This window comes from Ziziphus jujuba, chromosome 8, assembly GCF_031755915.1.
Source record: "Ziziphus jujuba cultivar Dongzao chromosome 8, ASM3175591v1".
In the NCBI taxonomy this organism is placed as follows: domain Eukaryota; kingdom Viridiplantae; phylum Streptophyta; class Magnoliopsida; order Rosales; family Rhamnaceae; genus Ziziphus; species Ziziphus jujuba.
This window is the reverse complement of record NC_083386.1, coordinates 18,716,813-18,788,901: the sequence shown is the minus strand read 5'-3', so window position 1 is coordinate 18,788,901 and position 72,089 is coordinate 18,716,813. Positions and strand designations below refer to the sequence as shown.

Here is a 72,089-nt window from a genome sequence, read left to right as displayed (position 1 = left end):
TTTCAATTCAAGAAAGCTAATATTTGATTTTGAGTTTAAGAAAGCTATTTTCATTTTGTTGATAAAACAAATTAATTATTTTCTTTTAAAAAAATACTAAGTTATGGAATTGATTTTATTTATTTTTTAAAACTGATATTTTAGTTAAAAATTTATCATCTCGGATGGAAATAAAAATTTAGCTATGTAAACATAAAAAATTTTTATGAACAAATATTTTCACCACATATCTATTATTCTTTAACGCAACTTTTAAAGATTTAAATCTAATTATATCATGGTCACGTGCAGTGCACGTGACTCATGCCTAGTATTTATATAAGAATCTTCTGTGAAAATAGCTAGTTTTTGTACACCTGATTTGATGTCGACAGCTTGCATTTCAGATCCCTTTTCACCACCAATTCTTGATTTGGGGTCCTGACTTAAGCTGCCCAAAACACTTTATCCATACTTTTTGGTTTTTTTCTTTTTCTATTTGGTTAGATTATTCTGTATCATATGGACACGTATAATTCCCGTCCATATCATAGCACGATAAGAAGTCCCCTGTCATTCAATATGTTATCATTCTATATAGTGATTTCTACAAACACCAAGCGATCAATCATACCAACAAGGCAACCACTTTAAGCTTGCCAGTTCCATCCCTGAAATTCAATATGGAACACCAAGTCTCACATCGCCCTCCTCCTCGCGTTCTTGTTTTTCCACTCCCTGCACAAGGCCCTGTCAACTCCATGCTCAAGCTAGCAGAGCTTCTTGCCCTCGAAGGCCTTTATGTCACTTTCCTCAACACCCACTTCACCCACAATCGTCTTCTCCTTCACACCGACATTCAAGCTCGTTTCGAAACCTACCCCGGCTTCCTATTCAAGACCATCTCCGATGGCCTTCCAGACGATCACCCCCGCTCGGGTGACACAATAATGGAGGTTATTCACTCAATCAATAGCGAAAGCAAGTCAATTTTCAAACAGTTGCTGCTATCAAATGAATTGGGTACTTCAGAAGGTAACCCTTTAGTGAGTTGCATAATTGTGGATGGAATTTTTGGTGGTTTTACCACTGATATTGCCAATGAGCTTCACATTCCAATTATCCATTTTCGTACATTCGGAGCTTGCTGCATCTGGGTTAATATGAACATTCCTAATGTCATTGAAGCCGGAGAGCTTCCTGTTAGAGGTATCAATTTCTTCTTACATAAATCTATATTCACGTGCGTAGTTTGCAATTAATTTGATGTTTTCTAATTAAAAATAAATTTAATACTCTAAGAATTAGTTCTATTCGGTTTCAAAATATTTTGATTGAATCGGAATTGTTAAGGTAATCCGTTCTAGTTGGGAAAGAGTCGAATTATACAGTTCGATTCCAACAATACCCTTGGTTTTTTTATCCATGTTGTTCAAACTAGAAGGGAAAGAGATAAATGTTTGCTCTGCTTGTCGGAAGCCGTTTTGAAACATTTGATAAAGAATCGGAACATATGGGAGTCAAAGATTGGAGTCAGCTATTTTATTATTTTTCAACCTCTTTGGTACAATTGTTAACGAATATGCGTCACATCCAAAATTAAGTTAATCTCGATTTAGTATCATGTAGTTTGAAAGGACACTTTAGATCCTCAAGCTCCAATTATAGCATTTTGATTCAATCAGTATTTTTTACAAACAGCAGTGTGGGTTAGAAAGTATTGAAATGAAAATTTCTAGAAATAAAAAGCATAAATTGTAATATATTTAAACAATAAGGCCTAACTTCCAATAAATTAGAATAAATTATTGGTGTAGTGAAATGGAAAACAAATTAAAATTTGATGCCGAAATTAAAACATTTTAAAAGATATTAAATTTTAGATATCAAAATTTTAGTAAAAAAATTTAATTACTCTAAATTTATCTTTAAAATATTTTAAAATTAAGGGTTTAAGGTACAACATACTCTAAAATAAGAAGTACCAAATTGAAATTGAGCCCAACTTATTTGATGACATTTCTTTAACTAAATCATAATTTTCTTGTTAATGTTGTAAAACTTTTATGCAATACTGATCTTCTCTCCTATATTTTAAAGGGTTTATATATATATATATATATATATTAATATGAAGACTAATATGATTATAAAGCTTGAACTATGATATTTTTTTCATTTTAGGCTCAAACTAAAAGAATTTCCAACGTTATCTCTCAAACAATTGTTTTTGTATTATGTTAGCCTAATTATGCTATTTTCTCTAATGAGTTTGGCCAAATTAGTCATGCACTTTATAAAGATAAAATGAAGCACAAGAAAAATTTTTTGAAACAAAGTTCTGTGACAATATATGTTAATTTCATCAAATTCATCGGCGTGAAATGCTTAAAAATTGGACACAAGTAGTTGGAAAACAAGGCATCAATAGATTATGTGAGGAATTTCGTAGTTAACGGGGTATACTAAAAACGATGTACCATAGTTTGGGACCAAAAAAAAAAAAAAAAAAAACAATCATTCAAATCTAGTACCATCTTTCTATACATTGTGAGATACAGTAAAATAATTTTGATAACATTAAAACATACGAGTGTTCAAATAATTTTTTTGCATTATTTATTTGTTAACATTTCCTATTTTAATTAAATCTTAATTAATATGCATAATTAATATGTTGATGTTTCTTTAGTTATTACAAATAAAATGTTAAAATTTCAGGAGAAGAAGACATGGATAGACTAATAAAGAATGTGCCAGCCATGGAAAGCTTTCTACGGTTCCGAGACCTTCCAAGTTTCTGCCGAGCTAGTGACCTAACAGATCCAAATCTCCAAGTTTTTGTGCAACAGACACTCCATAGCCCAAGAGCCCAAGCAATCATCCTCAACACGTTTGAAGATCTAGAAGGACCAATACTCTCACGCATACGAACTCTATGTCCCAATATTTACTCCATTGGACCTCTCCACATGCAGCTTAAACGAAGACTCGCCAGCAAGGAATCCTCATTTCAATCTTCCAATAGTCTCTTTGAAGTAGACAGAAGCTGCATGACATGGCTTGATGCTCAGCCTCCAAAGACTGTAATCTACATCAGTTTTGGTAGCATTACTGTCATGAAAAGAAATCAGCTTATTGAGTTTTGGTATGGTTTGGTGAATAGCAACATAAGGTTCTTGTGGGTTGCTCGCCTGGACTTGGTTGCCGGAGATGGCAACCATGCTCAAATCCCACCCGAACTCTTGGAAAAGACAAAGGATAGAGGGTTCATAGTAGGTTGGGCACCCCAAGAAGAGGTCCTTGCCCACCCAGCTGTAGGTGGGTTTTTGACGCACAGTGGATGGAATTCAATTTTAGAGAGTATAGTTGCTGCGGTGCCTATGATATGCTGGCCTTACTTTGCTGATCAGCAGGTGAATAGTAGATTCGTGAGTGAGGTATGGAAGCTTGGGATGGACATGAAAGATGTATGTGATAGAAAAATTATAGAGAAAATGTTGAATGATCTGATGGTGGAAAGAAACGAGGAGTTTTCAAAAGCTGCAAACAAGATGGGTCGATTGGCAAGACAAAGTGTGCATAAAGGTGGATCATCCTACCATAATTTGGACCGCTTGATTGAGGATATAAGATTGACAAGCAGTGGAAGATTCGGTAGACAAGTTGATATTCAGATAAATAAATAATGATCAACTTGTTTGGCCATTTTCCGAGCATATACCCTTTTTATTGCTATCGCACTTAATATTAATTTTACAGATACTGTGGTGTTGATTATAGTATTGTGGAGATGAAAACCGGAATCCAACAAGTAGAATTGATAGGAACAATCTTTTTCTTCATTACTAAATTTGACAGGATTGTGACAAGCTAATAGGAGCATCCAACATTTATCAGCGCAACAGAATTATATATCTCAAACACAGAGAAAAGCTAAAGCAAAAAACAGAGGATTTACGAAGATATTGCCATACTAGAATGACGAAATATATGCAGCCAAACTCTCCAAATAGTTGTAAGAAGAGCCACCTTGCCTTGAGCAAGAATTTAGCTTCTCTTTCCAATACATTATTCGCTCCCTCATTTCCTGCCCTTCGTTCTCTACCATTACTCTTCTAATTTCTCTTTCTATCTCCTCTCTCTTTAGCCTCTTCTCTAAGCTTACACCAACTTTCCAAATATGGCTAACATATCTCGAATTCACCATTTGATCGCCAATACAAGGAAAACATATCATTGGAACCCCTTCACACAAGCTCTCTAATGTGGAATTCCATCCACTATGAGTCCAAAATCCTCCAATCGCAGGGTGAGCCAACACCTCCTGTTGTGGTGCCCACTTTATAATTTTTCCTCTTCCTCCTACCATTTTCAGGAACCCTTTTGGCAATGGTTCAAGCCATTCTGAGTTGCATACCAACCCTGGTCGGACAACCCACAAGAAGGGTTGCTTACTATTGGCCAGACCCCAAGCTATCTCCAAGAATTCAGTTTCCGTAATTGTTGCTAAGCTCCCAAAACTCACATAAAGTACAGTATTGGTTGCTTGCTGGTTTAGCCAGGAGATGGAGCTCAGGTCTTGTGCCAGTAGTCTACTTGAAGATGCGGTAAAGAACTTGTGCAATGGTCCTACGGGAAATATGGGGATGCCTATCTCCTGCCGGAGTTTGTTCAATGAGGTTTCTTCAAGTTGTTCAAAGGTGTTCCAAATGATTCCCGCTGAGGCATTTGTTTCTCTCTCCACACTAGACATCAATCCATAAAAGTCCTCTGGATCATGCGTTTTGATCACGGGAAGATCTTTCACTCTAAGCGGTGGAAGCTCAGGTACAGGCTCTTCTAGTAGAGATTCTAACAAGTAAAATTAGAAATAATAAGCAATCTTTCAAGCACAAAAACAGAAACAAAACAAACAGAGGAGAGTCTGCAATGCACCTCGTTTGGGAAGGTAGCCCTTTTCAAGCAGAAGCGGAATAGCAGCGAAACCAGCAAAGGAGGAGACACTGGAGGTCTTCAATACAAGCCGTGGGATATTAAGGCGATCTGCAACGCCTTGAGCAAAGTGCCAAATGGCATCAGTGATCAAGCAAGTAATGGATTCTCCATCAGAAATTTTGGAAGACAACAACTCGGATAACCAATCATGGAATGGTGTAAAGCAGTTAATGTTGAGGAGGGAAACGAGCACCACAGAATCTTGAGTGGATGCTTGGCTTCCTTTCAAACCGTCCGCAATTGCATGGAAGGTGAAGTTGGGGTGGTTTGCAGGGTTCGGAGAGTTGAACTCTGTGTGGACGATGGTGATGGAAAAGCCTTTGGAATAAAGTAGGTTTGCAAGCTGAAGCATGGGGTTCAGATGTCCTTGCAGTGGCAGTGGGAACAGTATTATTTGCTGGCCTAGTCTTTGCTGCATGTTGTGGATCTCTATTTGATTCTTCAGTGAGTTTGATTTCCCAAGCTTGTTAGCAATTTGTCCTCTATTTCTTTATATAGACAAGCGGGATCCTCCGTATCAGCAAATAAGCGTATGTCCAAAGCAGAAACAGGATATTAGATATACAATTTATTTGTTATTCATATATTTGCTCCCACTCTTTAGTAAAAAGGCTTATAGAATTCGAAATTGATCTAATTCAGTGTATATATAAATGCATGCAAGTAGCAGAGTGCATAATGGAAAATTAATGCATGCAAGTAGCAGAGTCCATATTTTTCACCTAAAATCGGTTTCATATTTATCCCTTTTTTCTTATTTCACCTCGGTTTTATCTTTAGCTTTATCCCTTTTCGTGCAAAACCCCTGAACCTATATTAGATATAATGTATAAGCTTTTCAACTTATATATATATATATATATATATATATTTTTTTTTTATCGTTTTTGTGCATTCCAACCTATATATATATATATATATATATATTATCGTTTACGGAATTGTGCATGCATACTTAATTGCAAATATATAGTATGAATGGTAGTTTATAACCCCAGAATTGATATGATATATGGAAAAGATAACTTTGCCACATGAAGGGAACACCCTTAAATCAAGATTAGTCTTGGACATGTCACATTGCATGGTTAAGATTAGGAATAGTTCATGCATAATTGTTATTTTAGAAAGTAACACCGGATAAGTGATATGATAATATTTAATTGTATTTGTTTTTTTTGTCACTTATTCCTTTTTTTATCATTTTTTGATCTATTTGCTTCACTTATTCATATTTATATTATACGAATTTGTCTTCTTTTTTTTTTTTTTTTTTGGGCTTTTGTTTCTGGTAAAATGTTGTTTGTATTTCTTTACCACTAATGCATAGCTATATTATTTGTTGTATCATTTGGTAAATAATTTGGTTTAGTTTAGGTAGTATATATTTATCTTTTTGTTCTTTGCTTTTTTTCTTTTTCTTTTTTTTTGCATTATTATTATTATTTTTTTTGATAAAGTGGTTATATAATGTGAACCACTATATATAGGGACATTATTTGTCAAAGATATCTCTCAACTGGAACTCAACATCAATCACATTTTTTTTCCCTTTTGTTTTTTTTATTTGGCTAAGAAATTTATATATTTTGAAGTCTATGTGTTTATACGTCCAAAATTCAATTATCAATTCCACTAAAAAATGAAATTTAATTATAAGACTTCTGTTTTATGTGTGTTTTTTGATAAATTGACAGCTAATGGGTGATATGGTCACCTTTTTTTTTTTTTTTTTTTTTGGGTGGTTTTTGGTGACTGTAATATGGTCGCTGTTGTAGAGGGAAGCCAATGTTTTCATGTTCAACACCACATGAATTAGATAGGAGATTGTTTGTCCAAATTCAGTTTTTAAATTTCCGTGATACCAAACCGTTAATTAAAAAGGCACGTCACAAGGGAGCCGAACTTCTAACAATCAAGTTAATTTTATCAATCTGTATATAAAACATGTTAACTTCCATTTGTCAACCAACTTGGTTTGGTCTGAAGGTTTTCCATTTTATTAACAAACAAAAAGAAGCACCCGAAACCTTAAGTCACCTAAAAAACCTTCCAAATCCAAAAGCTTCTCTCTGTAAAAATTTATTTATCTCGTTAAACTTCTTGACTGTGGTTTAGAATCCTTCTAATCGCCTAAGCTTTTCCTCTTTCGGCCTAATAAATCCTCCAAATACAAGAGACACCCAAAGCCCTACCTCTTTGGGCTTTCAAAGCCATTAAATGAAGAGAAATGGCCCATAGAAGTTACATGTCTCTCACATGTTCATTAAACCCATCCTTGACCAAAAATCAACACAAAAAAGGGCTAAAGACGAATCTGAGCATGTGCACCCCATGCTCGAGCATGCACACGTCCAATTGCTGCAGGGGAATGGTGCGTACACACCACGTTTAAGTGTGCACTGCCGTGTAGGCTAAATATATATGCCGGCTGAGGCTCAAGGTGGCCTGTGCATCTCTACTGGTGAGTGTACATGGCCCAACACCCTAATTTTGGGGGTTATTATTTTATTCTTTGATTTGACTTTCAAAAAATAGTTTCAAAATGCATAAAAATTTCAATACTTTAACAAATATTCTCCAAGTTGCATAATTTAAGTTTTGCTCAACAAAAGAGCAAAAAACACATTAAATAGCACAAAAGGTTGAGAAATTTCACAAATAATTAAGCTAGAAAATAAAGATTATTACTATTGATTTCACTAATCAGTATTCAATCCAACTACGAAGGTCCCAATGATGTTATAATTAGTGATGGTAGCAACTTAAAATTACTCATACTGGCACTGCTTCTTCATTCTCTCTTTCTAAAAATTTTATTTTATCTAATGTTCTATATGTTCCTTGTATGAAAATGAATCTTCTTTCACTTTCTGAACTTTGCTTTTCTAACAATCTTTCTCTTGACTTTAGTTCCTCTTCTTTGTAATGAAGGATCTTGTACAAAAGAACAACCAACGGAAAGCAAGAATGAAGATGGAAATCAGTGGTCGTCCCATGCAAAGTGGACTTCTTCCCCTTCTCTTCTTAGTTTTGCAAGTATTCGAGCTTCATTTTAAAAGTGTCATAACTGTTTCGGTCATCCTTTTTCTACCAATATTATCTAAGGACTCTGTGCTTTGTACTTTTTGCAAATCTAATAAAATGTATAAGTTGCCTTTTCTTTTTTTTTCTTTTTTTTTTCTTTTCTTTATTTAGAAGTCCTTCCCGTCTTTGAGTTAATTTATACCAATACAATTTAATGATGGATTTAGATATTATGTAATTTTTATTAATCATTTTACTATAAATATATGATTGTACCTTTAAAAATAAAAATCTAAAATTTCTATAATCTTTCAAAGATTAAAGCCATTGTTTCAAAAATCTATAATGTCCTTTTAGTCCAACAATGATAGTGAATTTTTAAAATTAAAAGATTATTTTTATCAACATGGAATCTCGAATTTTCTTACTCCTCATACACCTAAACATAATGCCGCCTCCAAACCAAGGCACAGCTACATCGTTGAGACTAGCCTAACCCTTTAGGGTCAAGCTTCCTTACCTCTCTCTTTTTGGTCATATGCCTTTTTAACTGTTGTCTAACTTATCAACCATTTACCTATTCCATTCCTCTTTATGGAATCTATCTTCTCCTTTTTGTTTGGAACTGCTCCTACGTATGCCAAGTTAAGAGGGTTGGATGCCTTTGGTACACATGGCTCAAACTACATGGGAAAAATAAATTAGAACCTAAGTTTGTGCCATGTGTCGTTTTAGGTTACTTGTCCAATCAAAGCGCCTTTAAATGCTTTGATCTAGCCTGCAGCAAAATCTATTTATCATGCCATGATCAATTCATTAAGAATTCTTTTCCATATACAACACTACAACTTGTACTTCCCTATTATCATTCCAACAATGTTTCTACTTGGTTTTCTTCTTTTCACGACTCAACTCACGATTCCATTCCTTTTTCTACTTCGCCTATCACTCCAATCTTGTATACAACTGGTCCTATCTCTTTCCCATTGATTTCTCCCTGTATCACGACGGAACCTTCATCTTTTCATTTCTCGGCATCATCCGATTCTTGTCCGGAATTGTGCTCTAGTTTTGCAGCTTCCATCTCCATCAACCGACCAATCTAATCCTGTAACATCTTAAATTTTCAAATTTCTATTTATTATTATCCAAGAACTTGTTATCGTCCTTGTGTTTATATTTTTAATCCTTTTAGAATTTTTTTTTTCCAAAGGAAAACTGGTGGTGAATTTGTTTTTTCAAATTTATTTTTGGGGATCTAAATTTCTACATGGGGAAAAAAGTCTTTCTTATGATTATATATATATATATATATATATATACGTGTGTGTATATAATGCCCAATTGTTTTATTTTAAGAACCAAATTTCTTTTAATTTAAAAACCATGGAATTTCCAAGTGGCATGTGTGTGTGTGTGTGTGTATTAAAGTGGTTTGGGAATTATTTATTTTATCTTGAAATGCAAAACTATAAAAAGGATACAAGTGGGATTAAATAAACAATTGAAGGGAAACTATGTCAGGACCTATTTAGGATCTTTTATTAAAATTCTAAATAAGCCCTGATTCCAAAACAAAAACCTACCGGACCGTCCTACGGCAAATCCGACAGCATTTTCGTAACTGCTAAGCATGTTCTAAAAATTTCTTGCACAGAAAACACTCCACTATCATACTATCTTATTCCTCCCACCTTATTACAAAGTTTTCCACAAAGTGCAGCATTTTAGTAATAAAATATAAGAATATAAGTGTTGAAAATAAATACATTTGGACTCATTATAAGTGTTTTATATTTTTATACCATTTTTTAACACACTAAGTTCATAAATGTAGATAGAAGGGTAATGACACAACAACAACAACAACTTACTCGACTGCTAGTATACTTATCCGAAGGGTATCACACTTGCCCAAAGGTTATAACATACTTGACCGAAGACTATCTTACTTTTCTAAGACTATCATACTCATCCAAAAACTATCACATTTGTTCGAAGGCCATCATACTTGCCTAATGGGATAAATACAACGACTGTAGTTGACACTAATAACAGTAACAAATTCAGGACTAGTAGTAGTAATAATAATAATATTAATATTGATAATAACAATAATCATAATAGTGTTCATAAATAATAATTATAGCAATAATAATAAATAATAATAATAATAACAACAACAGTTATAGCAGCAATAATAATAATAACTACTACAATAATAATTAATAACAAATAATAATAATCATAATATCAATAATAATTATTAATAATAATTACAATAACAAATAATGATAATAATCGAAAATCATAATCATAAATAGATAAAATAAAATAAAATAAAGTAAAATAAAATTTATAAATTTATAAATATATTATGAAATCTGCACACTCGTAGCAGAAATATGTCTGATACCATATACATTGCTAATACACTATCCCATGATATTAGGTTCGCAAATATACTGCTACTACTACGGTCCGGGGTGGTTGCTTATAATAGCCGTTCGACCCACTGCTCTCGTTGGCAGTAGAGTTACAAGTCTATATTATTCATGGGTTGAATCAAATCGTTGCCCCCATACAATATGGTACATATAAACATAAAATAATATATATATATATATACATATACATAAAAAAGATAATTGATACACCATACGATATACTAGTGATGTCAGACAATACTCGGCGTCCCCAACACTACCTGATAGAGGGTCAAAGAGAGAAACCTACAATCGGCCACCTTGACGTCCCATCACGTCGATTGCTAATAACTTGATGTGGATAAAACAATCATCCTTCGTGGAGGGAAGGGTGGCTAATACTCACTGAGCAAATGTACTTGCCAATTCTCTAGCCCACAATTTTCATAGAATGGACATACATATGTGCACGGTAATCCGGAATGACCAACCATCTTGCAGTCGAGGGAAAGGGGGGAGGACTGATGCTCGCTATGCAAATATACTTGCCTACTCTCTCTCTCATCCCAACTCATAAAGGACGACCATATATATAACTTGAAAGTTGATCCATAACATAATAACCAATCATCCTACGGCTAAGGAGGAGGGCGGCTGAAGCTCATTGTACGAAATACTTGTTAATCCTCATGCCCATGGCTCCCATAGGATGGTCATAATATAATAACTACTTATCCAATGGCCAAGGAGGATGGCTAATGCTCACTGTGCAAATATACTCACCATCCTTTAGGTTTATAACTCCCATAGAGTAATTATATATACTTGCGCGCTAAACAACATGTACGATACAGAACATTAGTGTTGTATGATACATATAAAAACTATAAAATTTTACAATATCATAAATATCGAAGTTTGATAAAATACAGCCGAATTTATATATTTTTATTGAATGCATAAAATTCCATATTTCTTTTAAATCGTCAAAATAAATCCAACAATTTAAATAATTCAATTTTTACAACCATCAAATCAAATTCATAAATATTTAAATACACATTTATGTTTTTATGCACAATAATTTAATACAATTATTTTCCTTAGATCCTTAAAATTTATTAATGCAAAACTTATATTGAGTTACATAAAATTCACATATAATTTAATTTCACATAAATACATGTTACCATGCAAAATAAATATAACAATAAATTAAGTAATAAATAAACACAAATAATTTCTCCAAAATCTTATGATAAATCTTATATAATAAATATATTTAAATCACATAAAATAGCACCATAAAATAAAAAAACAATTTTCTTAATTTTTAAACATATATAATATTTTTTAAAATATTAAATGACACAAAATATGTATAACATATATATGTAAAAAGTAAACACACACACACACACATATATATATATATATATATATATATACAGTCCGTCTATGGTGCGGACGGTCCTCATGCGGACCACAATATTGGTGACGGTTTTTCATAATATTGATTTTATAAAAAACCGTCGTTAATACTATGAAAAACCGTTACTAATACTACGGTCCTCATGCGGACCGTCCTCACCATAAAATTTCCGTATATATATATATATACATTTAACCAAATATATATATAAATATATATAACAAGGTTTACGACAAATATATTCATATATGTACAACCTTTTTATTAAGTATGTACACATTCGTATATGTATATATATACACCTATATATATACACACAAGTATATATATATGTACTCATCCATAGATACTCATATATATATATATATATATATATTCACACATATATATTCATTCTATTAAATATATACATACAAACAATATATACATACAAGCATTTAATAAGCATATTTTTAACAAATATAAATGTTCACATATATATATATATATATATATATATATATTTTCATATGTATATACAAAAGCTTTCAAGAAATATATATTCAAACAAATATATATATATATATATATGTGTGTGTGTGTGTGTGTGGGTATGTATATTCACACACTCACAATATATATATATATATATATATACATTTTCACATACACATATATACATATATATATATATATATATATGTACAAAATAGATGTATTTGCAAACATATACACACATATACATCTAAACATAGATAAATAGTCAATTTCACACCATTTGCACCAAATACAGAAATTCACTCAAAAATGATAATTTTCTAAATATACCACCCAAATTTATAAATAAGGTACTAATAGAAAGCTACAAGGATGAGAAGCACTAAACTAACCTCTGTTTGGTACAACATCGCAGGCATTAGCAAAAAGCGATTGAAGAGTTTCGACCAAACTCCCCTCCAACATATCTCACAAACAGTTTTGAATTTGGAGAAAAGGAGGCCATTTTTTAGGTTAGAAGGTTGAAAACGAGGGGAAGACCACTGGAAAATTGGTAAATGGGAGGTCGTTGGCTGCCGGAAATGAAACACCGATCCAGCGCATCCACCAGCCAAACAGCCTAAGATTCGGCCTCTAGCGTCAGTAGATCGTGGGCTCACACACCGGTACAACGGCCAAACGGCTGGTCATTAGAGAAAGAGGGAGAGAGAGAAAATAGAGAGAGAGAGAAAGAGAGAGAGAGAGGGGTCTATTCCTTTTCTGCTCCTGAGGAAGAAGAAGAGAGAGGGGGTAGGGGTGGGGGAAAGGAAAAAGAAAAAGAAAAGAAAAAGAAAAAGAAAAATATTTTTTCATTAAGGATGATACATGGCCTTCCTAGATTATGACATGTGGCATTCTCGAATCATGACACATGGCACCATCTAATTGGTGACACGTGGCACAAGTCAATGTAACACCCCGTCCCAAACCATGTCGGAAATTTTTGCACGTTGACCGAGGTTGACTGTTGACCAAGGGGTTAAAAGTTGACTTTTTGACCCGATTGGAATTCTAGGTTGACTGAGGTACCGTTACAAAGTACACGTTGGCACGAATTTGTAGACTAGGAGCACGTTGAAAATGGAGCTACGGTTTGAAAGTTATGAGCTAAACAAGTTGAGGTCCAAACTGTCCAAGGGGTGCCGGAGTTGACTTTTTATTCATGCAAAGTTGAGCTTTGAATCATGCATGGTTGTAAAGTGTTCGTCGATACGAGTCCGTAGACTAGCGGCAGGTCCACTTTGGACATGTGGTTTGAAAGTTATGGACCAGTAGAGTTTTTCAAATACTATATTATTTTAATATTATTTTTGAACGTGTAATGATGTGCCACGTGTGACTAAATAAGTGTGACCATGTGTCACTATAGTGAGGTGCCACATGTCAACCATGTATAATATCATATTATTTTATTATTATTTTGCATAATAATATTATTTAATTATTTTTATTTTATTTTATTTTCCTTTTTCTTTTTCTTTTTCTTTTTCTTTTTCTTTTCTTTTCCCCCACGTGGGAAAAAAGGGGACCCAGCCCTGTTCTTCTTCTTCTTCTTCTTCTTCCTCCTTCTTCATCTTTTCGTCTTCCTTTCCTTTCCTTTCTCCCTCTCGACCTCACCGTGTTTTTAAATTCCGACCAGTGATGAGCGGAGGGAGGAGGCGAGCTCGGCCGCCAATTTTCACAGTCACCGGCCGCCAGACGCGCCTCGATCGGGCCGAAGAAACTGCCGGCCAGAAAAATTTCTCTCTCCTCTTTTCTTGTGTTTTCCGGCCAGCCCAGTCCGAATTAAACCTCCTCTCCCCCTATTTTGGGTCCTCTGAGTTCAAATATGGCCTCCAATCTCAAAAATTCGAAGCGGTTTGCGAGATACAAGGAATTGAAAACCGACCGAAGCTTTCCGGCCAAATTCCGACCACCTCCGGCGGAATCGGGGTCGATGGAGACCGGATTTGTAATCCTCGTCGCTCAAGCTTCGATTCAGTATATTATTCGACTATTTTGGATAACGTTTGTGTTTGACCCCACGGGTACTGGGTATTATTTATCCAAATAAAATATTAATTTATTTGACTGTGTGTGAATTGTGTTCTAGGAGCACCGGTGAGTCGTGGAATTGATCCCATGGTGGATCATGGTTTAATTGCGTGCTCCAGGTGAGTGACCCACCTTTAATAAATATTTTGGGATAATTAATTATATTTAATTGCTGTTAAATTGGTATCTGAAATTATGCTCATGTGATGGAATTTAAATATAGTCGGGAAAAAATATTATTTTATATTTAATTACCCATTGGTGCTAAATGGAATTTTGTGGTCATTAAGAAATTCCCGATTCTTATTTTATGGTGATTAAATGGTATTTATTATGCATGGGTAAAGTATATTTCAGTAATAATCGTTCGTGGTTTTAAGTATTATTTTTGGGCATAATTGGTTTGAATATTTTAAGAAAATTATTTGTTCAAATTGATGGTTTAATTTTCATAATTATGCTCGTGGTATATTATTTGTTAAACCGCGTGTCGCAAGGAAAATTATTTTATTCCGTTATCAATGTTTTCGTACCGATTTGTTGAATGAAAATATGTGGGATGGTAAGTGTGAAAATTTGGTATATTTCCCACGGTAATTTTGGAAAACGGTACGGTTGGTTTAATAATTATTTCAGACGCACTCACACAGTATTGGTGTTCTGGTATATGTATATGTGGTTCAGCGCACAAGTATTATTATTTCACCCGTAGTTGCCATTGGACCGTGGGCAGGCAAGTCTTATATAGTGCACACAGCCGCCCCCCTCCTTGGCTGGGATGATGGTTTCAGCAGCGGTACTGTCGGGATGCCGAAGTGCCGTTTACAAGTTGCTCTCTTTAATCTCCCTGCCAGTCGGTGCTCAGGACGCTGGGTATCGGAGGGCATCATTGGTATATGATGTGGTGCGTCAAGTGCAAATTTTTCGGATAGAAATTTCAAACCCCAAAGAGTACAAAAGTTATTTATTATAATTTATTACAGTTTATTTATATTTGGGGTATTTATTTATTTATTTGTTGTTTATTAAATTATCTGGTCCCTTGGTTTTTGGAAAGTACGAATATCGGGTTTTGTGAAAATGTTTTAAAAGGGAAACATTTCCAACGGAGTGAATAGTGAGGGTTTTGAGAGAAATTGTTACCTCAATTGTTTATTTATTTATTTATTTAATTGTTCGGTATGGATTAATTAAATTCCTTTATTTTATATTATTAATATTAAAGGTGTACAGTAGATAGGGTCACTCACTGAGATGATTAGCATCTCATGCTATTAAATTCCGTTCCCGTAGGTCCACGTTGGAGACATTGATTGTCCGGGACGAGCCCAACGTCTCAGTTCGTTGCCGAAAGTCCAAGAAGTATTTCTTCCCTTTTTCCTCTCTATCCTTTATTACTTCTTATCTGTCATTGTATAAATTCCACATTTATCTGTATAATGCTCTGTATACTGTATTGGACGTGTAGTTTTTATTTATGCACTGGGTTGCTGCTGTTATTATTTGAAGTGCAGAAATTTGTGAAATCAATTTGTAGTATTGTGGGAGGAATAAGGGGATGAACATAGAAGTGTATTTTCAGTGCAGGTAATTTTTGGTTAGTCCTACCCTTAGGGGAGGTGCTGCCGGATTTTCCGTTGGAAGGTTCGGTGGTATTTCTCTGGGATCAGGGCTTGTCTAGGGTTCCGGGGAAGGAATTCTGGACGGGTCCTGACATCAAAGTCTCTTTTAAATATTTCATTATCTAATAAAGTCAGTTCCGGAAAGGATAAGCACGGCATTACAAACCTGTAACTTTTCAAACGTAGGTCCAAATTAAGCTTGCCTCTAGTCTACGAAATCGTATTGACGAGATATAAGTAAAGATAAAAATCCATATAGATAAAAAGTCATTTTAAGACTCACCCATCAATCGGGTTGCACCTTGTTTTGATCATAACTTTCAATTCTGAGCTCTGATTTTAGCATTTTACTTTTCCGTGAAATATTAAATAAATTGAAGTTGTTTTGCTCTTATAGTCAAATAAGAATTTTGTGTTGACTGAATTTGAAAATCTAAAAACGGTATTTTTTTGTTTGAAAAAAGAGTAAAAGCAAGCACAAGATTTCACCTTTCTTTTTAGTATCGATGACTAATTCGCCATGGTACCTTGATCAATGTAAAATTTCTCTCATAGTAAAAAGTTAAATGTGGGATCCACTTTATCAACGTCAGTCAACATTGGTCAAAAATTCAAATTTGGGACATTTTCTCGAGTCAAGGTGTTAGAATCTACCCCCCTTATAAATATTATATCCTCGAAATTTAGCACACCCAATTAGGAGCAAAGTCAAGAAGATCTTGCATCCACTACTTAGATTATTTGATCACATTATCCCCTAGCTCCATAGAGGATACGTACCACCTTTAAGAGTAACTATACAGTAACGGGTAACCTTTCAGGTTACACCACCACACCATACAACAAGAATGATACGAACCTAGGACGACCTGCTCCTAAACTCGTATTATATTAGCCCAGATCTAATTATGTTCAAGTTCTAATGGTCACCTTAACCCCTAACCAACCTGTGATTAGAAACCTTGGTATATAGTGAAGACGCCACAATAGGTGATGGAAGTCCTATTGATAAGTCAAACTAAAACACTTACTCTCTAATAGTATTTTAGGTGTTCAAAAGAACAAAGAGAAATTCAATCTCACAAAATAAATTCTGAATATTATTAATGGTGTGTTCTTCCTAAAAAATAAGCCCTTATATAGGCTAAGAGAAAACAAAAATAAACCCTAATTACAATAGGTAAAACCAACCACCAAAGAATAGGAAACCTAGCTTGGTTGAAATTCACATCCTTTCCTAATCTAATTTGGATTAATTAATTCTTTTATTTTGAATTAGGAATTAATTAATTTACAATAAAAATAATAAAATAATAACTTTCCTAAGTTGATTTTTCCAGCAAATAAATAAATAGAAACCAAATAAAAGACTAATTTCCTAAAATAAAAAGTCAAAATCAAGGTAGGAAACTAGTTGACTAGTTTGACTACTAAGGTATCTTTAAGTAATCTGCAGCTTGTTTGGGCTCTAAATCAGCTTCCATATGCCATTTAGGATGCCAAATATGATTAACAATGATTCCCACACATTGTCCCTTGAGTGGAATAAGTCAAACAAGAAGAAAAGTCAAAGTCAGCAGCTAAACAGCACATTTTCGACCAAATTGAAATGCTGTCCGTACAGATCCTTTTTAGATGCTTTTTATTCTGACTTGGCTGGATTCCATGTCCTATTAATGATATTCATTGAGTTCATGAAGTTTTAGAACCATTCGTTGCTGCCCGGAGTCCAAATTTGCACGAAAATAACTACCCGGGTCCGCATCGGCTTCCATCACTCGGATGCTTAGAACAGACTTTGTATCCTCGGGTATGGATAAGCTCTTTTGACAATTAACTACCCCCTTTATAAATGCTCCTAGTTTTTCCTTAAACCTCTTGGCTTGAGCTCTAGTGATAAGCTTAGTCTTCATCCATATCGGGGTCAGCAACCCAGTGGGTTGTCGGTTGTGCGGGCATGGACGGATCTACATCATTCCCTTCCTCTTGAAAAGGATTTTTCCTCAAATCAAGATCATAACCTATACCAAAAGGAGATTATTCAGCAACATTAAATGTGGCACTAACATTGTACTTACCTAGTAAGTAAAGTTTGTCGGCATTTTCATTGATTCGCTCCAAAATTTGAAAAAGTCCATCCCCTTGAGGCATAAACTTTGACTTTTTTGCTTCAGAAATCTTTCATTTCTTAAGTACAACCAAATCCAATCTCCTGGGTCAAATACTAACATAAAAAAATCTAAAAATACGTGCTTATTATGGCAAAAATTACACTTTTTAAAGTTAGCAAATAATCTCTTCCAAATTTTTAAATTTCCACAAAGTAAAGCTCTTAACAAGGGAGATAAAGTTCTATACAACAAAAACATTTTTAAATAAGCATTTTTATGATTCATGACCAGCAATGGTTTCTTACTCAAGATAGCTTTATTAACATCCCAAAAACTAAAATAAAAATTTTTATTTTTCCTTTCCTTTGTTTCTTTTCCTTTCTCACTCATGGATTCATTGAATTTTGCTTCACTCTCGGCTTTTTCACTAAATTCCTCACTCTTGGCTTTGTTTAAATTTTTCCACTCAACATGGGTTTTAGAGGACTTACAGAGAAAGCTCACCTTTTCCCTCTTGAATGGATGGTGAAACCATTGGTGCCATACTAGTCTTCTCTTTGAGCCTCTCGGCTTCCTAACTTTGTTACATTCGTAATTGGTCTCTAAAAACCTCCTTCGGGGTCAATGGCTCCAGCTTAACCTCCTTGCCTTTAAACCTAAAAACAATGGAGTTCTCTCTCCCATAATGTATGGCATCTTTATCAAATTTCCAAGGCCTACCAAGTAAAATATGTCCTGCATAACAGGCACAACATCATACAAAACCACATCCACATATTTATCAATGCTGAATTTTACGTTGACTTGTTTATTCACTTTCATCTCACCACTATCATTAAGCCATTGTAATCTATATGGTTCTGGATGTTTAATTTTTGTCAAGCCTAATTTATCTACCACAAGATTACTAATTACAATGGTACAACTTCCATTATCAATAATCATGCTACAAATCTTACCTTGGATCTCACATCGGGTGTGGAAGATGTTCTCTCTTTGAATTTCATCCTCATCTTTGTATGCAGCCAGCACTCTTCTAGAAACTAAGTTTAATTTAGCATGAGAAGCATTCAAAGTTTCAGCCTTACCTTCAAGCTTTTCCACCTCCTCTTGTTCGGTTTCATCACCACTTTCCTTGCTTTCCGATTCTAGCTCACCATTACCCTTCAACACTATGATCCTTCTATTCGGGCATTAGTTAGCAATGTGTCCTCATCCATGGCACTTAAAACAAATAATTGCTCTTGATCTTGAAGGTTTAGGATCAGATTTTACCTCATTTTTATGTGCTTGGACAGATTCGATTTTGGACTCCCTTTTTGGCCAATTGGAACTTTCTTCACCAAGTTTCATTTTTGGCTTTGAATCATAGATGTGATTGCTTCCCCAAGCACTTGGATTTAATCTTCCGCTGCCGGAAACTCTCCCAAACCATGAGCCTACACCCCTCCTCTTGAATTGATGCTCTAGTTTAATAGCCACATGCAACATCTCCTCCAATTCCACATATTGTTGCAATTCTAGTTGATTGGCTATCTCACAATTCAAACCACCAAGGAATCTTGCCATGGTTGCTTTTCTATCCTCATTCATACTTAACCTCATTATAAGCATCTCCATCTCTTGGTAATAATCCTCTATAGAGCTACTTCCTTGAGATAAAGATTGAAGCATTTGATGCAGCAACCTATGATAGTGTGATGGTACGAATCGCTTCCTCATGACTCCTTTCATTTGTCACCATGTAGTGATCAAGCCATCACCAACTCTCTTTCGGGTGTTTTGCTCATTCGTCCACCATTGGAGTGCATAATGACCAAACTCTATTGCTGCCAACTTCACCTTTTTGGCCTTCGAATAATTATGACAATAAAAAATCATCTCCATTCTCTCTTCCCATTCTAAATATGCCTCCGGATCACTTTTTTACATGAAAGGTGGAATATTTACCTTGATATTCCCTAGATCATCATCTTCATTCCTTACTGGTCTCCCATGGATTGGCCTTTCTTGAGGTTCAAAAATTTCATCAAACCCCTCATCCAAGTCATTGCCAAAGTTACTTCTCCCGAATTCCTCTCTTGGTTGCCTTTGGCCTCCTCGACCTCGACTTCAACCTCCATAAGCATCTAACCTTATATTTGGCCCTCCTTGTGATGTTTCTATCCTATCCATCCTTTGATCTATGTCATCAAATCGGGCATTCATCTGCTGCAATTGCTCCAATATAGTCCTCATGTCCGTTTGCTCACCATTCCCCGTAGTTCGGGAACCACCATGGAATCCTACGGACTCTTCTTCATTAATTCTTAAAGGTGGACCTCCTCTTCTCACCCTTGAATCTGCCATGTTAGTATAAATCATGCAAAAATAAAATAAGACCTCACCAAATTCACTCCCTCATGTATTTCACTCAAACAAGGTCTCGACACTCGTGTTTTAACACTAGTTTCGGCTTTTATCCTCTTTTAAGCTCACACACTCTTACCTTTTTCCACTCAATGAACTATCTCAAAGTTTTAATTAAAACACCCACAAAAAAGAAATTAGATCACAAGTTTGTTTTAATTTAACTTATGAACAAAACAGTAGCAAAAAAAAAAAAGCAATATCGATGAATTTAACAAATCCTAGTTTTCGGTTTTCTAGAAAAATAAAGCAAAATAATAAGAAAAATTTCAGAATTAGAAATAGCTGGACCAGATGGTAAGAGATTAAGGATTTAAGAATAAAATTTAGGAAAAGGAATTTCAAATACGAACAAGAATCAAATCGAACAAAATATAGAATAGTGTTGGTTGTTGTTCTTGTAGTTCAAGTTTTGTATCAATTCCTTTAACTATTTTTAATCCAATAATTAGAGCACCCAAAATTCAAATATCCAGAAACAAAAATAATTCTCCAGCAACTCCAAATATTGAATAAATAATCAACAAAATAGCAGGTCTAAGAAATTTAGAGCAACAAATTTCAACACCAAATTCAACAAACCGACATTTTTTTTTTAATTCGGCTTTTCTTCTTCTTCTTCTTTTTTTTTTTTTTAGTCTCAGAACATAAAACAACTGTAGCAGCAAGAATCAACACCTAAATTGCAATTCCAACACCAAATAATCACCAAACCCGTAACCTCCCAAACAAAATACTAATTGTGCGGTTTTTGTTTTTAATATCTATTTGGCTTTTTTTTTCTTTTTTGAATATATGAATGCAAATATTTAAGACTAAAATAGTAAAGAAAAATCAACAAAATCCAAAATTAACAAGAACAATGATGAAAAGCAACCAACGAATTAGGAAGCAAAAATATGATAAAACTAGGAAATCCTAATTCAACTAGGAATGAATTTTTTTTTTTAAAATATGCAAAACGTGTATTGGAAGCAGCCTTAACATAATGCTAAAATTATAGATTACAAAAAAAAACAATTAAAGCAAATAAAGATAGATCAAACCTGAACAAAATTTGGCTCTAATACCAAATGATACGAACCTATGATGACCTGCTCCTAAACCCGTATTATATTAGTCTGGATTTAATTATGTTCAAGTTCTAATGGTCACCTTGATCCCTAACCAATCTGTGATTAGAAACCTTGGTATACAGTGAAGATGCCACAATAGGTGATGGAAGTCCTATTGATAAATTCAATCTCACAAATAAATTCTGAATATTATTAATGGTGTGTTCTTCCTAAAAAAAAAGCCCTTATATAGGCTAAGAGAAAACCAAAAAAACCCTAATTACAATAGGTAAAACCAACCACCAAAGATTAGGAAACCTAGTTTGGTCGAAATTCACCTCCTTTCCTAATCTAATTTGGATTAATTAATTCCTTTATTTTGAATTAGGAATTAATTAATTTACAATAAAAATAATAAAATAATAACTTTCCTAAGTTGATTTTTCCAGTAAATAAATGAATAGAAAAAAAAAAGAGACTAATTTTCCAAAACAAAAAGTCAAAATCAAATAAGGAAACTAGTTGACTAGTTTGACTACTAAGTTATCTGTGAGCAATCTCCAGCTTGTTTGGGCTCCAAATTAGCTTTCATATGCCATTTAGAATTCCAAATATGATTAATAATAATTCCCACACATTGCCCTTTGAGTGGAATAAGTCAAACAAGAAGAAAAGTCAAAGTTAGTGGCTAAACATCACATTTTCAGCCAAATTGAGATGCTGTCCATACAAGTCATTTTTAGATGCTTTTTATTCCATCTTGGTTGGATTACATGTCCTCTTAATGATAGTCATTGAGTTCATGAAGTTTTGGAACCATTCGTTGCTGCCTGGAGTCCAAATTTGTACGAAAACAGTTATCCGAGTCCATATTGGCTTCCACCACTCGGATGCTTAGAACAGGCTTTGTATCTTTGAGTATGGACAAGTTGTTTTGACAATTAACTACCCCTGTATAAATGCTCCTAGGTTGTCCTTAAACCTCTTGGCTTGAGGTCTAGTGATCGGCTTGATTTTCATCCGTATCAGGTCAGTAAACTAGCGGGTTGTCGATTGTGCGGGTACGGACGGATTCACATTAAAGAACTTTTAAGGGTAACAGAACCTAGAGCTGTGATACAACTCTGTCAGGATCCATGTAGGGTCCCTTACCGAAACCCTAGATAAGCCCAAATCGTTGGGGAAACCCTATTGGACAGTCATATGGAAAATCTAGTAGCATCTTCCTTAAGGGTTGAGCATGCCCCAAAAATTTCTCACATAGAAAACACTCCACTGTAATACCACGTTTTTTCTCCCATCTTACTACAAAGTTATCAATAAAGTGCATCACTTCAATAAGAAAGAATAAGAATATAGGCACTGAAAATAAATGCCTTTAGGATTCATGTCCGTCCACACCATCAACTTAGTATAGTCCTATATTCTTATACCATTTATGAACACACTAATTTCATAAATGTAGATAGAAAGGTAAGAAAAAAACAACAACACAACAAGAATAAAAATAAAAATAATGGTAATGATAATAATATTAGTATAGCTAGCCTAAGGATTACCATATTTACCCGAAGGCTATCACACTTGCCCAAAGATTATATCATACTTGCCCAAAGGCTACCACATTAGCCCAAAGGTTATCATAATTGCCTATTAGGATAAATATAATGAGTATGCAGTTGACACTAATGATGTAATTGGCACTAATGATGATAATAATAACAGTAACAAATTCATGAGTAGCAATAATAATAATAATAATAATAATAGTAATAATAATAAATAATAATGTCAATAATAATAATAATAATATTAATATTGGTAATAACAATAACCATAATAGTATTCATAAGTAATATTAATAGCAATTATAATAAATAATAAAAATAATGACAACGGTTGTAACAATAATAATAATAATAACAACAACAACAGCAGCAATAATCATAATCACAATAAATAATAATAATAACTACATAATAGTTAACAACAAATAATAATAATAATAATGATAATAATAATAATCAAAAATCGTAATCATAAATAGATAAATTAAGATAAAATAAAGTAAAATAAAATTTTAAAATTTATAAATATACTACGAAATGTGCACACTCATAGCATAGATACATTTGATACAATACAACATGCTAATACACGAGCCTATGATATCAGTTGTCGCAAGTACATTGTTACCAATACTGTCTGGGGTGGTTGCCTATAATCGCCATCAAACTCGCTGGTCTTATAAACAGCAGAGTTACGAAACTAAGCTATTCATAAGCCGAATCGGATCCTTGCCCTAATATGGTGTGGTACATACAGACGTAACATAATATATATATATATATACATATACATGAAAAAGATATTTGATACTCTATACGATATACCACTGGTGTCAGATAGTACTCGGTGTTATGAGCATTACTTAACAGGGGGTTGAAAAGAGAAACCTTCAATCGGTCACTTTGGTGTCTTGCTGCATCGATTGCTAATAATTTGTCATGGCTAAAACAATCATCCTTCGATTGAAGGAAGGATGGATGATGCTCATCAAGCAAATATACTTGTCAATCCTCAGGCCCGCAGCTCTCACGGAATGGCCATACAATATATGCATGGTAATCCATAATGACTAGCCATCCTATAGCCAAGGGGAGACGATTGATAGTCGTTATGCAAATATACATGCCTATCGTTTCTCACCCCAGCTCACAAATGATATGTATATAACTTGCGCGTTGATATATAACATAATAGCCAATCATCCTGTAGCCAAGAAGGGATAGCGACTGATGCTCACCGTGTGAAATACTTACCAACCCTTAGGTTTGAGCTTCCACAAGATGACCATAATATATTAACCGATCATCCAGCGGCCAAGGAGAAGGTGCAGCTAATGTTCGCTATGCAAATATACTTGCTAATCCTCTCCCACAGGGCAATCATACAAACTTATGTGCTAAATAATATATATAGTACAGAATACCAGTACTGTATAGTGCAACTAAAAACTGTAAAATTTTACAATATTATAAATACTGAGATTTGTTAAAATACAACTTAATTTATATACTTTTACTAAATCTATAAGATTTCATATTTCTTTTAAACCACCAAAATAAATCCGATAATTTAAATAATTCAACTTTTACCATAATAAAATCAAATTCATAAATATTTAAATGCACATTTATGTTTTTATGCACAATAATTTAATACGATTCCTTTCCTTAAGTCTTGAAAATTTATTTATGTAAAAATTATATTAAGCTATATAAAATTCACATATAATTTAATTTCACATAAATAAATCTTATCATGCAAAATAAATATAACAATAAATTCAGCAATAAATAAGCATAAGTAATTTATCCAAAATCATATAATAGATATATTTAAATCACATAAAATAGCACAATAAAATCAAAGAACAAGTTTCTTAATTTTTAAACATACATAATATTTTTCAGAATATTAAATAACACAAAATATATATAACAGATATACCTAAAAGTAAACATATATATATATACAAAAAGATTTATGACAAATATATTCATATATATATATATATAATATACAACCATTTAGCAAGTACGTACACATTCATATATGTATACGTATACAAATATATTCATATATATATATATATAATATACAACCATTTAGCAAGTACATACACATTCATATATGTATATGTATACACCTATATATACATACATATATATATATATAAGTATATATGTTAGGACCCGTCCAAGATCTGTTGTCAGAACCTTAGATAAGCCTTGATCCTAGGAAAACTCTATCGGACCCTCCAATAGAAAATTTGATAGCATCTCCCATAAGGGTTGAACTTACCATAAAATTTCCTGCACAAAAATACACTTCTAACAATATCTCCTTATTCCTTTGATACGAACCTAGGACGACCTGCTCCTAAACCCGTATTATATTAGCCCGGATCTAATTATGTTCAAGTTCTAATGGTCACCTTGACCCTTAACTAACCTGTCATTAGAAATTGTGGTATATAATGAAGACACCACAATAGGTGATGGAAAGCCTGCTCCATTGCTGCCAATTTCACCTTCTTAGCCTCCGAATAATTATGACAATCAAAGATCATCTCCATTCTCTCTTCCCATTCCAAATATGCTTCCGGATCACTTTTACCCATGAATGGTGGGATGTTTACCTTGATATTGCCAAGATCATCATCTACATTCTCTCTCCTATGCCTCCCATGGCCTAGCCTCTCTTGGACAGCAAGTGTTTCATCCATTCCTTCTTCAAAGTGATCTCCGAAATTTTCCTCCTCTAACTCCTCTCTTGGTTGCCCTTGGCCTCCTCGACCTCGACCTCGTCCTCCATGAGCATCCAATCTTATATTCGGCCCTCTTTCTGATGTTTCTATCATGTCCATCCTTTGATCTATATTGTCAAATCGGGCATTCATCCACTGCAATTGCTCCAATATAGCCCTCATGTCCGTTTGCTCACCACTCCCTGTAGCTCGGGAATCACCTTTAAATCCTACGGACTCCTCTTCATTAATTCTAATGGTGGATCTCCTCTTCTCACCCTTGAATCTGCATTGTTAGTATGAATAATACAAAAATAAAATAAATTCTCACCAGATTCACTCCCTCATTTGTCTCATTCAATACAAGAACTCGACACTCGTGTTTGCACACTAATTTCGGCTTTTAACCTTCTTTTGAGCTCACACACTCTTGCCTTTTTCCACTCAATGAATTATCTCAAAGTTCTAATTAAAACACCCACAAAATAGCAATTAGATCATAAGTATGTTTTAATTAAACTTATCAACAAAACAGTAGCGAAAAGTAAGCAATACCAAAGGAATTAACAAATCCTAGTTTTCGACTTTTCTAGGCAAAATAAGGCAAATCAATGAGAAAATTTTGGAATTTTTAAGAAATGGACCAGATAGTATGAGTTTAAGGATTCAAGAATAAAATTTAGGAAAAAAGAATTTCAAACTTAAACAAGAATCAATTCGGACAAAAATAAGGAATAGTGTTGGTTGTCGTTCTCGTAATTCTAGTTTTGTATCAATTCCTCTGTCTAATTTTAATCCAAATAATTTAAGCACCCAAATATGTAACAAATAATTCTCCAGCAACTCCAAATATGTAACAAATAGTCAACAATACAGCAGTTCAAAGAAATTTCCAGCAAACACCAAATCAACAAACCGAAATTTTTTTTTAATTTTTTTATTCGGCTTTTTCTTCCTTTTTTTTTTTTCACTCACAGAACATAAAACAACTGCAGTAGCAAAGATCAACACTAAAAATTTCCATTCCACACCATAGATCCACCAAACCCGTGGCCTCCAACAAAAACAAAAGTGCAATTTTTTTTTTTTTGAATATATGAATGCAAATATTTAAGAATAAAACAGCAAAGAAAGATAAACAAAAACCAAAATTAACATGAACAATGATGAAAAACAACCAACAACCTAGGAAACAAAAAAACGATAAAACTAGGAAATCCTAATTCAACTAGGAATGAATTATTTTTTTATTTTTTTATTTTTGATGCAGAATGTGTATGGGATGGATGCAACCTTAACCTAATGCTCAAACTATAGATTAACACAAAAACACAAATAAATCAAATAAAGATAGATCAAACCTAAACAAAACCATGCTTTGATACCAAAATGATACGAACCTAGGATGATCTGCTCCTAAACCCGTATTATATTAGCCCGTATCTAATTATGTTCAAGTTCTAATGGTCACCTTGACCCCTAACCAACTTGTGATTAGAAACCTTGGTATATAATGAAGATGCCATAATAGGTGATGGAAGGCCCATTGATAAGTCAAACTAAAGCACTCATTCACTAATAGTGTTTTAGGTGTTCAAAAGAACAAAGATAATTCAATCTCACAAATAATTTTCTGTATAAAATTCAAGCTTAATTCTTATTGAAAAATAATCCTTTGAATAGGCTACAAAGTCATGAAATAAACCCTAAAAACAAAGGGAAAACCGACCATATAAAGTAGTTTCCTATGGTGGCCGAAATTCTCACTCCTTTCCTAATCTAATTTGGATTAATTAATTTCTTTATTTTGAATTAGGAATTAATTAATTTACAATGAAAATAATAAAATAATAACTTACCTAAACTTATTTTTCCAGCAAATAAATAAATAAAAACCTAAAAGGAATGGAAATTTCCTGAAACAAAAAGTAGATTCAAATTAGGAAACTAAAATACTAGCTTTTTGACGTTGACTTTGACCATTCTTTGACCAATTTGAGCTCCAAATCATCATCAATATGCTTTTTAGAATGCCAAATAAGCTGACCATGAAGTTCCACACGTTGCCCTTGCTTGGAAGAAAGAGAAAAATCCAACTCAACATAATACAGTAAAGTCAGCACGAAATACAGCAAAACCCGGCAAATCTTGGACCCATGCTCACACCACCTGTTTGTTTGCCTTTGAAGCTGCCTTAAGTTTATTTCATGACTTATTAGACATATCAATTGAATCCATAAAGATTTGGAACCATTTCATGCTGCTCGTATCGGCTTCCACCGCTTGTATGCTCAAAATAGATCTTGATTCTTCAGGAATAGACACACCATCTTGAGAATGGATTATGCCCTAGATAAAGGCAGCAAGGTGATCCCTAAACCTCTTAGCTTAAGCTTTAGTGATTGGCTCGGTCTTCATCCCTATCGGGTCGATACCCTAGTGGGTTGTCAGTTGTACAGTTTCGAGCAGAATCACATCATCCTCCCATCTTACTATAAATTATTCCACAAGTTTCAGCATTTCAAATGACATACAGGGAATAAGTGCAATATTAAATAAATACATGTAACATAGTATACAGAGCATTTTAAAATTACAACTAAGTATGGAGTTTAATACAGATAAAAAAGAAAAAAAATTACAAGATAGGAAGGAAAAAAGAGAAAGAACTCCTTGGAAGATAGCAACAAAGTAAGAAGTCAAGCTCACCTTGAACGATCAACGTCTAGCAAACTTGAGTTTAGGGGAACGGATTTAAAAATATGAGATACTAACTATCTCAGTGAGTGACCCAATCTACTATATAATAATAGTAATAATATAACAATATAATAAACTTGACTAATTAATAATAAATAATTAAAAATAACATTTTCTTTCAAAACTCTCACAATTCACTTAGTTAGAAAGGTTTTCTTTTTAAAATATTTTCACAAAATCCAATATTTGTATACCCCAAAATCAAGGAAATCCATAAATAAATAAAATTCAAATAGAATATAAGTAATTTAGAATTTAGAGCTTACACTGGAAATACTTTAAGAACAAGTTATAAAATTTATAATAAAATATCATATGATAAAAGAAAATCATAAATAAATTTGCACTAGGGAAGTTTGGCGTAAAAGAAAATTAAACTCAATATATAATTTATAAATTTTATTAATTAAATCAATGAAAAAATCAAAGGATTATTTTGATTAATTTAAAACCTCAATTTTTAAATTAGATAATAGAATACAATAAAATTCATGTTAAAATCTCAAATTTAAATAAATAATACCAACATTGTAAAATGAAATTTTAAAGCACCAATTTAACATAAATATTAAAATCATGATAAAACGCATTGTACATATCAATTTAAGATAAATGATAAAATACAATTTAAAGCATCAATTGAAATAATGATAAAAACACAATTAAATGCATTTTAAAGATAAATAAAATCTGAAAAACATTAATTTGAAATGAATGGTGAAAATACGAATAAATCCATTTTAATTCATCAAACCCATTTAAATTGTAAAATCATGGTTAAATGCATTTTTGAAACATTAATCTAACTAAATGATAAAAACATTATTAAATACAATTTAATTTTAAATATTCTTTTAAAACATTATTATTTTGGAAATCATATTAATAAAACACTTTATGCATCAAATTATATATCAGTGATGCTCGATGGTACCTGGTATCCCAAACACCGCCTCATGGTGAGGTTAAAGAGAGAAACTTGCACTCGACTGCTTTGGCATCCCAACAGCACCGATGCTTATAGCGACCATCCCGGCCATAGAAAGGGGCAGCTATGACCAATATATCAAACTTGCCTGCCCTTGGATCCATAGCATCTCATGGGAAAGCATACAACTTGCATGCTTATCACAATTACATATATAGTACAGAACACCAGTATTGTATGGTGCATATCAAGCTAATAAAACCATCTATTTTTCAAGTGTCGAAATCTCATCATTTCCACTACATTTAATACAACTTTTCAAATCCATATAATCTACATTTACTTTAAACCATCATCATAATTCCAACACTTAAAAAATCATCAATGCAAATCCATAAATTTTAAATCCATCAATTTAAATCCATCAGTATAAATACACCAAATTTCCAATGGCATAAAATAAAACCCTTAATATTTGAATGCATAAATATATTTTTGAAACATAATAATTAAAAACAATATTTTTGTCAAATCCTCAAATCAATTTAAATCAAACATATTATTAAAACCAACTAAAATTCATACATAATTAAATTCTACAATTCCTCAATACCATTAAGTAAATTCCAAAATTATTTCACGCATAATAAATTTAAATAATATTTTCCTCCAAATCCATAAAATCAGTCCATACTAAAGATAATATTAAAATCACATGAAATTCATATATTTTTAAAATCATGTAAACACATTTATTATGCATCATAAAATCAACATTAAACTTAAGAAAAATTTATCAAAGACTTTAAATCCATAATTTTTTAAATCCCAAAATAACATTTGGCAGCAACACACATAAATTCATCATAAATCGATAATACAAATTCGGATCAAAATTCTCTTAAATATCAAACACAATTTGCATATTTTCCAAAAATTCAATTATCACAAAATATATATAATTTAACGCCCCAAAATAAATTTGAAGGTGGATCACTCACCTCAAGCACACGTATCAATTAAGAACCTCAACGGGATCGGTCCCACGACTCACACGTGCTCCTAAATATCAATCCACAAAATCGATTAAATTAATATTTTAATTGAGTAAATTATACACTGTTACCTGGGGGAGCTAACATAAACCATATCCAAAATTCACAAATGTATACCGAAACAAAGGTTGTAAGAATTGAGTCTTACCTCCAGAAGATCGGACATGTGGTGGCTGGAATCTCGTAAGAAAGCTTTCGGATTTAATACTCTCAAATCTCTTAATCCATCTAGAATTGGGGAAATAAGACCTTGGATTTGAGTTCAAGGAGGTCAAATTAGTGGGAACGGGTAGTTGGGATCATCAAAAACTTGCCAGAACGAGGTTTCACGGTGGCCAATGGCCGTGATTTTTGGTAGGGAGGATGGATAACTCAATGGAACCAATAATGTTGAAAATGGGTGGTTGGTATGGAAAAAATTGGTTGGAGAAGGAAACGTTACCGTCGCAGAAAAAAGCCCCGATCTAGGCACATCGCCAGCGATTTGGCGGTGGGTTTTAGGGCGCTGGCTGGAAATGGAAGGGCGGTGGTGGTGGTCAGGCATGTGTAGGAAGGGGGTGGCCAGAAAAGGATGATCGATGGTTGGTCGATTACTCACTCTCTCTCCTCTTTCTCTTTCTCTCTCCTCCCTTTCTCCCTTCTCCCTCATACCTCTTAGCCAATCAAAACACCCGTGGGTGCCATTGTGCACCCACGAGCTAGCCCAAATTTTTTACATGTGGCACAGTGTCCGTCATTGGACACTGTGCACACATAGATCAATACACGTTAAATGATGTCTTAGAAAAACTTTGTAGGTTCATAACTTTCTAACCAAATGTCCAAATTAGGTGTGCCATTAGGCTATGAACTCGTATCAACAAGTACTTTACAACCATACATGAGTTAAAATAAAATTTTACGAAAACAACAAGTCAAACTTGGCACCCTCAAACAGTTTGGATCGCATCTTGTTTTGCTCATAACTTCCAAATGGTAGCTTTGCTTTTGACGTATCACAAACTCAAGATGATGTGTACTTTGCAACGGTGTCTCGATCAATGCAGAATTCCCTTCGGAATAAAAAGTCAAAATTTACTCCTTCTCGGTCAATGGAGATCAAACCCGATAAGTCTCGATCAACGTGAAAAAAATTATGGTGTACTTTAGGCCGGGGTGTTACAATATATATATATATAGATATAAATGTATTCATAAATAGATATTCATGTGTATATATATATATTCATTTTTTTAAATATGCACATACAAACATTTAGCAAGCATATTTTTAACAAATATAAATGTTCACATATATCTATATTTTTTTTTCATATGTATATACAAGAGCTTTCAACAAATATATATTCAATGAAATACATATATGTATATATATATATATATGTATGTGTGTGTGTGTGTGTTTATATTCACACACAAAATATAATTTATACATTTTCACATACAAACACAGACACACACACACACACATATATATATACAGAATGTATGTATTAGCAAACATACATGCATATATACATCTAAATATAGTTTCTGTGTTCAATTTCATACTAAATACAAAAATTCATTTAAAAATGACAATTTTCTAGGTATACCACCAAAATTCATAAATATGGTACAAATAGAAAGCTAAGAGGATGCGGAGCACTAAACTAACATATGTTAGGCTCAAAACTGTTGACATTAGTAGAAAAATAGTTGAAAAGTTTTGGCCTAATATATCTAAAAAAATGGTTTGGAATTTGGATGAATAGAGATCATTTTTTAGGTCAGGGGGTGTCAAAAACTAGGGGAAAGATAGATCTCATGGTTGGAGACTATCGAAAAATCGATGAATGGGAGGTCATCGATAGTCAACATCACTTGGCCTTGGGCTACCACACCGATCGATGCATGTTTCCGTTTGATAGCTGGAGCATGGCCAAACGGTCGGTTAATAGAGAGTGGGGGAGAGAAAGAAAGAAAAGAGAGAGCGAAAGAGAAAGAAAGGGGTTGTTCCTCTTTTGCACATGAGGGAGAAGAAGAGAGAGGGGGTGGGGGCAAGGAAAAAGAGAAAGATAACAAAAAGAAATATAAAAAGAAAATGAAAAATAATTTTTTATTAAAGATAATTCGTGGCCTTCCCAGTTTTAGACACGTGGAATTTTTTAAACGTGATACATGGCACCTTCCAATCGGCAACACATGGCATAAGTCAGAGACTCCTTTAAATATTTCATTATTTGGTAAAGTCAATCCTGGAAAAGATAGACACCACTTAATGAGAATCTACCCGAATCCGCACAACTGACAACCTACGAGGATGTTGACCCAATACGGATGAAGACCGGACCAATCATTAGATCTCAAGCCAAGAAATTTGAGGATAAATTGGCTGCCTTTATACAGCGAGTAATTAATTCTTAAAAGTGCTTGACTATACCAGAAGATACAAGGCCTGTTTTAAGCATTCAAGTGGTAGAGGCCGATACGGACCTGGGTATTTTCATGCAAATACGGACTCTGGGTAGCAATAAATGATTCCAACACTTTATGGACTCAATGAATATCAATAATAGGTCATGGAATCAACCAAGGAAGAATCAAAAGCAATAAAAAAGGGCTTGTGTGCATAAGAGGAAAAGTGGCCAGTTTTGCTGGATTTTGTTACTGGCTTTACTGTATTTTACTGAGTTGGCATTTTCTCTTTGTTCCAATCAAAGGCAACGTGTGGGACTCAATGATCATTCTATTTACCACCCTAAAAAGCATATGGAAGCTGATTTTGAGCTTAAATTGGTCAAATATTGGTCAAAGATAACTTAGTTAGAAAGATAGTCAATTAGTTTCTTAATTTGATTTTGACTTTTTGTTTTAGTAAATTAGTCTTTTATTTGATTTCTATTTATTTATTTGCTGGAAAATTCAACTTAGGAAAGTTATTATTTATTATTTTCATTGTAAATTAATTAATTCCTAATTCAAAATAAAGGAATTAATTAATCAAAATTAGATTAGGAAATGAGAGAGAAAATTAAGCCAAGCTTGGTTTCCTAATCCTTTTGGCCAGTTTTATCCTAGGTTTTTAGGGTTTTATTGCTTTATGACTCTAGCCTGTTTAAGGGCTTATTTTTTAGGAAGAATACACATTTAATAATATTCAAAAATTATTTTGTGAGATAGAATTCTCTTTGCTTTTCTTGAACACCTACAACACCATTAGAGAGTGAATGTTTTAGTTTTGATTTATCAATAGGATATCCATCACCTATATGGTGTCTTCATTATATCTAGGTTTCTAATCATAGGTTGGTTAGGGATTAAGGTTTTCCTATAAGAACTTGAACTTAATTGAGATCCAGGCTAATATAATATGGGTTTAGGCACGAGTCGACCTAGGTTCATATCATTTGGTATTAGAGCCGAATTTTGTTCAGGTTTGATCTATCTTATTTATTTTATGTTAATCCACAATTTTAGCATTAGGTTAAGGCTACATGTTCTGCATCTTTAAAAAAAATATTATTCATTCATTGCTGAAATTAGGTTATTTGTTTTACCCTTTTTTTTTTTTTTCCTAGTTTGTTGGTTGTCTTTCATCTTTGTTCTTAGTAATTTAGTTTATTGCTGATTTTTCTTTTCTGTTTTTATATTAAATATTTGCATTCATATTTTTTAAAAAAAAAAGAGGAATTGCGGCAATATATAAAAATTTACTCAAAAAAAATTGCAAATTTGTATTTTGTTGTTGGTGGTCATGGGTTTGGTAGCATATTGGTGTTGGATTTGCAATTTTGTTGTTAATTCTTGCTACTGCAGTTGAGTTCATATTTGTGAATGGAAAAGAAAAAAAAAATTAGAAGCTCGGTTTTGGTTGAAGTTTGGAGTGTGGATTTGTTTGAGCTGGAAATTTGGTTTGTGATGTTTTGGAGTTGCTGGAATTTTATATTGCTGTTGGAAATTTGTATTTTAGAGTGCTAAACTTATTTGGATTAAAATCAATTAAAGGATCTGATACAAAAACTTGAATTACAAAGAAAAACAACCAACAACTATCCTATATTATTGTTCGATTTGATTCTTGTTCGTGGTTGAATTTCTTTCTCTATATTTTATCCTTGAATTATTGGTTCATTCATATTTTGGACAGCTTTTATTTCATTCCAAAAATTTGCTTGTTGATTTACCTTGTTTTTGCTTAGAAAAGCCGAGAATTAGGTTTTATTAATTTGCACGGTATTGCTTACTTTTTGCAACTGTTTTGTTGATAAGTTTAATTAAAACATACATGTAATCTAATTGCTGTTTAGTGGGTGTTTTAATTATAACTTTGAGTTAATTCTTTGAGTGGAAAAAGGGAAGAGTGTGTAAGCTTAAAAGAGGATCAAAAGCCGAAACTAATGTGCAAACATGAGTTTTGAGACCTTGTTTGAGTGAAACATGTAAGGGAGTGATTTTGGTGAGGTTCCATTTTATTTTATTGTTATTCATACTAACATGGCAGATTCAAGGGTGAGAAGAGGAGATGTACCATTAAGAATTAATGAAGAGGAGTCTGTAGGATTTTATGGTGATTCTCGAGCTTTAGGAAGTGGAGGTGAGCACACGGACATGATGGCGGTCTTGGAGCAATTACAACAGATGAATGCTCGCTTTGATCACCTAGATCAAAGGACGGATAGGTTGGAAATATCATAAGGTGGACCGAATTTAGGGCAAGAATTCCATGGTGGTCAAGGTTGAGGTCAAAGAGGTCGCAGACCCACAGGGAGGATTTTGAAGGAGGAAAATTAGGGAGATAAGTTGGAGGAGGATTTTGAAGGCATCTATGCTCTCCAAGGAAGACAAAACCATGGGAGACTAGCAAGGGAGGAGGATGATGATCTTGGGAATATTAAGGTCAACATACCACCGTTCATGGGAAAAAGTAAACCGGAGGCATACCTAGAGTGGGAGGAGTGTATGGAGATGATCTTCGATTGTCACAACTATTTGGAGATTAAGAAAGTAAAAGTGGTAGAAATGGAATTTGGACATTATGCACTTCAATGGTGGACTAATGAGCAAAATATCCAAAGGAGAATAGGTGTTGAATTGATTACTACTTGGTGACAAATGAAAGGTGCCATGAGGAAGCGATTTCTACCAACTCATTACCATAGGTTGCTACATCATAGACTCCATTCATTATCTCAAAGAAGTAGAACTGTGGAGGATTATTACAAGGAGTTTGAGCATGAATGAAGAAAGAGAAGCAACCATGGCACGGTTTCTAGGTGGGTTGAATCATGAGATAGCTAACCAATTGGAATCGCAACAATATGTGGAATTGGAAGAGATGTTGCAAGTGGCCATCAAACTTGAGAATCAAATCAAGAGGAGGGGTACAAGTACATGGCTTGGAGGAGTTTCAAATAGCAGGAGATCAAATCCAAGTGCTTGGAGAAGCAATCCTACCTTGAAGCAAGAAAAAAGCTAAAACTAGGTGAGGAAAGCACCAATCAACCCAAAAGGAAGTCTAACATTGAATCTGTCCAAGCACACAAATATGAAGGTAAATCCGATCCTATACCTCCTAGGACTCGTGACATTGTGTGTTTTAAGTGCCAGGGATGAGGACACTAGTCAATACCCAAATAGAAGAATCATGGTGCTGAAAGGTAATGGTGCTTTAGAGTCTGAAAGCGAAGAAAGTGACGCTGAAACAGAAATTAATGGTGAAGAAGTTGGAGGTGAAGAACTTGAGGAATCCAAAACTCTCAAGGCAGATAGGGCCGAATTGAGCGTGGTGAGTAGGAAAGTCTTGACCGTAGACAAATATGAGGAATAACTTTAAAAAGATAACATCTTCCACACTCGTTGTGAAATTCAAGGTAAGATTTTTAGTATGATGATTGATAGTGGAAATTGTGCTAATATAATTAGTAATTTTGTGGTTGATAAACAAGGCCTAACAACAATTAAACATCCAAAACCATACAATTACAACGACTTAATAATAGTGGTGAGATGAAAGTAAATAAACAAGCCAAAGTAAAATTCAGCATTGATAACTATGTGGATGTTGTATTGTGTGATGTTGTTCCTATACATGCGGGTCATATTTTGTAGGGTAGGCCATGAGAATTTGATAAGGATGCCATACATTATGGGGGAGAGAAATCCATTGTATTTAAATTTAAAGGAAAAAAGGTTAAGTTGGAGCCATTAACTCTAAAGGAAGTATTTAGAGACCAACTACAAATGCAACAAAAGAGGAAGGCCGAAAAGCTTAAAGAAAAGGTTAGTATAGCACCCACAACTTCATCATCTGTCCAAGAAGGTAGGTCCAAACTTGCTATCCAAGGTAAGCACTCTAACACTTAAATTGAGTAGAAAAATCATGAGAAAGCTGAAAGTGGAGTGAGAAAAGTTGAAAAAGCCGAAAGTGAAGAACAACCTAAAAAAGTCGAAAGCCAAATCTAAGTTGAAGCCACATGGTTTGTACCTCCCATTGCCAATTCCTTCTTTTTCTTGGTCACATTTGTCTATGGATTTTATTCTTGGTTTACCTAGAACAAAGATGGGTAAGGATTCAATTTTTATTATTGTGGATAGACTTTCTAAGATGGCACATTTTACTTCATGTAATAAAACTGATGATGCATCTAATGTTGCTAATTTGTTTTTTAAGGAAATTGTTAGATTGCTTGGTATGCTTAGAACAATTGCTTCAGATAAGGATGCAAAGTTTTTAAGTTATTTTTGGAAAAATTTGTGGGCTAAGTTAGGAACTAAACATCTATTTTCAACTACTTGTCATCCACAAACTGATGGACAAACTGAAGTAGTAAATAGGAAAAATGTTTGTCACATGTTAAACTTGCTTATAATAGATCTTTGCATTCCGCTACTAAATATACACCATTTGAAATTGTTTATGGTTTTAATCCTTTGACTCCATTAGATTTGATCCCTTTACCTTTAAGTGAACGTGCTAATCTAGATGGAAAATAAAAAGCTAATTTTATGAAGCAAATTCATGAAAAGACAAAGGCGAATATTGAGAGGAGGACCAAACAATCTGCAAGGAGTGCTAATCATGACTAAAAATAAGTTGTCTTTGAGATTGGGTTTGGTTGCACCTAAGAAAGGAGAGGTTTCCCGAACAAAGGAAGTCCAAGCTTATGGCGCGCGAAGATGGACCTTTTCAAGTTTTAGAGCAGATAAATGACAATGCTTACAAACTTGATTTATCGGGTGAGCATAATGTTAGTGCCACATTTAATGTTGCTTAATTATCACCTTTTTATTCAGGTGATGACTTTGATTTGAGGGCAAATCCTTTTCAAGAGGAGCGGAACAATGAGAATCTACTCGAACCTGCACAACCAACAACCCATTGGGGTGCTGACTCGATATGGATGAAGACTGGGCCAATCACTAGAGCTCAAGCCAAGAGATTTAAATACAACCTAGCTACCTTTATATCAGGAGTAATTAATTCTTAAAAGGGATTGACAATATAGGAACATACAAAGCCCATTTTAAGCATCCAAGTGCTAGAGGTTGATACATATCTGGGTAGCTATTTTAGTGAAAATATAGACTCTGGGCAGCAGGAAATGGTTCAAAAACTTTATGGACTCAATTAATATCAATAAGAAGTCATGGAATCAAGCCAAGGCACAATCAAAAGCAATCAAAAAGGGCTTGTGCGCATAAGAGGAAAAGTGGCCGGTTTTACTGGATTTTGTTGCTGGCTTTACTGTATTTTGCTGAGTTGGCATTTTTTTCTTCGTTCCAATCAAGCGAAAAGTGTGGAACTCAATGATAATCCTTTTTGGAATCCTACAAAGCATATTGAAGCTGATTTGGAGCTTAAATTGGTTAAAGATTGGTAAAAAACAGCTTAAGAAAGTTAGGAAAGTTATATATTTACTTTCTAGTAGAGTCTCTAAGTTAGGAAAGCTGATGGCCAAATTTTTGATGTAATGGAAATTATGAAAAAGTTCAATAAATCTTAGGAAACTTTATGGGCATTTCTTGCATCACCCATCACATGGCATGTTTGGCATACACTAGTTTTTATATTTGAATACACTATAAAAGGATTTTTGGTGAAAAAATAAATATTTGGTTTTGTATATTATTTGAAAAGGACTTTGTTTACTTAAACTATCTTTGGCATGGAAGTTGTTTCTAAACAAATAATTTGATTTTGAACTATTCGAATTGGAAACTTTTGGACCTGGATTGATTTACTTAAAATTTTGTTGGCACTTTTGCCATTAGGAATTGACTTTGTTTTTTTGATATTATGGATTTGATAATGAGATTCTAGCTTCGATTTGGATATTGATTTAGACATAGAGCATTGTCTTTCTGGTTTTATAATTATGATTTAGGCCTGAAGTTTACTTGGTTTAATATGTGGATATGAATATGGATATGGATTTGCCCTGGAGCTTGCTTGGTTGATATTATGATTATTGATTATTTATTATATGGATATGGATTCAGCTTAAAGCTTGCTTAGCAAATATTATGATTTAGTTATTGATGACTGATTTATGTGAAGATTGTTGACTTTATGCAAGGCTGCCTCTAGCTTGGCATTGTCCCACAAAGGATTAGAGGATGAGTATTGGTGTTGAGATGTCCACCCAGGTATTATATATAGTATTATTTGTATTTTAGTATTTGGTATGGAGATATCTAACCAAGGTATAGGAGGTAGTGAAACATAATATGCTATCGACTAGATGCTAAGACATTTTTCCAAGTCACAAAGATGGTACATGTAATTATATACCATGGTTAATTTTCTCATCTAACATGCATTAATCTATTGAACATGTAATTAAGACTTGAATTTAATGAAACTGTTTTTTTTTTTTTTTTAAAGGGTTTACTACTAAGTAATTATTTTCTACTGAATTCATAAGATGTTAGCAAATTGCATTTGCATAACATTATCGCATCTTATGACATATATTTTATTGTATATTATTTTGCTATGCTAGATTATTGAAATTATGTGTGGTTATCCAAAACCCCATTCATTGAGCATTCATACCCACCCATTTTTACCAAACTCCTACATGTAGTAGTTGAGGTTTAGTGCTTTGTTGATACTGGAAGTTGAGTTCCAAAATAAAGTTTAGAGGTTAAGTTGGATTTATATGGATAACTGTATTTGGAATCTTATGAAATGATTTAATTTTGGGCTTATATTTTTATTTAAGAAATGTATTCTCTTAAGCAATTTGCACTGAATATTTGGATATTTGAGTTGTCTTGATAGTTTGGATATGGTATGGATATGATTATTCAATACAAAAAAATGATGATTTGATGAATAATGTTTCTAAAAGGCAAGCCTTTTTAACTTGGTGTTGTTGGGTTAATTCACTTAATGACATTAAGATAGCTAATGTCATCATGGATAGAATCTTTGAAATATGAGTCCTAATATTTTCCTGAAAAGAAAGAGAAAAGAATATGCTCCTTTTTATTTTTTATTTTTTGTAAGTAGTCCTAACATTTTCCTAAAAAAGGAAAAAAAATTAAAAGGATACTACTTCTTTTTTGCGGTAGTAGAAAAAAAAATATATATATATATACACACTAAAAGAAAATAGAAAGAAAAAGAACTATTTGCCAAAAAAAGAAAAGAAAAGAAAAAATGCAAAAGGTAGTATGTACCACTTTTTTTGGGTCAAAATATACTACATGCCACTTTGGACAATTTCTGATGTGACTTGTTTCACCATTATACAACACAACCGACACCATTCAAGCTTTTATTTTTATTTTTTTAGTTACTCTTTAAGGCCAGTGCATATGCCCTTGTCCAGTTTTCAGACTCAAAGGTTTTACCATTGAGGATGACAATTTGCCCCACCATCCTTTATCCCTATGGGAACCATCCCTAATTGAGTGGGAAATCTTTGGTTAAATAGAAAATCGAGTTGGAGATGAGGTGAAAATCCATATTTCGTGTTGGAATCGAAGCGGAATGTCAATTATATTTTCTATCTCATATTGGTCATGTATATATATCTATGATTAATGAAATATATATTTATATTTATATTTTATAATATTTCTATACTTAAATATAATTATATTAATAATGTAAATATAATATATTTTTTGTTAAAAATAATATATATATATATATATATATTTCATTTTCTATTATGGGGAAATGGAGAATTCCCATCCCACTTTGGTTCTCGATTAAGGAATTCCCATCTTACCTCGGTAAATAATTAAAAAAAAAAAAAAAAACACCATATGGAATGGGAATGAGACTAATTTTTGAAGGCAAGGCAGGGTATGGAAGAGGTCATCCTCGTTGTCATTCCTATTTACCATATATGTCTAAATAAGAAAGATAATAATTGTTGGAGATTAGTTCGAAAGAAGTGTAAACTTGAAGAAATGGTGGAGATCATGTGTACTTGTCCCTCTAACATTTGATTCAAGGCGATATAAAGCCACAGGCCTGAGCTTGCCAATATCTTCTATTTCAAAGGCTTCTAGAACCCATCATCCCTACCTCATTAAACTCTCCCAAGTGTTCCAACTACCCACCGTTCACATTCCAGTCTGTGGAACTGGCAGACCACTAATAGACTATGCCCTCATCGTTGAGTAATATATATATATATATATAGAAAGAGTGTCTAGGATAAGGACCGACCGCATGGCTTTCATCAGGACAAAAAACGTGATGAAAATTGAAGCCCTTGGATTTGCACATCTGGCATCAACGGGCCAGATTCAAGTTGCTTACATTGAGAATTTTGGCCAAATATCTCCTTTCCCATTTGCAGCTTCCTTTTCTCTTCTCCTCTACTTCCACACTTCCACCATTCCAGTGATGTTGCAAGCCACCGATCTCCAGCTCACAGGAAAGCCATTCAGTCCCACCCGTTCTAGTCATTCTTCGCTATTCCACTGGCCAGCCTTGCCCCAGATTCTCTGTTGCTTCCACCATCTAGGGCGTGGGTTAAATCTGTAACTTCTTCCCACCGTTGCAGCTCTACCATTCTAGCCATTCTTTGCTGCTTCCACCATCTAGGGCTTGGGATAAATCTGCAACTTCTCCCCACTGTCGCAGCTCTACCGTTCCAGCCATGCTCTGCTGCTTCCATCGGCCACGGGCTAGCCTTGCCCTAGATTTTCAACTCTTTCCACCATTAAGAGTGTCTAGGTCAAATCTACAACTTCTTCTTTTGCCTTATATTTAGTGGTTGTGGTTAATATGAAGAAGAAGGTGCATTAATTTATATGACTGCAAATGTAAAAGTGGGTTGTTAGGCAAAAATGTGTTTCAATAAATAATGATTTTGCAATTGCGTATATTTGCACGGGGTTCCACTCACCATTAATCAGTTTTACTCCTATTTTTGATTTCTTATAATTTTCTATTCCCTACCATACAAAGCATTATTGATACGAACCTAGATGATCTGCTCCTAAACCCGTATTATATTAGCTCGGACCTATTTATGTTCAAGTTCTAATGGTCACCTTGACCCCTAACCAACCTGTGATTAGAAACCTTGGTATATAATGAAAACGCCACAATAGGTGATGGAAGGCCTATTGATAAGTCAAACTCAAACACTCATTCACTAATGGTGTTTTAGGTGTTCAAAAGAACAAAGAAAATTCAATCTCACAAATAATTTTCTGTATAAAATTCAAGCTTAATTTCTCATTGAAAATAAGCCTTTAAATAGGATTTGAATGAACAAAATAAAACCCTAAAAGGATTAGGAAATTTCGCCCAACATAAAATCCAATTAGGAAATTGCCTAATTTCACATCCTTTCTTAATCTAATTTTGATTAATTAATTCCCTTATTTTGAATTATGAATTAATTAATTTACAATGAAAATAATAAAATAATAACTTTCCTAAACTTATTTATCTAGCAATAAATAAATAAAAACTCAAAAAGTCAAATGCAAATTAGAAAACAAGTTGACTAGTTTGACAAGTAAGTTGACTTATGTTTGATGTCCGAGCTAACTGATGTCTGCCTAATGTCCGAAGGAACTGGTGTTTTCCGAGACATAGATGACACCAGTGTTGTCCTAGACATGGATGGACTGATGTTGTCCAAGGTAAAATGCTCTCCGAGGTGTGGATGTCCTCCGATGTATGGATGCCCTCCGAGGTATCCGAGTTATGGTTGCCCTCCGAGGTATGGATGCCCTCCGAGGTATGGATGTCCTCCTAGACATGGATTTTCTCCGAGGTATGATGTCCTCTGAGCTATGGATGTGTGGGCACAGGCGGAATCACATCAATTATGTTGATTGTTTATTTCCATAATCTTTTAGCTGCTACAACCGTATATTCCAGTATTAATTAAATTATAAACTTGGGAGATTGAAACATTAATGTTGCAACCAAAGATGCTGCTATGTAGAAGATTGTAGACGGAGAGTAAAGTCAGCGTGTTTTGGTGGTTGATGGGGTTAGGAAACAATCTTAATGGTTTTTTTAGGCATAGATAATAGCCACACACATCCTAAAAACTTGATTTATGGAGATATTTTTATTCATTTTTTTCCTCTTTGAAAGAAAGTTATTGGATAAAGGTGGAATTTCCTTATCAATAAAAATTATACGCAATCCTCAACTGCATATACAATAAAAGGTTATATTAAATATGTTTAAATAAAAGATGCTAGCCACAATTACTCAGTTACAACGAAATGATAAAAAGTAAATTTAGGATGATAAGCAAGGCCAAACAATTTGACAAATTACCCAAAGAGAGCCAATTTAAATGCTAAGATGGAAGAAATATCAAGCCTCACATGCTTAGTGGTATCACTCATTTTCTATGGACAAACCCAAAGGGAAAAATGCATGTAAGCTCATTCTGAGAAAATTAAGATAATTAATTGAAGTGAAAAAGTTCGAAAAGAGAAGAGGAAGCAAAGTAGAAGAGGAGCGAGCTGGTGGGTTCACAAGGGTGGTGCGAGTTGGTGAAATTGGTAATTTTGGTGAAGGTGTTTCGAGCTGGTGAGAGCAGGAATATGAGCTGCTGTGAGCAGGAATGTTAGGTTTGGCAAAAATTCTCACGTGAGAGTTGTAATTGAAGCTGGGCTATTGATGCCAAGTGTTACAATCCAAGGGCTCCAATTTTCATCACGTTTTGGGCCCTTAAGAAAGCCATGCAGTCGGTCTTTATTCTAAACACTCTATATATATATATATATATATATATTTAGTAAAAATCGTTGAGGAGTATTTTTGAGAAAGACCCGGTGGACAGGTGGACAATTACATACTTTGTATACTTCACTGCCACGAAAGAAAAGAAAAATAAAATTATCTACTACATATTGCTTAGGACAATTTCTGTGCAACTCTGTCGTTTCAACATCAATATACGATATAACCCTATTAAGAATAATGTTTTTCTTTCGTTTTGTGAAAGGGTAATCGGGCAGTGTACGTGTGGAGAAGGGAGCGTAGACCGAGTATTTGGACCAGAGTAAAACAAACAAAATGTCTTTTAAGCTTCAGAAGCCAGAAGTAGCCAGTATTTTAGAAGCCACGTGATTTTAGTCATTGTACTAAGTCCAGTGCCCACGTACTCATCCATTTTTCTGACTTGAAGGTTTTACCGCATATAAAGAACCAAGAGAATTGTTGGCGAGTTAGAGAAGACAAAACATATGGAAAGGAAAGGCCAAAAATTGGTACCCTTCCCACTACCCTTTCAAGGTCATATAAACTAATAAACCTCATGCTTCAGCTTGCCAATATCCTTTATTCCAAGGGCTTCTCCATCTCTATCATTCATACTTCTTTCAACTCTCCCAACCCTTCCAACTACCCACATTTCACTTTCCACTCGATCTGCGAAGGCTTAGCCGAAAGTGAGGCCTCCATAAAAGATGTTATCGCTCTTATTTCACTGCTTAATATCAAATGTGTCGATCCATTTAGGGAATGTTTGGGCAGGCAGCTATGCGATGTTTCAGAGGAGCGTGTTGCTTGTTTGATTTCTGATGCTATTTTTTACTTCACGCAGTTGCTGAGAGTCTTAAGCTTCTAAGGGTTGTGCTTAGGACTGGGAGTGCCTCTTCTTTTCTTGCTTTTGCTGCGTTTCCACTTCTGCGGGAAAGGGGTTACCTCCCAATACAAGGTGTGTGCTTTCTTTTCTTATTTTTGTTTCATAGCAAGGTATGAAAGATCAGCCATGGTGAATTAATCTTATCTTGGTTTTAGGGTCAATATTACTTGTTTGATTCAAATAGATATTTGGAGTTGGACCGTCCAAAATATCATAGTGGTTAAGAATTATTTTGCAATTCTGTTAAATTAGGGGAAAAAAAAAAAGAAGAAATTATACTTCTTTATTTTCGGTTGAAATAGAGAAAATTACACTTTAGTTACTTTAAACTTAGCTTTTCTCATTTAGGGGTCTTGATTTTTTGTTTTCTTATTTGCATCAGATACCTCTAGTTGCAATTTGTCCAAATTTAATAAAATCTGACAAATCCCATCAAAAAAAGATCACATGATATTCATATGACATTCAAAATTGTTTATTCATTTATTTATTTATTCAACTCATTTCAGCAAAAATAATATTAAAGTAATTTCAGATCCCATACCCTGTAGTTTCAAAAACTTATACTTTTGTCCAAATCCATAAAAATTTAACAGATTCAATAAAAACATGGGTCACGCCGTACACACTTGAAACCCAAAATTGCTTATTTATTTATTTATTTTTCTTTTCTTTCAATTAGTTTCCGCAAAGACCCCCCAAAAAAAAAGAAAAAAAAAAAGGAAAGGAATTTCGGCAAAAACATATTAAAACGAAACAACTAGATAATTTCAGCAAAAACCATATTAAAAAAAAAAAAATGATAGAATAAGAACATGATGAAAAATAAAATAAAATAGGAAAGATTCAAAATTACAAGTAGATCATCTGGTTCAGTGCTGTCTCCAAAAAGCTATAATTCTGGGATAACTGAAAAACGAACAGGATTGGGGGGTTGAGACAAGTTTTGGTGGCAAAACGAACACAAAGAAACTGAAAGAAAAAGGAAGTTTAAAATGCCGTATAATAAAAGTAGGAAAGCTAAGATGCGCATACATGTGTGTACATATATATATATATATATATGTACTAACTCATTTTTATTAATAATCAGTCTACTGTTCAACCCTTGTTTGTCTTCTGTTTTCTCTGTTACATCCTCAAATATTGTCAGCAAATTAACCATATATATATATATATATATTATCTAAAATATATAACCAGATCTGAATATTTCATGTACATATCTACCAGAGCATTTACCATTAGAGCATTAATATAGCATTTTCCTTAAACTGTAAAAATATAGCATTCTGAAGACTTTTCTTGTCTCTGTCACCACCACAATTAGCACCCAAATGATATTTACAGTTGTATTTACTTATTTTATACATGAAGCCCCACATCTTTAGAACCCTACAATTGTATATAAGAATCCATTTCAGTGCTTCACAATTAATTTCACTAGGATTTCTCATGTATTTGTTCATTACACTTTATATAGGGTCAGTGTACAAACAATCAAATACATTACAAAGCCTATTGTATTTGCATATAGAACCTTTGCCACAATTTCAATATTTTGGTGATTTTTTGGATATTGAACTGCTGACAATTTAAAATTAGGTGCTAAAGGTGTAGGCATTGTTTTACAATTACTTATTGTGAATTTTTCAAGAACATTTTCCATATACTTATCTTGTGAAACAATCACTTCACCAATATCCTTCGTTTCAAATTCAGTTCTCTTCAAACTCTTTAACCTTTCAATTTCATGTTTAAACTTATAAGCTATAAACATAGACAAAGAAATATATATAAGTACTCTTCATTTGATAATTTCATATAACAAACACAGCTATTATATTTGCATATGTTTAGAACCAATAATAATGTAAGTACCAAATTTCTTGTATCATTGCCTTTGTGACTGACTAAAAACATAAAGAGATTTTTTGAGCAAATAAACCTGTTTATTATTCATTTAACTTTCAAAATATGTAAGAAGCTGTTTAATATCAAGTTGCTATAATTCGACATCCTTCTGAGCGAAAGTGATGACAAAATTCAAATTGACGTATATCTTACATGTGAAAATATTTCATTAATTCCCTCCCTTTGTGTGAGACCCTTAGCCACCGTTCTTGCCTCAAACCAAATAGGCTCAACACCTAAAAATCTTTTTTTCTTCATGAATGGCATTTGCAGCCAACCACTCTAGCTTCCTCTAGTTGCTCACTAGCTTTCAAGTTTAATTCTTGTTCAGATTCATTCTTTGCATGGAACTTTCCATTTCCCTAAATCTTTTGAATTCAAAGCTTCTTGGTAGGTCTTTGGCTCTTCTAAAACAATATCTTTTGTTAATTTAATTGCATAGGCAATAATATTTGCAAATCCATATCTTGTGGGTTCTTTAATTGTTTCTTCTGTCAGTCAAATTATAGTCATCCAGATTTTCACCTTTATCTATGGGCTTTTCATGATTTGGTGCATTTAAAATCGGCTCTGTTTCATCAAATACAAGCCGTTCAACTTGATTTTGAAGTACTTATTCTCCACTGGAGAATCAGGTAACTTCATTTCAAGATTGTAAGCATCGTCACTTGTTGCAACATCTTTAGAAATATGCTTCTCCTTTGCCAACCCAGAAATTTCAGATTTTTTTGAAAGATTGCATCTCTATTGATTACACATTTCCTTGTCAATGCATGGGTTCTAAAGTTTAAAACATTGAATCCTCTATGGATATCCCAAGAAAATGCACTTCATTGATTTAGATTATAGTTTCCAATCAGTGACATGTACAAAACCTATACATCCAAAAATTTTCAAATTTCCAAAACAGGGTACTTGTGTAGACCATGTTTCTATTGAAGTTTTCTATATCTGTTGCAGCAAATGACATTTGTTAATCAAATAGACCGTTATATGAACTGCCTGAACTCAAAACTGAATAGGAAGTTTAGCATTCGATAAGATGCATCTAATATATCTCTCTGTCTAAAATGGTCATGTTCGTTCTCTCTCTAAGGCCATTTTGTTGACATGTTAGTCTCATTATCCTATGTCTCACGATGGCATATTTAATTGCAATAAGGATTAAATTCCTCATTTCAATATTAGTCCATTGTATGTTTTGATCCTTTTAACATTTCTTCTAGTTCTCGTCTCAGCTAAAATCTTGTAATCCTTAAGCTTCTAGAATGCCTCATCCTTGGTTTTAAGATCCTTCTTGAATGATCATCAACGAAAGTCAAGAAACTTCTGCACTCTCCGATAGACTGTGTTCTTGATGATCCTCATAATTTAGAGTAAATATAATCCAGAGTCTTTAATTCTTTGAACTTCAAAATTGTTTTCCACGTTTTCATGCTTATTATAAATGCAATGATCATTAAAATCGAAATTTTAAGCTGTATCACCAGCTAACAACCCTTGCTTGATAAGTTTACTTGGTCTTTTTTCAATAATATGACCAAGCCTCCTATGCCATAGAGTAATTTTGCTAAGAACTTTAGTAACAAAAGCTGAAGTTTCACTTGAAACTGCGGTCCCTATTACAAATAAACCATTTACCTTGGAAGCTTTCATGGCCACCAGAGAACCTTTAAAACACTATAAGAAGTACTATTTACAGCTTTATATTATAACCATTATCATCTAATATGGTTAAGGAGACTAAATTCCTCTTTAGTTAAGGAATATGCCTCATATTAGTCACTGTTCGGATGATATGATCATATGCTGTTTTAATTTCATAGTACAAATCCTATCAACTCTAAAAACTGCATCGTTTGCAATTAGAGCCTTTCCCCCTTCTAGCTCCTTGAAAGACTCAAAATAGCCTCTATTAGGACTCATATGGAACGAACAACGCGAGTTTAGGTCCAATCATAGCAATCACAGTTATTTGTTACATAAGCACATTTGCACTTTTGTAACCCCAAAAAAAAAAAAAAAAAAAAAAAATGGTCTATCACCATCATCTGATTCTTTTTGCTTTTTATTCCCAACATACCTTTGTAATTTGTCCTTCCTTCTTGCTTTGATAACATAGATTTAGATTTGTCTATGCTTTAACCATTTCTCTTATCAGGATCAGTCCCTTTTCAAGATTTGCCTCTAAGAGTCAATCCCCTACATTCATTGTGAGTCTTGTCACTTGTCATCCTCTCAACATCCTTAGGTGTTATAGTACCTAATACTTTAGTTCTGAAGTCTGCCTACCATTTTTTAAGTATATACAAAAGGTTTATTTCTTTTAAGTAATGAATTTTAAAGAATAACGACTTGATCATCAAAAACATTATTTTGAACACTTTATAAATATTGAACTAGTTTTCTAAAATCATCAAAAGCGTTACTAATAGGCTTACCTTAACTATTTTGAATTTGAAGAATCTCTACTTCAAGCATAGATGATTGTGAAGATTCTTCGCCATGTAGAGCTCTTCCAATTTCACCATTCATATGTAGCAATAGATTTTTTTACATCTCTCTAAGCACTTTGTCACCAGGAGCAAGAATCAGTGATCTATGTGCTTTGTCCATCAAATCCTTCTTCTTTTCTTTACCTTCACATTATCAGGAAGCTTGTCTTCACTTTAAGCATAACTACTAAACCTTTCTTAACCATCACTGCTTTAATCTTCGTTTCCTAGAGTCTAAAGTCATAATAAACAGTAAATTTCTACAATTCAAACTTTATTGTCATATTGAAAACTTTTTTATGAGTACGTATCGCTTCAAAATTGAACAAAGATCTATTGTTTAGATTACAAAATACTCAGATTTATAGTTTCACTAAATGGAATAGTGAAATTTCAAATGGACTTTGAAAGATGTTTTTTATCAAATACTTGACACCCTTTCAGCCAACTTGGCTCCGATACCAATTTGTTGGTATCAGTTGCTATTAAATACCATCACACAATATAAAACCAGATTAGTATCTCAAAGAAGTAATAAGAACAAAGAGCAGAAGAAGTTTAGCACAAGTTACATGGTTCACCTGTCTATAAGATAGCTTACATCCATGGGCAAGCAATGATGTATGGATGATATTAATCTTCAAGAGGAGTATAGATATATGCTAAAGTTTTGACTTATCAATTGCATCTTATAATAAAAGCTAACTATGGAGGCTCGTTCTCTCTTGATAACTCTCTAAAAGAATAAATTAATTAATTAAAAAAATTCTCTTAGCTCACCCTAGCTCGTAACACAAACCAAAAACTTCATACATATAGAATGTAATTAAACAGGGCAGTCTAATTATGCCATGTTAGCTATTCCACTTCTGGAGGAAATCTTTGGTACTGGATTTTCTTTCCCAAACCTCAGAAATATATATATGTCTTGGAGTCGGCAAATAATAACTAATTTTCTCTAGCACTCAATAAAATAAATTCTGTTTCAGGTCATCATAGTAGCTTAACGAAGTTTGAATTTTAGGTCATGACTAAGGGAGGCATGTTCATAGATTTTGATTTTGAATTTAATTTTTATTTATTTATTTATTATTATTATTATTATTGCCCAAAATAAGGGTACCTCTAGCTTTTTATTCATAGGTAGCTCAAGAATTTTATTTTATTTTATTTTTTTTCACTTGTTACAAGGGACTGTTTTATCGCCTTCTTTTCATTGCCTAAATTCTCTTAGCTCATTGCCTAAATTATTTATAGGTAGCTCAAGAATCTTTAATGATATTATCCATATAATTAGCATAATTATAATTGAAGCACTAAATTAAAGTTGTAACGTTCCCTTCTTTTTCTTTACTTAAAGATTCTCAGCTAGAAGAGCCAGTGGTCGAATTCCCACATCTCAAAGTCGAGGACCTTCCAGTGATTGACACCTCCAACCCATAAGTATTTTATCAAGTTGTAGACTCCCTGGTAAGTGAGACCAAAGCCTCCTCAGGGGCAGCTTGCGGACTAGCCAATAGCAACCAACCCTTTTTGCGGGTGGTTCGACCCGGATTGGTCAATGGGTCGGAGGGGCTTGAATCATTACCAAATGGGTTCCTATAGAATTTGGATGGAACGGGTAACATTGTGAAATGGGCTCCTCAACAGGAAGTTCTTGCTCACCCTGCTGTTGGAGCATTTTGGACCCATAATGGTTGGAATTCAACAATGGAGAGTATTTGGGAGGGCGTGCCTATGATTTGCATACCATGTTTCGGTGATCAATTTGTGAACGCAAGATATGTGAGCTATGTTTGGAAGGTGGGATTGCAGTTAGAAAATGGGTTGGAAAAAGGCGAGATAGAGAAAACTATTGAAAAACTAATGGTAGAGAAAGAAGGGGAAGAAATAAGATTCAGAATCTCGAAGTTGAAGGAGAAGGCTAATCTTTGCTTGAAATAAGATGGTTCTTCATATAAATCCTTGGAAAGCTTAGTTAGCCATATTTCATCCTTAGAATCATTTACTTTTCAAACTCGGCGTTTCCGGTTTGATGCGTTTCCTAAACTGTTCATTTGTGTGTCAAGTGGACCAATTACATTTTGTTGATTTACATTGTTTCTATAGGTTGAACAATGAGGATCAGAAGTTAAACATTATATGAATGTAATTTTTCTTTTTATTCAGATTATTTTGTTCGATTTTGTTTTTGTTTGCTTACAAGTTGAGATGTTTTATATCCGGCTTGATAAAATTAACTTGATAGTTAGAAATTTGGCTTCCTTGTGACGTGCCTTTTAAATTAATGGTTGGGCATCATGCAAATTTAAAAATTTAACATAATGCTACAAATATTAAAAATTTTAGTAATTTCTTTTTTATCAAATGATATTTATTAAAATATTATTAGTTGATATATTTATATAATATAAATATGAAAAAATAAACTTTCAAATGATAAATAAATTAAAAAAATAAATAAATTAAATATTATGATATTATTTGTGAGGTTTTATTTAGTATATTTAGAATAAAAAAGATTTTTTTCACACTTCTAAATTAATTATACAGAGTTATATCAATTTTAAATTTATCAAAATACCCATTTTTTATCTTCCCTCTTTTTATTTTTTAATTTTTATTTATTTATTTTAGGATTTGGATCCCCTTTTATTTTATTACTTGCACTGCCACTACCGTATTTCCAATAGCTTTGTTGTTTATATATGTTTTACCTACAAAACAACTTGCTCTCCAGCAAAATCTCACCTTTGAATCAGATAGTCCTCAGATATGTGATTCTAGGTTTCCATTCGTCCATCAACAAATCCTTTAGAATCTCCCTTCAAAAGCTCCTCAAACTGTTCCAGATTGGTCAAGTTCATCATTGGAGGGTTGCAGGAATAGAGGGAACAGAGAGAGGAGAAGAACTAGGAGGTCGCGGTGCAGAATATGTTATAAAAAATATTGTTCGAAAATTTTAAAATGGAATAAAAAAAAGAAAACCATAAATCACCATTAGTAGAGCCCCAAGAGTCTCACGTCGCAGGCAACTCGTCCTCTATCACGTAATATGGTGAACAGGCAACTTGTCCTCATATTGAATTATTTATTTATTTTTAAATCCAAATAATTAAATCGATCTAGGTTTATAATAGAAATTCTAATGATACAACCATCATATCTTTGAGCTGATTTTATATGTATAGATGAAGAATTTCTTGAGAGGGATATCTTATTAAATTTGATTATAGACATATAAATATACAATATGCTACTTAAATATTGCTACTTATTCGGTGCCTCTTCGAGTAGCTTACTAGCAAAGACATGAGCTCAATCTCCTGGCTAAACCAGCAAACATCCAACTCTGTACTTTATGTGAGTTTTGGGAGCTTAGCAACAATTATGGAAGATGAATTCTTTGATATAAATTAATATCTAGCCAATAGCAAGCAACCCTTATGATATGTGTTCCTTGTATTGGTGATCAGATGGTGAATGCGACATATGTTAACCATGTTTCGAAAGTTAGTTTTTGCTTAGAGCAGAGGCTAGACAGAAGGAGATAGAAAGAGAAAAATTAGGAGAGTAATGGTAGAGACTGGGGGGTAGGGAATGAGGGAGAGTATTGGAAAAAGAAGTTAAATGATTGCGCAAAACAAGGTGATTCTTCGTACATGTATTTGGAATATTTGGCTGCATATATTTCATAATTCTAGCATGCCAATAACTTCATAAATCTTTTGTTTTCTGTTATAGCTTTTTTCTCTTTTGGTTTAGATAGATAGTTGTGTTGTGCTAATAAATGTTGGATGGTCCTATTAGCTTGTGACAATCTTGTTAAATTTTGAACTTTGGTTTTCCAATTTAGCAATTCTATTATTACTACAATCAAAATCACCAATATTATTGAAATTAAAATTAAGTGGTATAATAACCACAAAAATGGTATATACTCCGCAAATTGCCAAACATATCAATCATTAATAACTACCTACTCTACCACTGCTTGTCAATCTTATATCCTCAATCAGGCGGTCCAAATTATAGTAGGATGATCCACCTTCATTCACACTTTGTCTTGCCAATCTACTTATCTCATCTGCTGCTTTGGAAAACTCCTCCTTTCTTTCCACCATCAAATCATTCAACATTTTCTCCACAATTTTTCGATCACAAACATCTTTTATGTCGATGCCAATCTTCCATACCTCACTCACGAATCTACTATTCACCTGCTGATCAGCAAAGTAAGGCCAGCATATCATAGGCACCCCAGCAACTATACTCTCTAGAGTTGAATTCCACCCGCTGTGCGTCAAAAACCCACCCACAGCTGGGTGGGCAAGGACCTCTTCTTGGGGTGCCCAACCTACTATGAACCCTCTTTCCCTTGACTCTTCCAAGAGTTCGAGCGGGATTTGAGCTTCTTCGCCATCTCCGGCAACCAAGTCCAGCCTAGCAACCCATAAAAACCTTGCGTTGCTATTCACCAAACCATACCAAAACTCAATAAGCTGATTTCTTGTCATGACCGTAAAGCTACCAAAACTGATGTAAATTATAGATTTTGGAGGCTGAGCATCGAGCCATGCAATGCAGCTTCTGTCTACTTCAAAGAGATTGTTGGAAGATTGAGATGAGGCTTCGTTGTTGGCAAGTCTTAGTTTAAGGTGCATGTGCAGAGGTCCAATGGAGTAGATATTGGGACACAAGGTTCGTATGTGTGAGATTATTGGTCCTTCTAGGTCTTCAAACGTGTTGAGGATGATTGCTTGGGCTCTTGGGCTATGGAGGGTTTGTTGAACAAAAACTTGGAGATCTGGATCTGTTAGGTTCCTTGCTCGACAGAAACTTGGAAGGTCTCTGCATCTTAGAAACCTTTCTGTACCTGGTACATTCCTTATTAATCTATCCATGTCTTCTTCTCCTGTAGGGAGGGGATTTTAGCATTAGGTCCGATCCAGCCAAATATTTAGGATTATCATAAATGGTTATCACAATTTTATTAGAGAAATATTACCAAATAAGTTAAAATAGTTAATATATTGTTAAAGAAACACTAATAAAACAATAATTGTAGAGTTATAAAAATATTTAACAAACTTATTTACTAAATGATGTGGCTGATTATATAGTAATATTTAATTGATTTATTTTTTTAATTTATTTTTCCATTATGGGTTTATTTATGTATATTTAAATTATATGAATATATCAACCACTAATATATAACAAGTGCTATTTTGATAAAATGAATATGTTTACCAATAATAACATGTATCACTTTAGTAAAAAAATTTGGTGTGTATTTTAATATTTGTAGCATTACTGTTAATTAAAATCTCTTTCCCAGTTTGTCAAAAAAAAAAAAAAATTATAATATAAAATATTATATATACTCTTTAAAAAGATATAAGAAAGAAAAAACGGATACTACATAAAATTTGTGCAACATTAACAAGAAAATTTATCTAATTTGAAATTTTAATTTTATAGTTAATACATTTCTTAACTTTTAAATTTTGTACAATGTTCATTAAAGTATGTAATTCTTTAAAAAATTTCATATTATTTCAGCCATACGATACTTCAACAATCTATAAGTTCATTGTAACTCAAAAAACAGAAAAAAAAAAAAAAAATTGTGAACGTTCATTGCTATATGCAACAGAATTCAATATATATGTATATATATATAATTTTTCTCTTATTTGAAAAAAATAAGTTTATTACATTGTAAAATAGCACGTGTTCTTTTAAAAATATACATGTAAAAGCATTTATTTGCGTATCTTAAAAGAAAAGATGTTGTCCCAATAGAGTGTTCATAAGAAAATTGCTAATATATATATATATATATATATATTCTAGTGATAATGCAAAACAGGCCAAACCTCCTATTTAGTAATTACAAATAACTTCCGCAAACTTTAAAAGTTGAAAACAAATAACTCTATATTCAATAGAAAAATATTGCAAATTACACCATATTGACAAATTTTTAATTCAAAACTGACTACAATAATTTTTTAAGCCAAAAGAAAACCTTTAATATGTTTTATATTAATAACCTCCATTGTATTTTAAATATCCTTTTTCTTGTAGTATAAAATTCTTTTTTGTTAAACTGATAAATAATATGATATTATAATTATACAAAAATAATATAAATTGTATAGTATAAATGCGATGATAACCAATTTTATATTACCCAAATCTTTTGCCAAAAAATATACAAATTAAAAATAGGGATAATTATTACACTTTGATATCCATGATCTTCAAAGTTGCACTCAACTTTGAAAGTTATGATTTAGGCTCTCTATCTACATTTTAGTGCGACTTTGGAAGCTATGATTTAGGCTCTCTATTTATATTTTGTTCCAAATTGAATCATGTTTTACATTTAATTAATGGGGCTTCATAACTGTCTTATGTGCAAATCACATGACTATATTAAAATGCATTAAATTTTAAAGTAGGAAGTATTAAAATATAAAATTCTAACATTGGAAGGTATTTAGATGCATTTAAATATCCTCAAAATTTAAAAAAATTTACATTTTAATACCTTTAATTTTTTAAGAAATTGCACTTTGATATCCCACATTCAACTCATATGGGATGATCATTAATATCCCACTAGTCAAAAATTAAACATATGTGTACGATTTGCAACAAATTATAAATTGATGGTTGAAATTGTGAAACTATAAAAGCTCAGTAATACTAAAATGTAATAATCTTTAAAAAAATATCTTGAAAAATCAAAATAACTAATATAAAATAAACGAGTTTAAAAAATTTGTACCATTTGTATGGATCCTTTCTTAATTGATACTTAGAGGAAAGTAAAACATTAATGCAACGGAACTGTTGAAATCCTTTAGACTACTTTTTGTTGAAAATGTGGTAATCTTGCTACATTATGCAAGCCAAAGTTCACCAAGATTTGACCCCTCTTCCCTTCTTCACAAAAAATATTTTGTTGAATGTCTTCAAATAATATTTATGTCTATATTTCATGCTCTTTTTAATGTCTTTTGATTACCTAAGTTTTGTTGTATTTAGCTTAGGAATTGTCTCTTGTTGGGTATTGATTTTGTTTTGTAAAATGACTATGTATTGGAAATTATGTTTCCAGCTACGTAGGTCCATTTTGGGGGATGTTGTATTTTGTGGTGTTTGAACCAGGTTATGAATTTTCAAGATGTTGTAATAGACTTTTAAAAGAAAATATATCAAAAAGAGTGACTCAAAAAAGATTTAGGAAGCTTAAGATATGCAGATTGTAAGTTTGCATAACTGCTGAGATTTTCAGCAGTTATGGCCCAGGGGTTTGAGATGAATTGGAAGTCCTACCCAATTCTTTTGGACTTGGTCTTCTCCATATTTTATCCTTAATCTTTTAGCATGCCACATGTCAAAAATAAGACAATTTAGATAAAGACACCCCAGCCTTTCATTAGGTTAAAATAGCATTACTTGATTTGGTGGAGACTAGTTTTTAAAATTCAAAATCTCACTAACCTCTGTAATATTTGTACACTCACATGTAAGCTAGTGGTTGAATGGTTTTGTATCAGATTATTGGGTGGAAATTTTATATTTTTTTGAATTTTAAATACTTTATTTTCTCTCACACACTCTACACATGTGTGAGCCAGGTTTCGTACCAATATAATACAACAATGAAATGAAAAGCAAAAGATATTATGTTGTCTAGTTTGTGTGGCCTCCTCTTAGCATATTCTCTTCTTCTTCTTCCTTCCAAACCAAAACCCTAATAAACATCAACATCACCATACTAAAAACAAACACAAAAATCACCTAAATGCCAAACCAAAACCGGATTAAAGGTTGTGCACAAGACTAACACCTTCTGTATAACACTCTTGGCCTAGTGAACACAAAACTGCACCAAATTCCAATATGGTATCACAGCTTTGTTTGGATCATTGCGGGACCTTGTGAGCTTTCTATCTAGCCTATTTTCTTGTGAGAGAACCCCCCATTTCATACTTTTCATTTTTAGTTTGAAGTGGTACAAAAATCTAGCTAGAAAACTCACCAAAAATCCAACTCGAGAGCTACTTTCTTCTAAATCCATTTTTGTCATGGCTTCTCAAAATTTTGCACCACCCACTCCACCAAAATTTGAAGGCCAAAATTAATCCATTTGGAGCATAAAGATAAAAACCTACCTGATGTGATGGAAGAAGGTTATGAAGTTGAGGAGTTGAGAGCAAATGCCACACAAGCACAAAGACTTGCACATGAAGCCGAAATAGCTAAAGGATTCAAGGTCTTGATAGTCTTTCATTGTTAGATGAGTGACTCCATCTTCACTAGAATCATGTCTTGTACAAGTGTTAGATAAGTTATGTTAAAGTTGCAAGAAGAATTTCAAAGAAACATTAGGACTAGATAAATGCAAGTTTTGAACTTAAGAAGAGAGTTTGAAACATTTAGAATGAAAGAAAATGAGTTGGTTAAGGACTTTACCGATAGATTACTAAGAGTTGTGAACCAAATTAAAGTCCTTGGAGAGCCATTGACTGACCAAAAGGTTGTAGAAAAGGTATTGGTGAGCTTACCTGAATAGTTTAAAGCTAAGATTTCTTCCCTTGAGGAATTAAGAAATCTTAGTGAGATTACTATGAGTGGGCTTATCAATGCCTTCCAAGCAACTGAACAAATAAGAGCCATAAGAAAGGATAAGTCTTTGGAAAGTGCTTTTATATCGAGTCAAAGAAAAAAGAAGAACAACAAGAATAAGAACAAGAACAAAGGAGGAACTGACTATGGAGGTTTCAACAACAACAACAACAATTTCAATAACAACAACAATGCGAGGCGACGTCAAGGAGGATAACAACAAAATCGTTGGGGTTATCCACTATGCCCCTATTGCAAGAAACATAGACATGCACCAAACAAGTGCTTTTCAACACTAGATGCAATTTGTGATAAATGTAGACAAAGAGGACATATTGGCAAAGTATGCAAGCAAGGAAGGCAACAAGTAAATGTTATGAATGAGGAGGTCAAGACTTTATTTGTGGCTATATGCCTTAAAGCAATAAGTAGTGGTCTCACTTGGTTGCCAAATAGTGGTTGCTCACACCATATGAATTTTGAAGAAACAAACTTTGTGGAGCTTGATCAATCGTACAAGACAAGGGTGAAGATTGGGAATGGAAGCTTCATGGATGTAGAAGACAAATGAGACATCTCATTGAACACCAATAAAGATACAAAATTTATCCAAAATGTTGTATATGTGCCTTCATTGTGTCAAAACTTGTTGAGTGTTGCACAATTGGTTATAAAGGGATATGTTTTGAACTTTGGTTATGATGGTTGTTTGATATTGGATACTTTTGGAAATGAGTTGTTTAAAGTTGCATTGAAAGATAAAAGTTATAGGTTGAATTTACTAGATAGTGAACAAGCTTTGAAAGGCAAAGCTGAGTCCATTTATCAACTTTGGCATAAAAAGCTTGGTCACTCTAGTTATGGTGCAATGAAGAATACTAATGCTTTGGTCAATGATATGCCCTTTATTGATGATGTGAAAAATGTTTGTGAAGTTTGTCAATTTAGAAAGTCTATTAGGTTGCCATTTCCTAAAATTGGTGTATGGAAAACCAAGAAAAAGATAGAACTTGCTCATTCGGATATGTGTGGTCCCATGAGTGTGTCTTCCTTTAGAGCTTGTAGATACTTTCTCACCTTTATTGATGATTACTCTAGGATGCGTTGGGTTTATTTTCTCACACATAAGTTGCAAGTTTTAGAAAATTTTATGGAATTCAAGAAGTTGGTTGAAAATCAAAGTAGGTCCATTTTAAAGTGCTTGAGGACCGACAATGGTGCTGAATACACTAGCCTAGCTTTTGAAGATTTTTGCAAAGAAAATGGTAGAGTTCATCAATTTACCACACCATGCACACTACAACAAAATGGTGTGTGTGAGGGGAAGAATATGACATTGATGGAGATGACTAAGTGTATGACACATGAAAAGAACATGCCAAACAAATGTTGAGCCAAGGCTATCTATAGCAGTTCCTACATTCAAAATTGATACTTCACCAAATCCACTAAAGGCAAGACACCCTATGAGTTGTGGTTTGGAGAGAAACCATCTTTGGAGAATGCAGAAGTGTTTGGTAATGTGTGCTTTCTCCATGTTCATCCACACATGAGATATATATTTGATGAGAAAGCAAATGTTGGTGTCTTGGTGGGAGATAGTGAGGTTACCAAAGGTTTTAGAGTCTATAATTTAGAGACCAAAAAGCTTGTGGTAAATAGAGATGTGAAGATTGATGAGAATGCAAAATGAGATTGGAGTAAGGAGGAGCTATTGGTGAATAAGGATGAGCCACAGTTTGAAGAACAAAATGAAGAAAGAAATTTTGAAAACAATAATAATGAAGATGACATTGATAAAGACAAAGGGGAGGATGATGATCTACTCCAAGATACCATTGGAGCTGATTTGGAGGTTGGTGATCTTATTAGAGGGGAGAGATCTTTGTCTGAGATTTATGAAAGGTGTAATGTTGCACTTGGTGACCTACATGTGTGCAAGAGGCCTTGATGAAGAAAGAGTGGAAAGAAGCAATGGATGTGGAAATAGAGATGATTGAGAAGAATGAGACTTGGTCCTTGGTCACTAAACCAAAAAACAAGAAAGCAATTAGTGTCAAATGGATCTTTAGAACTAAATTCAATCCAGATGGCACCATTTGCAAACACAAGGTATTGTTGGTGGTAAAAGATTATGCACAACAAGCCGAAGTTGACTATGGGGAGGCATTTGTACCCGTAGTAAGGATGGAAATCATTAGACCCATCCTTGATCTTTTGGCTACTAAGCAATGGAATGTGTTTCACTCGGATGTGAAATCAGTATTCTTGAATGGTGTGTGGCAAGACGAAGTGTATGTGAAACAATCGAGGGCTTTGTGGTTCAAGGGCGTGAAGATAAAGTTTATAAGCTTCATAAAGCCTTATATGGTCTTAAGCAAGCACCTAAGGCTTGGTATGGAAGGATTGATGGATACTTGCTTGGACATGGCTTTAGGAGGAGCCAAAATGAACCCACATTGTATGTGAGGATTGAAGGAAGCATGGTAGTGGTCTCTTTGTATGTAGATGATTTGTTGGTCATCGGTGAGGACCCAAGGAATGTGGACATGCTAAGGCATGAACTTAAGGAGAAGTTTGAGATGTCTAGCTTGGTCTCATGAATTACTTCCTTGGCATGGAAGAAATGCAATGCCAAAGAGGAATATTTATATCATAAGAAAAGTACATCAAGGATCTTTTTAAGAAGTTAAATCTTGAAGAATGCAATCCAACGAGCACTCCAATAATCCAAGGAGAGAAGTACAAAAAGGAGGATGTCACACCAAAGGTAAATCTTACTCTTTACCAATCCTTGATTGGTAGTTTGCTTTATGTATGTTCATCCAGGCTGGATACTATGTATTCCGTGTGTGTGCTTTCAAGATACATGCAAGACCTACCCAAACTCATATTAGAGGTGCCAAAAGAGTTCTTAGGTATCTTAAAAGCATTGGTGATCATGGAGTTTGGTATGAAACAAAAGGTGAGTTGAAGCTTGTTGGCTATTTGGAGAGTCATTGGGCAGACTACATTGATGATATGAGGAGTACTTCAGGCTACTTGTTTGCACTTGGGAGTGGTCCTTTCTCATGGAATTCAAAGAAGCAAAGTACAACGACTCAAAAAGTACCACTGAAGCCGAATATATTACTAGTTCAACTTGTCCAAACCAATGTATATGGTTAAGGAAGTTGATAGGAGATCTTAGTCATACTCAAGAAGTTCCAACCATTATCAAATGTGACAACACTTCAGCAATTTCAATAGCAAAGAACCCAGTACAACATGGAAGAACAAAACATATTCTGGTGAAATATCATTCATTGAGGGAGTTTGAAGATCTTGGAGAAGTCTCTTTAGAGTGTGTGATTTTGGAAGAGAACCTTACTGATATGTTTACAAAGGCACTTGGAAAGACCCGATTTGAGGCATTGGGGACTCTCTTTATTGTCTCTAGAAAGATTACCAAGGAGGAGTATTGAAAAGGTGGTAATCTTGCCACCTTGTGCAAGCCAAAGTTCACCAAGGTTTGCACCCTCTTTCCTTCTTCACAAAAATGTTTCGTTGAATGTCTTAAAACAATATTTATGTATATGTTTTAAGCTCTTTTTAATATCTATTGAATGCATAAGTTTTGTTGTATTTAGCTTAGGAATTGTCTTTTGTTGAATATTGATTTTGTTTTGTAAAATGGTTATGTGCTGGAAATTGCGTTTCTAGCTACATAGGTCCATTGTGGGGGCTGCTGTATTTTGTGGTGTTCAAACCAAGTTATGAATTTTTGATATGTTATAATAGACATTAAAAGAAAATACAGCAAAAATAATGACTAAAAAAGGACTTGGGAAGCCCAAGATATGCAGGTTACAAGTTGGCATAACCGCTGAGATTTTCAGCAGTTGTGGCCGTACCCAATTCTTTTGGACTTGGTATTGTCTAGTAATATTTCAGCATGCTACATGTCAAAAATTAGATAATTTGGATGAAGATATCCCAGCCTTTTTCATCAGGTCAAAATAGAATTATCCAATTTGGTGGAGATTGTTTTTTGAAGTTCAAAATCTCACCAAACCTTTGCCATATTTGTACACTCGCATGTGAGCTGCTCGTTGAACAGTTTTGCATCAGATTAGTGGATGGAGAATTTATATTTTTTTGAATTTTAAATACTTTATTTTGTCTCACACACACTACACATGTGTGAGCCAGGTTTTGCACCAATATAATACAACAATGAAATGAAAAAACAAAAGAAATTGTGTTGTCTAGTTTGTGTAGCCCACTCTTAGCATATTCTCTTTTTTTCCCTACCAAACAAAAACCCTAAAAAACCTCAACATCACCATACCAAAAGCAAACACAAAAATCACCTAAACTCCAAACCAAAACTGAATTAAAAGTTGTGCACAATACCAATATCTTTTGTACAACACTCTTGGCTAAGTGAACCCAAAACTACACCAAATGCCAACAAGTTTATGATCCTATGACTGTTGAGCTTATGGCTATTAAAACAAGCATTAATGTTTTTTGTCCAGATTGGATTTTTTGGGGAGAATCGCTATCAGATTGTCGCTGCAGTTAATTTGCTTAGAGGGTCTGATGATTATTTTGGAGTGAACTGCTTTTTTGTTGCAGAAATGCGACAGCTTATGGGTTCTGCTAATAGGTTTGCTCTTATGTTCCTAAAGACTCTAATTGTGTGGCTCATGTTTTAACTCATCATGCTCTATCTATTGATTGTTTTGAATCTTGGATGGAGGATGGTCCTACATGGTTATTTCTCTATTTAAAGAAATATTTGTGCGCTGTAAATGGCTTATGTACTGCTTTTTTCTTCTCTTTTCTTTTTCTTTTTTTTTTTTTTTTTGGGTGGCATCATTATGGTTTATGTACTGTTAATAGTTAAGAGATTTTATTGTGCTCTGTTTCTAGTTCTTAATGAAATTTAGTCATTTCTTCAAAGAAGAAAAAAAAAAAAATCTTTATGTGTATATATATAAAATAACTTATGAATTAGTCTGTAAGAAAAACAATACTCAAGAACTATATGCAAAATGTTAAAAAGATCCATATTTTGTTTATTAAAAAAACACTATGCAAAGTGAATAAGTGATACGCACATAAAAAATTAGTCTTTAAACCACACACACATATACCAGTGTGGTTTTTGTTTTGTTTTATATTATTTTTTAAAAAAATCAACGCCCAAATTAAAACTGCAATTTAAACTATATAATACATTTTTTATGGAAAAAAGAGAATATTTTTTGAAATTTCATATTTGATAATTGATAGAACAAATCCAATGGGAAAATTTGGAAAAAAAAAAAGTCAAATGGCAAAACCTATATAATCTATAGAATTATAAATTAAAAAATAACTAAAGAGATATTATTAGATTTAATAATTAGTCTCAAATCATTGCATGGTAACCTTCGTTAGACAAAAACCATATTTGGAAGTAGGTGAAAATAGAAAAAATAAGAATGAAACAGTCTTAATTATACAATTGACAATGATCACATGTCATGAGATGCTTAAAAACTTAGGTGAAGTTTAAACTAGGAGAGAATCTAAATCCATTCTCCTTCTAGATAATAATATTTAAGTTTCAAGTTTTCCATAAAAAATTGTTATTCATTTAATATTTTAATTTGTTTCTGGACGGTAATATTTAAATCAATATTTATCTATATCTTTTTTATATAGTTTAGAAGTTTTTTCATTAATTTTTTTTAATTGAAAAGGGGTAATTTATAAATTTTTATCTATAAAAGGGGTTAATTATAACGCTTTAATATAGTAAATGTATATGGGGATTTTGTATATTTTACCTTAATATGTAAACCCATTATGCATGTCCGATCAGCCTTCCCAATAAGCCTACATTTTTATCAAAAAAAGCCTATGTATTTATTTTAAATTAAACGCACGTGATGGTGTTTGTGAGGCTAAAGAAAGCCTAGCTCTCTCTCATAGTCTCCTCCAAGTTCATAAGTTTGCGGCCGCGGCCGCGGCCGCTGTACCTTGATCTGTTGACTTTTTCTAATTCTTTATCAATTTTATATGCTGAAGCTATGTGTCTTAGAAGGAGTATTTTTTCTCTTTGATCTCTCTAGTTTAAACATGGATTAAAAACCAAGTTTATTATTCACTAGAAAACATGAACATCAACCTACGTAAACATAAGTTAAGTAAGAAGAAATTGATACCTCTAATAGGAAGCTCGCGGCCTTCGATGACTTTAGGAATGCACAAGTTAACCCAGATGCAACAAGCTCCGAGGGTACGGAAATGGATAATTGGAATGTGAAGCTCATTGGCAATATCCGTAGCAAACCCACCAAAGATTCCATCCACAATTATGCAAGTCACTGAAGGGCTATTTTCTGAACCAAGTTCATCTGAAACCAGCATGTGTCTGAAAACCGACTTGCTTTCGGTATTGATTGAACGTATAACCTCCATTACTGTGTCACCTGAACGTGGGTGGTCGTCTGGAAGGCCATCGGAGATGGTCTTGAAGAGGAAGCCCGGGTAGGTTGCGAATCGAGCTTGAATGTCGGCGTGAAGGAGAAGACGATTATGGGTGAATTGGGTGTTGAGGAAAGTGACATGGAGGCCTTGGAGAGCAAGAAGCTCGGCTAGTTTGAGCATGGAGTTGACAGGGCCTTGTGCAGGGAGTGGAAAAATCAGAACACGAGGAAGACGATGCGAGACTTGGTGCTCCATGTTTAACTAATTTAAGTTGCTGGGTTTGATCGGTTTTTGGTGTTTGTGGATGTATGATGAGGAATGACAATACAGAATTATAAAATATTGAATCACAGTGGACAACTTATGGTGCTACATGTCCCACTTTGTTTCGAAGCGATTAAAAAAAACTTTGATCTGGAATAATTTAATGAAGTTCGATTTGGAATATCATTGGAGAGGAGAAAAAATTATATATAATGATTGTATCGATAACGTGGTGCAACGAAGCAATCTGAAATTCAAGTGGTGAATGGGAATCATTGGATATATATAGTTTGTTTTTCTTCTAATTTATGGTGAATTTTAAGGGTGGTTGTACTTTAGTTTTGATTTTTTTTTTATTATTATTATTTTTATATAAATACAGGAAAGTTAAGAGTGACTCAACCATTGCTATTAGGGAGGTTCAGTTAGTTTTTGAACATTTTACTATTATTACTATTTTTTTGTTTCTTTTGCAAATTGAACAAAACCAAATAGTTAAAAAAATATTACTATTTTTTAATTTAATATTATTAATTATTCAAATTTAAAAAGTTAAAATCATTAAAAATACTGAAATAGATAAATTTTTTAAATATTTTTATTAAATATATAATTAATTATCATAAAATATTAAAAATATTTTATGTATAGAATATAAGTATTGTACTGATTTGGTTTAGTTTGGGTTGAAAATTGCTTAAATCAAGTCAAACCAACCGTGAATGAAAATTGAGCTGAATGCAACTAGTTTGATCCCGTTGGTCTGGTTGGTTTATGTCCCTATTTTGTTATATTAAAGCTTGGCAAGCCTCACCACTGTGGGAGCAAAAAGATATCGTTATTTGTAGTTTGGAATTTACAAAAGGAAGATTCTAATTAAATCTCCACCATTGATCAAGAGGAAATCAAGGTAATCCAAGGGCCAAGATAATGACAAGTGGCTAGAATTGATTAATTTATTATTAATGAGGCATAAATCATGTCATATGCTTCCCTTAAAGTAAATTAGACTTATCAACAATTTTTGTAAAAGGAATTAGGGACAAGGAAAGTTGTAGGGGGCAAGTAATATCAAGAAGCTTTCTTTAACCACATGAAATTCGTCCAACTCTTTTGATGACTTAAAAATGTACCTTGCAAGGGTCCGACATTGAAAACAAAGAGAGAAAAATATCCCCCAAGTCTTATAGATATAGCCTCCACCTTATTAAAGGAAAGTATACAAGTTTAGAAAGTTAGTTAAAGCTTTTAGGAGACTTTAATAGAAACAAACTAAATTTTATGAGCTTTTTAAATTTTTTTTAAGGGTTTTATGTTTTAGAGTTTTGGGAGAGTGATTGGAGAGCTTGAAGAAAGCACAGGCATGGTTTGTGTGGAGAAAAAAGCTATGGCTTGGAGAGTTTTTGGAGAATTTTTTCACTAGTTTTTATTTTTTTCTCTTAATTCTTTAATTGTGAACTTTGTATTTAATAATTATGGATGTTAAATTTATTTTTACCATGAACTAATTTTCACAATTAAGGCTATGATGTAGCTATAGCTATGAAGGTTTAATTAGTCTAATAGATGTTGGGTTTCATTTAATTAGTAATAGGTTTTGTTAACAGGTCATTGGAGATTGTGTATTGATGACATGACACTTAATAAGGTTACTAGAAAAGACCATTTTCCTTTTCCATTCATCGATCAAATGTTAGAAAGGTTAGCTAGTAAGGAATATTATTATTTTCTAAATGGTTATAGTGGTTACAACCAAACAATTATTGCTTTTGATGATCAAGAAAATACTACTTATACTTATCTTTATGGAAATTTTGCTATAGAAGGATACCTATTGGTTTATGTAATGCACCTCCAACTTTTCAAAGATGTATGATGTCTATATTTTCAAAAACATGTTAGAAGATATCTTTGAACTTTAAGTGTTTTCGGTGATTCGTTTACTTCTTGCTTGAAAAATTTGTATAGAGTTCTCATTAGGTGTAAAAAAATTAATCTTGTACTGAATTGGTAAAATGTCACTTTATAGTATAAGAAGGCATAGTTTTAGGTCATAAGATCTTTAAATAGGAAATTGAGATAGGTAAAGCTAAAATAGAAGTTATAGAGAAATTAACTTCATTGACTTTTAGTAAAGGGTATTAGGAGTTTTCTTGAGTATGCGGGCTTTTATAGGAGATTTATTAAGGTTTTTTCCAGGATAACTAAACTTCTTTGTAACTTGTTGAATAAAGATGTTCCCTTTTTTTTAATTTTTTTTTTATAATGAATGCATGAACGCCTTTAATCTTTTGAAATAAAAATTAATATGTGCTGCAAATTGGAATTTACCTTTTGAAATTATGCGTGATGCTAGTGATTATGCTATTCGGCTATTTTGCAACAAGGAAAAGATAAAAAAATTGCATACTGTTTATTATGTTTCTAGAACTTTAAATGATGCTAAACCTAATTATGCTATTGCTGACAAAGAGATGCTCGCCACCATCTTTGATTGTGATAAGTATAGAGCATATTTGTTAGGTTTTAAAACAATTGTCTATACAAACCATAGTGCAATTGAGTACCTTATGAGTAAGGAAGAGTTTAAATGTATGTTAATTAGAGGGATTTTATTTCTTCAAGAATTTTATGTAGATATTTTGGATAAAAAAGAAGGAGAAAACCTAGTACTTGATCACTAGTCTAGGTTAGAATTGAGTGATACAAAAGAAAAAAGAAATGAAATTTTTTTTTTCCTCGATGAGAGAGTGTTTAGAATTGATGGTGTGCTTGATGTACCTTAGTATGCTGACATTGTTAATTATTTAATTACTAATGTTACATCACCTAGTTTGGAAAAACCATACTTAAAGGAATGAGGTATTATTTTCGGGATAACCCATATCATTTTAGGAAGTGTACGAGTAGTGTAATTAGGAGGTATGTTCACAGAGAAGAAACTATGTTTATTATTAAGAGTTATCATTCTAGTAAGTATGGAGGGCATTTTAGGACTAGAAACATTATAGCAAAAAAATTTGAATTTTGAATTCTATTGGCCATCTATGTTAAAAGATAATAATATTTATGTGCAAGGTTATGATAGGTTCCAAAGGACCAGGAACATATCAAGGAATAATGAGATGCCTCTGTAAAATATTCTTGAGGTAGAAGTATTTAATGTTTTTGGTGTATTGACATTATGGATCATTTTTCTTCTTCTTATTGTAGTAAATATATTTTAGCTGCTGTGGATTATGTCTTTAAGTGGGTTGAAGCTAGTGCACTACCTATTAATGATGCACGAATTGTAGTGAAATTTTTAAAGAAAAATAATTTCAGTAAATTTGGTACACCTAGGGTAATCATTAGTGATGGTGGTTGTCATTTTTTGAATGAACAATTTGAATCCCTACTTGCTAAATATGGTGTTAAACATAAAATTGTAATACCTTATCACCTATAAACTAGTAGGCAAGTAGAAATTTCAAAGAGGATTTTGAAGAAGATGGTAAATGTTTTGAGTAAGGATTGGAGCTTAAAACTCGAGGATACGCTTTAGGCATACTAGACCGCCTACAAGATCCCCATTGGTACTTCTACCTACAACATCATTTTTGATAAGAAATGCCATCTTCCATTGAAATTGAAGCATAAAGCATATTGGGCAATCAAGTTCCTCAATTTTGATCAAGAGGTCATGCATAAGAATATGCTTTTGCTATTGGATGAACTTGAAGAACTTAAGATGGACCCTTTTGAGAATGCAAATATTTATTAAGAGAAGATAAACAGATGGCAGGACAAGAAGATTGAAAGATGAACTTTCATGTTGGACAAAAGATACTTCTTTATAACTCTAGATTGAAATTGTTTCCATGTAAATTAAGATCAAGATAGAGTGGACCATATGAGATTATGCAAATATTTCCAAGTGGAGTAATTGAAATCATTAAACTAGGATATGAAAGTTTCAAGGTGAATGGGTCACTGTTGAAGCCGTATTATGAAGGTGAAGTACTTAAGACTAGCCTTTACTTTGATTATCCAAATTAATTTTAAAAGGAGGAAATCAAGTGAATGACTTTAAGCAAGCACTCTTAGAAGGCAACCTAAGTTTCTTTCTTTACCTTTTATTTATCAATTTATTCTATTTGTTTTTATGATATTTGATTTGTCTTATTTGAGTTCTCACAATGTTTTAAGATGTTTAGGTACAAAAGAGCAAAAGAAAGTTCTAGAATTTTTATGCTCAGGGTAGATTTTTAAAGTATAACTGCCTTGAACATGCAGTTGAGTGCATCATTATGTATGAGCATATGCCCATCTCTTTCGCAGCATGGTGTATAGGGAAAATGTACCATGTACGTTTTTCTCAAGTTTTCATAATGCAAGGTACATTTCATGTCTTCAAAGGAGAGTACTTTGTATCTTTTATTTACTTTTGTTTTATTTTATGTTTCTTCACAATGAGGATATTGTTCATTTTAAGTTTGGGGATCAAAAGCATGCTTTGCAACATTTAAGTTTAGGGCTTGTCTTTTAAGTGTTTTTAATTATTTTTATGCATGTTAGTTTTGGTTTTTATTTCCTTCATAAAATTTTTTAAAAAACCAAATGCTTTTTACTTTTATCTTGTGTTTTTTGCTTGATTATTGTGATTGAAAAATCAAGGAATTTTTTTTGTGTTATTTTCTTAAGTACTTTAATGAGCCGATAAAAGATTATGATTGAAAATAATTGTTTTTAGATAGTGGATTTGTTTTTCCATGCTTAAATGCATAATATTATATTCACATGCTGTTACTTTCAATAAATTTCAAACATATAATCAATAATGAATGATTTTGATTGTGTTTTGGAGAAGGTTTGCATGAATTATAGTACTTTATTATTTATTAAACTCTACAACTTGCTTGATTATTGCTTTAGGTGAAATCGTACGTAAATGCATTATCAAGAGCATGATTTAGGTATCTTTGTCTGAGTTTGAGCCTTTCGAACCTACCTAAAATATTATGTTCCATTAATATTTTATTTGAGCCTTTGAAGTGCATAAAAATGCATATTAGAGCCTTTTGTTCATTAAGCCACATTTACTTACACTTTGTGAGCATTAAATTTTATTTTCTTAGCTTGCATATACTATAAAGAAAACTTTAATTCAATTAATATGAATATATGCCTATTAGGTTCTTGAAGTGTTAAAAAATGAAAAAAAAAATTTTGATGGTTATGTATTTGGTGCATTTGGCTTTAGCATGTATTTTTGTGTAAATTAGAGGTTTTTGAATGTGTAATACAAAAAAAAAAAAAAAGTAAATAAATAAAAGAGAAAGTTTTGGGGTTTAGTGGAAAAGAAAATAAAAGTTATGTGAAGTTAAACTTAATAAGTAATTTATTCATTGATCATTAATTTTAGCTTTCTTTCTTTAAATTATTATATCCTATCTATTTTCTTTCTTTTAGCCATACATCTTAGTCTTAACAGTAAAAGCTATGCATTCCTAATGTTTCAAAGTGGTTCATTAGCCTAGATTAGTGGAGAGTGATAATTAAGTCAAGTATATAGTAGTTCATACTTTATAATCAATCTTTAATCCCTATAAATTTATTATTCACATGCATGATATTAAATGTATAAATTGATTTTCACACACATACGTTAGTAATATCATATATATAGGATGGAAGATATGGTATTGAGTTGCATAATTACTTTAAAACTATTTAAAATTGATATGTTATACAATATTTGAGGCATCCCATTAAAGTATCTTATGTGCTTTAAAAAGTATGACTTTCTTATTCTTCTTTCTTTGCTAGGGACTAGCAAATATTCAGTTTAGGTGTATTTGTAAAGCCTAAAATATTGATGGTTTTAAGCAATATTTATAGCTTAGTATTTATTAGTTTGTCTTAATTTGTTATGCAAAGATACTTGGTTTGTATGTTTTTTAAATCTAGGTGAAGGATGAAGAATTTCAAAATAATAATAATAATTAAAAAAATTGATTTCTCAGGTCGAATTATGATAGCAACCAAGATTTAAGCTCAAAAGGACCAAGTATAATGAAGATTGCAAGAAGATTCTATTAAATTTTTGTTGAAAAATTTCATAGTAAAAGTGGATGTCATCTGAATCCTTACGATATGATGATTTCAAATATCATATTATTTTCGAATTCAAAGGTGCGAGCAAAAAGATATTGTCATTTGAAGTTTGGAATTTACGAAGGTAAAATTCTAATTAAATCTCCACCATTGATTAAAAGAGAGAATCAATGCAATCTAAGGACCAAGATATGAACAAGTGACAATAATTGGTTAATTTATTATATTGAGGCACATGTCATGTCACATGCTTCACCGAGAGTAAATTTGACTAATTAACAATTTTTTCTAGAAAGAATTAAAAAAAAGAATGTCATGGAAAGCAAATAATATCAGAAAGTTTCCTTTTATGCATGAAATTCATTCAACCATTTTGATGGCTTAAAAAAAGTATTTTACAAGAGTCCCACATTGAAAACAAAGAGAGAAAAATATCCTTGAGATCCTATATAGAGCCCTCACCTCATTAAAGGAAGACATAAAAATTTAGACAGTGATTTTGGAGCTTTGTATAGAAACATACTGAAATTTTGGAGTTTATTAAGTTCTCTTAATGTTATTAGGATTTTAGAGTATTGGAAGATCAATTTGAAATCTTAGAGAAGGTATAAGTGTAGATTTTCTTGAAGAAGAAGATTACAGCTTGGAAAGCTTTAGGAGGATTAGGCATGAAAACCCTAAACCTTGAAAATGGTGATAAAATAATTAAAACTAATCACATTTGTGAACCAAGTTCACTACCTACAAACCAAGCAACCGAGATGAGCTAGGACTTGGCTGGAGGTTAGAAAAGAAGAAGATATGCTAGGCTAGGTGTGAAATTGGGCCTAGGCATTAAGTGGACATGGACTAGGCCGGTTTGCTAGCTAGGCATGTCAGGCATGAACTGGGCTAAGTGTTGGGTCAAATTTTGAGCCTGCTTGTTGATGTCAATATGCTGACTTCATTAGAGAGAAAATAATAAACAATTATTCTAATTTTTTAAATGTTTCTTTCCCTCCTTGTTCTTAGTAATTTTTTGCTACAATTTTTATATTTCGGCAACTAATATTTTTTAAATTTGAATTTTCCAAAAATGGTAAACATTGTAATTACTTTTTTTGACAAAGAGAAAATGATCATCCCTATGTCATAAATGCCAACTCCAATCCCTATGGCCCAAGTTCCCATGAAACATGTTGAGAGACAAAAGAAAATTTATTGGGCTAACTTTCAAAATGTGGCAACAAAAGAGGAAGTTTTATTTGATTACCTCTAACCTTGTGAGATTATTAACTCAAGAAACTCAAAAAATAAGTGAAAAATCATTATTGCATGATGCATGATAAAATTCTGACTATCTGTGTCGGAATTATGTATTAAATAGTCTAGCTGATTCACTGTATATTCTTATAGTACAAAGAATACAGCTAAAGAACTATAAGTATTTGGACTGAAAATATAAGATCGACGATGTTGGTGCCCAAAAATAAAAGT

General features: G+C 33.0%; 3 protein-coding genes and 1 pseudogene across 3 annotated transcripts; 2 read left to right on the top strand and 2 right to left on the bottom strand.

Moving 5' to 3' along the window:
• Positions 1-428: 428 nt before the first annotated feature.
• LOC107413806 (7-deoxyloganetic acid glucosyl transferase-like) lies at positions 429-3,759 on the top strand. Its single transcript, XM_016021849.4, has 2 exons — positions 429-1,188; positions 2,701-3,759. The coding sequence occupies exons 1-2, from the start codon at positions 663-665 to the stop codon at positions 3,666-3,668; spliced, it is 1,494 nt and encodes a 497-aa protein (XP_015877335.1). The 5' UTR covers positions 429-662; the 3' UTR covers positions 3,669-3,759.
• A 40-nt stretch (positions 3,760-3,799) lies between these two features.
• Positions 3,800-5,707, bottom strand: LOC125421479 (UDP-glycosyltransferase 76B1). The gene is made up of 2 exons (XM_048470640.2): positions 4,918-5,707; positions 3,800-4,833 (listed from the first exon to the last, which is right to left on the bottom strand). The coding sequence occupies exons 1-2, from the start codon at positions 5,393-5,395 to the stop codon at positions 3,956-3,958; spliced, it is 1,356 nt and encodes a 451-aa protein (XP_048326597.1). The 5' UTR covers positions 5,396-5,707; the 3' UTR covers positions 3,800-3,955.
• Positions 5,708-44,099: 38,392 nt separating this feature from the next.
• LOC112491008 (UDP-glycosyltransferase 76F1-like) lies at positions 44,100-51,313 on the top strand (annotated as a pseudogene).
• A 1,800-nt stretch (positions 51,314-53,113) lies between these two features.
• Positions 53,114-64,508, bottom strand: LOC112491009 (7-deoxyloganetic acid glucosyltransferase). The gene is made up of 2 exons (XM_048470780.2): positions 63,989-64,508; positions 53,114-54,060 (listed from the first exon to the last, which is right to left on the bottom strand). The coding sequence occupies exons 1-2, from the start codon at positions 64,506-64,508 to the stop codon at positions 53,114-53,116; spliced, it is 1,467 nt and encodes a 488-aa protein (XP_048326737.2).
• Positions 64,509-72,089: the final 7,581 nt, after the last annotated feature.

Excerpts from the sequence above, each read along its gene's own strand:
- LOC107413806 (XM_016021849.4), top strand. The coding sequence starts at position 663 with ATGGAACACCAAGTCTCACATCGCCCTCCTCCTCGCGTTCTTGTTTTT. Across the intron at positions 1,189-2,700 it reads CGGAGAGCTTCCTGTTAGAG|GAGAAGAAGACATGGATAGA; the intron begins GTATCAATTTCT and ends TTAAAATTTCAG.
- LOC125421479 (XM_048470640.2), bottom strand. The coding sequence starts at position 5,395 with ATGCAGCAAAGACTAGGCCAGCAAATAATACTGTTCCCACTGCCACTG. Across the intron at positions 4,834-4,917 it reads GGGCTACCTTCCCAAACGAG|AATCTCTACTAGAAGAGCCT; the intron begins GTGCATTGCAGA and ends TTTACTTGTTAG.
- LOC112491009 (XM_048470780.2), bottom strand. The coding sequence starts at position 64,508 with ATGGAGCACCAAGTCTCGCATCGTCTTCCTCGTGTTCTGATTTTTCCA. Across the intron at positions 54,061-63,988 it reads CCGCGAGCTTCCTATTAGAG|GAGAAGAAGACATGGATAGA; the intron begins GTATCAATTTCT and ends CCCTCCCTACAG.